This window comes from Myxocyprinus asiaticus, chromosome 5 (genome assembly GCF_019703515.2).
Source record: "Myxocyprinus asiaticus isolate MX2 ecotype Aquarium Trade chromosome 5, UBuf_Myxa_2, whole genome shotgun sequence".
Lineage (NCBI taxonomy): Eukaryota > Metazoa > Chordata > Actinopteri > Cypriniformes > Catostomidae > Myxocyprinus > Myxocyprinus asiaticus.
The window spans coordinates 55,429,588-55,501,676 of NC_059348.1; the positions used below are offsets into that span (position 1 = coordinate 55,429,588).

General features: G+C 39.8%; 4 protein-coding genes across 6 annotated transcripts; all 4 read right to left on the bottom strand.

The window, feature by feature from the left end:
• Positions 1 to 4,157: 4,157 nt before the first annotated feature.
• On the bottom strand, positions 4,158 to 27,655 carry LOC127441331 (nicastrin-like). 2 transcript variants are annotated; one of them, XM_051698626.1, is made up of 17 exons: positions 27,524 to 27,655; positions 25,131 to 25,232; positions 24,405 to 24,528; positions 24,214 to 24,332; positions 16,087 to 16,232; positions 15,750 to 15,900; positions 13,451 to 13,560; positions 13,066 to 13,218; positions 12,878 to 12,982; positions 12,616 to 12,693; positions 12,339 to 12,508; positions 9,938 to 10,040; positions 9,712 to 9,810; positions 9,536 to 9,638; positions 8,159 to 8,328; positions 5,254 to 5,463; positions 4,158 to 4,999 (listed from the first exon to the last, which is right to left on the bottom strand). In XM_051698626.1, exons 1-17 carry the CDS (start codon positions 27,591 to 27,593, stop codon positions 4,877 to 4,879), a joined length of 2,136 nt encoding a protein of 711 aa, XP_051554586.1. In that variant the 5' UTR covers positions 27,594 to 27,655; the 3' UTR covers positions 4,158 to 4,876. The 2 variants fall into 2 exon arrangements, with proteins under 2 accessions (XP_051554586.1, XP_051554585.1); XM_051698625.1 differs by having other exon boundaries at positions 13,451 to 13,563.
• A 2,612-nt stretch (positions 27,656 to 30,267) lies between these two features.
• LOC127441344 (GTPase IMAP family member 9-like) lies at positions 30,268 to 34,454 on the bottom strand. 2 transcript variants are annotated; one of them, XM_051698656.1, is made up of 2 exons: positions 34,359 to 34,454; positions 30,268 to 33,207 (listed from the first exon to the last, which is right to left on the bottom strand). In XM_051698656.1, exons 1-2 carry the CDS (start codon positions 34,369 to 34,371, stop codon positions 31,805 to 31,807), a joined length of 1,416 nt encoding a protein of 471 aa, XP_051554616.1. In that variant the 5' UTR covers positions 34,372 to 34,454; the 3' UTR covers positions 30,268 to 31,804. The 2 variants fall into 2 exon arrangements, with proteins under 2 accessions (XP_051554616.1, XP_051554615.1); XM_051698655.1 differs by having other exon boundaries at positions 30,268 to 33,210; positions 34,359 to 34,448.
• A 3,353-nt stretch (positions 34,455 to 37,807) lies between these two features.
• Positions 37,808 to 47,250, bottom strand: LOC127441341 (GTPase IMAP family member 9-like). Its single transcript, XM_051698651.1, has 2 exons — positions 47,148 to 47,250; positions 37,808 to 40,457 (listed from the first exon to the last, which is right to left on the bottom strand). Exons 1-2 carry the CDS (start codon positions 47,158 to 47,160, stop codon positions 39,007 to 39,009), a joined length of 1,464 nt encoding a protein of 487 aa, XP_051554611.1. The 5' UTR covers positions 47,161 to 47,250; the 3' UTR covers positions 37,808 to 39,006.
• A 305-nt stretch (positions 47,251 to 47,555) lies between these two features.
• LOC127441355 (purine nucleoside phosphorylase-like) lies at positions 47,556 to 60,623 on the bottom strand. The gene is made up of 6 exons (XM_051698680.1): positions 60,474 to 60,623; positions 52,406 to 52,575; positions 51,900 to 52,003; positions 49,026 to 49,201; positions 48,677 to 48,867; positions 47,556 to 48,597 (listed from the first exon to the last, which is right to left on the bottom strand). Exons 1-6 carry the CDS (start codon positions 60,494 to 60,496, stop codon positions 48,374 to 48,376), a joined length of 888 nt encoding a protein of 295 aa, XP_051554640.1. The 5' UTR covers positions 60,497 to 60,623; the 3' UTR covers positions 47,556 to 48,373.
• Between the last annotated feature and the right edge of the window lie 11,466 nt (positions 60,624 to 72,089).

Consider the following 72,089-nt stretch of genomic DNA (forward strand, 5'->3'; position numbering starts at 1 on the left):
CCGAGAGCGAACCACATTATAATGACCACGAGGAGGTACCCCATGTGACTCTACCCTCCCTAGCAACCAAGCCAATTTGGTTGCTTAGGAAACATGGCTGGAGTCACTCAGCATGCCCTGGGATTTGAACTAGCAAACTCCAGGGGTGGTAGCCAGCATCTTTTACCACTGAGCTACCCAGGCCCCCCCTAACTTTTTCTGTGTTAAAATACTCTCTTCTGTCTCAGCTTAATATGCAGAAACAACTGTGTGCAAGCCATTTTTAGGTACATTTTCTCATTGGCGCTATGAACATTTTAATGGCTCAGCCAGCATGATACAACAAAATGATAAATAGTCATTCTTGATGACCATTTCAAGTGGTCTAATAAATATTTCCCATAAATAATTTGATAACTTCCATTCATCTAACACTGTCAGTACTAGGATTTGGTTAGTCAGTGGATAGATGCATGGATTTGCAAATGTTTTAGCCAAAATGACTGATTGGTCTCATGGTAAAGTTGTTGTCTCATAGGTGGATGTATAACATGAGTGAGCTTTGATGTGTTTCTTCTGACACATACCGGATGAAAACTATTTCAAAAAGTGGTGGGGACATGGCCCACCCATCCCACTTATGAATGATGCCCACGGTTCCCTCAAAAAAAATATTGCATTTCCTGCAATTATTTTGGGTCCACTCGCAATACCTTTATTCATTCCTTATGTGATGCAGTGTGTAGCTTCACATTTCTTTTTCTTTTTTGTCATTAACAAGTATTGATTCCAAACTCACATTAACACAAACAACACATGGAAACATGGAATCAACCTTCATCAACATATGCCACCCACCCCCCACCCCCCACCCCCCGTCACCCAACATACATCCCAGTGGTCAGACACTAAACAACACAGACACACATATAAACAGACAGTTCAAAGAAAACACCCGATGACATGAAAAATCAGCCAACATCAAAGAAAAAGAAATCCACACATCAATTAATTGTATATATATAATCTAAACTGTCCCTCTCCACTGCTCCTCCCCGACAACCCTCCAGGAAGGCCAAATAAGTGCCTCACTTCCTGCCATAAGTATCCAAGCTGCCCAGCTGTCTATACGACATCTCCTCGAAAGCCGCCACTTTGCCCAACTCGGTGCACTAATCATGAAATGAGGGCGCACCAGCCGACTTCCATCCCCCAAGAATCACCCTCCTGCCAATCATCACACAGTTTTTCATGTGTTTGTCCCTTACATTAATACCTGCCCCATCACCCAAAACACAAAGCCTGGGGCAGAATAAAATCAGAGTGCCCAAGACCTCGCAGATATAACTCTGAACCCTTGACCAAAACTTTTGAATCTTAGTACAGAACCAAAAAATGTTGGCTATGTCACCATCCTTCAACTGGCATCGCCAGCAAGTAGGTGTGTCTTTAAGGCGAAGTCTATACAATCTAGAGGGAGTCCAATAAAAATGATGCAGAATTTTAAATTGAATGAGGTGCACCCTTGCATCCCTAGACATAGAATTCAAGTCTCTCTCCCATAACTTCTTAAGAGATGTTAAAAGCCCCCGTCCCCTAGACTCTGAATTAGCCAGGAAGAGCAGGGTAAAGCCTCGTGACCAGCTTCTCATTTCTTAAACAACCATATCTGAAGAAAGCCACTTGTTAGTGATGCTAATCGGAAAAAACGACTTCAATTTGCAAGGGAGCATGAAGATTGGACTGTGGAGCAATGGAAAAGGTCATGTAGTCTGATGAGTCCAGATGTACACTATTCCAAAGCGATCGGCGCATCAGGGTAAGAAGGGAAGCGCATGATGCACCCGTCATGCATAATGCCCACTGTACAAGCCTCTGGAGGCAGTGTTATGATCTGGGGTTGCTTCGATTGGTCAGGTCAAAGCTCAGCAACGTTATGCGCCAATAAAATGAAGTCAGCTGACTGCCTGAATGTACTGAATGACCAGGTTATCCCATCAATGGAGTTTTTCTTTCCTGACGACACAGGCATATTCCAGGAGGACAATACCAAGATTCGTCGTGCTCAAATTGTGCAAAGGTGTTTCAGGGAGCATGAGGAATCATTTTCACACATGAATTGGCCACCACACAGTCCTATCCCCATTGAAAGTCTTTGGGATGTGCTGGAGAAAACTTTACAGAGTGGTTCGACTCTCCCGCCATCAATACAAGATCTGCAACTCTGGACGAAAATAAATGTTGTGACGTTGTATGAGTTTGTTGAAACAATGACACGACGAATGCGCACCGTAATCAAAGCTATGCGACTTTTTTGTTTTGGCCGGGCAGTGTATTTCAAATCTTTCATTCATGTCAAAAATACTCTAAAAAGCTGTTTTTAAATCCGATATGTTGCACCACAACCACTTTCCTTGTGTAAATGATAACCTGTCCTGTCTAGCACGGTTTTCCAAGCTGCTGGATTGCATTAATTAAAGACTGAGTGTTAAGTAATTTCCTTCTGCTGAATTCTAATAAAACAGAAGTGCTAATCATTGCACCAAAGGCTTCAAGAATTCACATCCTGCTCTGATGCTGTCTGTTCATGAACCCTTCAGATTACCTGTGTTTATAGTGGTATCACTGTTTGTCATCAAGGTGGAAGTACAGCTTTTAATCACTTTAACCCTTCTACTGTCTTCGGTTTATTATTCGTCTTATTCTTCACTGTCTATTACTGTTTTTTTAAGAATAATTTGTTTATTGCTGTTGATTATCTTCCTGTTCGTTATCTTGCAGTCTGATGGAATTTGAATTACATTTTCATGTTTGCAAAACAAATGGTTACTCTGATTCTTCTCTTTGTAACACCATGGTCAAGTTTGACTGCAAACATAAAAAATGCTAAACTTTGACAAACTATAGTCTATGATGAGACATAATAACTTAATATCTAGAAGTTAACTTTGCTACAACACTGGTTACAATGACCATGCAGCTTGTGTGGATCGCTGCAGCCATCTACTGGTTATAACTGTCATTTCATGCAAATGTACCATTTCTTTTTTATTTCCAGCAGATGGCAGCTGGTGCACCAAATTCATGACACATTTTGATATTTCCTTATTTTTTCAGTTTAGTGTTTTTGATCAAGTGAACGTAATATAAAATGTGTTTATTTTATCATTAGTCATTTAGAGGTGGATGCCAGGTGTAATATACCATAAAATTCCAAAAGAAATTCATAATTTTAATGTTATTACTTTAGTGAAGTTAGTTTTATTACATTTTTATATAAAAAAAAAAAAAAAAAAAAATACATGTTTACTCTGTCCGGTCAAATTTGACCGGAATACTAAGAGTGTCGTCCTGTAACAAGACTGTAAAGGTTAAAGCTCTGAAATCAGTGGGCACTATATTATTTCCATATAGATGTTATGAGAAGAGTAATATGTTGAAAAATTGCTCCAATTCAAGCCAAAAAAAAAAAAAAAAAAAAAACGTTTGCTCTGTCCGGTCAAATTTGACCGGAATACTAAGAGTGTCGTCCTGTAACAAGACTGTAAAGGTTAATGCTCTGAAATCAGTGGGCACTATATTATTTCCACATAGATATTATAAGAAGAGTAATATGTTGAAAAATTGCTCCAATTCAAGCCGAGAAAAAAACAAAAAAAAAACAAGACAATGAATTCTTTATGAATGGGGGCAAGAAAATTTAGCCTACACTCAAATAATTATAATAATAATTTTAAGATTTACACATTTTAATTTCATAACAAAATTCCATAATATTGAATTGAGTAACCTTTAATAAAATAAAAAATTAATATTTTAATCTTTTATTTAATTTGGTTAAATATTACACAATTCAATGTGATGTGATTTTGTTATGAAATTAAAATGCCTGAATCTTAAAAATAGGCTAAAATATTTTGAGTGCATTATTTTTGAGACCAACAAGATTTTCTTTTGCATTGCAACATCATATACATGAATATTAAGCACATATCAACCCAATTTCATTATTCTAGTGAAAAAAATAAAATAAAAATATATATATATATATGCAAGTATACAGTACATCATGGCAGTGTTTGTTGTATTTTAATAATAATTAAAAAAAATCCCTTAATTGCGAGATTAATCTCCATGCTGTTTATCAGCGTCTTGCTGTAAACAAAAGAAATCAAAACTTTGGAAAAGATGTTTATTCAGTTCTCAAGTCATCAGTTTCTTCAAGAAAAATTATGACATCATTGATCAAACAGCTTTCATTCAACTCAAGTCAACAAGCAAACGCTGTATATCATTAATCATTTGGTTTTTTAAAACTCCGTGTCTCTTAACTGGGAACATTATGAGCGATTCGGAGCAGTCAGTCTGTGTTTGGAGTTTTATTGTGTAGTCGTGGTCGTAAACTAATTGACTCGTTCGTCGCTGCTCAGTTCCGACAGAACGGACAGTGTTACATTCCCAAACAAAAAAGATCAACAACAAAATCAGCTTTAAACTACACACTCGGAAAGCTATTGCACATACTCACTGCATACATACACAAACGTAAAACAGACACTCAACGTATGTCAACATTCAATCACTCATTATTATTAACCACATTCAGTTAGAATCAGCTTTTTAGTTTTGTGCCACACCCAAACACGTGATAGAAAAAAAAAATTGGAATTATTAAAATGATGAGAAAAACAAATATGAACAACTTTCCAGGAGACCAGACCAGTTCAGACCAGTCCAGCTAAAACCAATAAGAATCCTTACGTGATTTCAAGTTCTGTTTGATCTGTGAGGTTTGAATAAGTTAAGTTTATCTGTGCTTCAGATCTGTGAGTGTATTTGTTTTGATGGGTTTTAATGGATGCTTGCAGTCTCTGGACTCTTCAGTATCTGGTTCTCTTCAGTAGGTGGTCGTGGGCGTATCGCGGGCGGAGCTAAACAAAAGCTCCGCCTTTGAACTGATGAAGTACGTCACCAAGAGTGACAAGAGCAGCACAGCCACGCCCACCCCAAGTGTTAACATCTATTAGAGACGAAGAGACAAAAAAAAAATAATTGAATCATTTCAAAGGTTACGTTTTTATCATAACGTCCAGTTATTATCTTGGAAATAACACTTTACATTTTTACATTAAATTAGTCAACAGTCTAACTAAACGATGGGGCAAAACTTGTGTAGTTGTTATAAGTGTTAAAACTAAATGATCACACATCAGGATAAATGTGATAGATAGTTTTCAAGGAATATCAACTGGTGTCCTGTTGTTTCTGAATTACCTCGAGTTCTCGGCTGGCCACGAGAAAGATCCGCGCTCGGATGCTCTTCCAGCGAGACTCTGTCCATGTGGAATAATCTCTGGATCCGTATTCCAGCAGTTCAAATGCAGGCGAGATAGCTTTAGACAGACGTACAGATGCTCGCACACAGAACGGGTCTCCAGTGCTGTTCACAGAGACGGAGCCCGAAACCCAGAAGTATGCGAACAACTGAGAGAGAAAAAACAAATCCAACATTACAGCAGGGAATTGTAGGAAACACCGCCTCTGTTCCCTAGTGAACTGCAGCTACCTTCTAAGGCAACTGATATGGAACCTCACAAGTGACAAATATTGAGTGAAACGGTTCATTTTTAATTAGATCAAAATATTTACTTTCCACACTGAATAAAATATAGTTATCATCTGCGATATTTCCCTCACCTGGGTCCCAAATATTGTATGGAAATTTTCACAGAGCCTGTTGCAATGCATTATGGCATTGCCAAATCAACCATGGATGCATGCTGCCTTGGATTTTTTGCCCAAAATAAGGTGCATAATTTTGCTGCCTATAGTTTGGGACAGTCTTCATCAGACAGCCACAATGCTGTCTAGCTAGGTAGCTCACTAGAGTTTGGAAGAGAGCCACATGTCAAAGTATTAGCAATATAAATTTTTAAGATCTGGAGGCTGGAGCTTTAACTTGGGATGCTTAAATACTGGTATTGACCAATAGCAACATTTGTTTTTAAGCCATCGGTATCAGTCTGATTACCCCAGTTTAGAGCGCAACAGTCTGATTCCTAAAGTAAAAAAATACCATACATTTTCTCTATGGGGGAATTTACTTTTAAGCACAACGTATAAATGTTTAAAGACAGACCTAGAGCTCTGAGGTTGTTAATCGATGGTAGATGCTTCTGTTGAAGCCAACAGTCCATGTTATTTTTGATTTCATTGTTTTTTTTCTCCCCAATTTGGAATGCCCAATTCCCACTACTTAGTAGGTCCTCGTGGTGGCGCAGTTACTCACCTCAATCCGGGTGGTGGAGGACAAGTCTCAATTGCCTCCGCTTCTGAGACCGTCAATCCGTGCATCTTATCACGTGACTCGTTGTGCATGACACCGCGGAGACTCACAGCATGTGGAGACTCATGCTACTCTCCGTGATCCATGCACAACTCACCACACGCCCCACTGAGAGCAAGAACCACTAATCGCGACCACAAGGAGGTTACCCCATATGACTCTACCCTCCCTAGCAACCGGGCCAATTTGGTTGCTTAGGAGATCTGGCTGGAGTCCCTCAGCACACCCTGGATTCGAACTCGCGACTCCAGGTGTGATAGTCAGCGTCAATACTCGCTGAGCTATCCAGGCCCTTTGATTTTATTGTTTAATAGCAGAATTCCTGGTGAAGAATTACACTATCCATGATCCTGAAGAGAAAGATCCAACAATAAGAAAATCGCAACGAACAAAGTGCACCAAAAGAGCTCTGCAGCAATCAAGTCACTCTCCCTACACTCTCAAACTACTTATAAATCTGAATATTTTGCAATAAACTTAAAATATATTGTTTCTAACAACTTCAAATCAACAGCTTTGGATTTGTCCATCATTTTTAATTTTATTACATCATTCGCAATGCCCCATGGCTCTTTTGTTAAGACTTTTTATGAAATCCCTATGGAAATATTGAATGGTAAAAATACTTCCGGAAACAAGACTGCTGAAAAAGTGGACAAGCACTGTTGCACTCTATAAACAGATAATTTCATGGGTTATTTTTTTCCCATTCAAACGACTAGTTACAAAACTGTAACTGTAAAACTGTCTAAACTGTATTTGATATTTCCTATTTTAAATTATAATGTTCTGATGCCTGATTTCACTTGAAGCATGTCAATTCTGTGTTCTCTGCAAGGGCATAGCCAGGAAATTACTTTTGGGCGGGCCTAAAAAAAAAAAAAAAAAAAAATTGGTTGAGCCAAATTTTCGCCCACATTTTTTTTTTTACCAATTTTTTTTAACAACAGAAAGGCAGCGTATTCAAACAATTCTTTCACACTTTCAGCGTTGCGTTTAAAAAAAAAAATTTTATTTGGAATTTGGAATGCCCAATTCCCAATGCGCTCTAAGTCCTCGTGGTGGCGTAGTGACTCACCTCAATCCGGGTGGCGGAGGACGAATCTCAGTTGCCTCCACATCTGAGACCGTCAATCCGCGCATCTTATCACGTGGCTTGTTGAGCACGTTACCATGGAAACGTAGCACGTGTGGAGGCTTCACGCTATTCTCCGCGGCATCCACGCACAACTCACCACACGCCCCACTGAGAGCGAGAACCACATTATAGCGACCACGAGGAGGTTACCCCATATGACTCTACCCTCCCTAGCAACCAGGCCAATTTGGTTGCTTAGGAGACCTGACTGGAGTCACTCAGCACACCCTGGATTCGAACTCGTGACTCCAGGGGTGGTAGTCAGCGTCTGTTCTCGCTGAGCTACTCAGGCCCCCACAGTGATGCATTTTTTAAACTATTTTATAAATATCTATTTGAAGACAAAGAATAATCTCTAATATTATATAAAAATATATATAAAAGGTTTGAAGGTTACAGACAGAAAGAAAGAAATTAAACGAACACTTCTTTTACACAATATTTACTCAAAAGGTTTTTTTTATCCATTGATATGGCTGATGTTAGATTATGGATCTGACACAAGATGGCACTAACACTTCTGTTAATCTGTGAACAGGGCACAGATATTGGACAATGCTGATATACCGTACTCAAAATAACCAAACTGATCTATAATCAGTACTTTTTTTTTCTCTTGAAATGTTCTAGGGCACATGAATTTATCCTTCCATCAGAAACTGATGTTTCAAGTGTACAGATAAAGTTGTACTCACATCTTTGCTCTCAGTATTGATATCGCTGGGATTCTGGCACTGAGTCTCTGTGAGGTTGGTTACAGTTCCTGTCAGGTTAGCCAGAATATACTGCACGAACCGCGTCACGCTGTGGACTGGACCGTGGATCCGTGGGCCCAGACCGATGTAGAACTGAGGAGGACCAGCACCTGGAGACCACACGGGGCAGAGTCAGACATGTGTGGATGTTCTCAAAACTAGTAGACGTGAACAAAGGCTGTGATGTGCTATGTTTGTTTCTGAACAGCCTCGCTTAGATGTCAGGTCTTTGGAAACACGGCCCGGTTATGAAAGAGGCACCAGCAGTTTCCGTGGAACAGGGTGTAATCTCACTGTGACGAGGAGGAGGGCGGGGCCGTGACTACGCACGCACTGCCCCCAATCGGGCTAATCAGCCGAGGAGAGAGATAAATGCAGCGGGACGTGGCAGTTTGGGAGAGAGAGAGCCACATGCAGCTGCCATGTGTGCGTTTGTGTTCTGTGTATCTTTTTGTTTAAATAAAATATTATTTTGACTGTTAAGCCGGTTTCCGCCTCCTCCTTTCCCATCCTTAACCCTGTTACATTGGTGCCGAAGCCCGGGAAGAGGGAGGGATTTGCTGTCGTGGAGTCCTCGCCACTACCAGCCAACCCAGGAGCAGCCGTGGCCATCCGCCCAGGAACGGAGACATCACTGCCGGCCGCAGAGGATCTGAGGCACGCTGCCGTTTCCCCCCCATAGGAAAAAGAAATAGAGAAAAAAAAGAAAAGGGAGGGAGGAGTGTGACCGTCTGCCCGGGGCCGGAGGACCCACTACCGTCCACCAGGGGAGGAGTGAGCTGTTGTCCGCCAGAGGTTGGGGAGTGGCTGAGGGCCTGGCGACAATGTATCTGGGCGCCGGCGAACCAGGTATTTCCTCTCTCTCTCTCTCTCACTGTTTGATCTTTCCCTCCCTTCTCCTTCTCCTCCTCGTTTTTTTCCTCCCCTCATCCCCCTCCCCAGCCCTGGAGAGGCGGGGAAAAGCCTGCCGGCCTGCGGGGCCAAGAGTGCAGCCCACCCCCATGGAAAGGAGGGGGGATGTACGTCATGCCAGGGGTTCCCCGGCCTGAGGCAAAGGAGGGAGGAGTGTGACGAGGAGGAGGGCGGGGCCGGGCCGTGACAACGCACGCCCTGCCCCCAATTGGGCTAATCAGCCGAGGAGAGGGATAAATGTAGCAGGACGCGGCAGTTCAGGAGAGAGAGAGCCACATGCAGCTGGCATGTGTGCGTTTGTGTTTATGTTTTGTGTTTATGTTTTAATTTCTCGTTAAACATTATTTTGATGGTTCGCCCAGTTCCCGCCTCCTCCTTTCCCAATCTTAACCTTGTTACACTCACCTAACATGGCATTGTCTCCTTTTTTAGTCACTTCTGGAGGCAACAAAGATCTGAACCAACTGTTGTTCTTCTGAACGAGGAAACCATACAGCAACTGAGCGACCTGACAGAGAGAGACAGAGAGAGTGAGTCACATGTAATCATGTGAGACTTAAGTGTGTGGTCATGTGACTCACAATCTTAGGGTCAGCGGTGATGTTGTTGAGTGCGTTCTCCTCGCCTCCTGCCTGCCTGTAAAGTGATCGAGCGACTAGTGTGGCCACTTCAGCTAGAGACTGAGAAAGAGAATGAGAAAATGAGTAAAAAATATGATAGCAAATGAGAAAGCAGACATAATATTACCAAGTTAAAATGACTGTGGACTGTTTGTGAACGGAGTCCGGTTGCCGGGTGTTACGGTACCTTGGCAGTGTCGGACTCGTATACAAGCTGTTTGTCTGGACTCAGGTTTGGCGGGTACGTCACATTCAGGTTTGCTGCGGTGTCGTACAAACTCTCGTAGTATCTGTTTCAGGTACAGATGACAAACAACATGGAAAAATATCATCAGCCTTGGCCTCAGATGACACACCATCCATAGACCATCTAAAACACACTGCACACAGAAATGGCAAGATCCTCCTCAAAACAGCAAGCTGAAATCTGATTGGTTGGCTTTACCTAATATCCAAGAGTCAGTGTGCACAGGTTTACATCAGTCCACCAGGAAACAAACTCCTGTTTTTTTTTTCCACAGAATTATGAAGTATTTGAGTAATTATGTTAGCTTGACTAGGTCAACATACAGTAGTTATCCTACAGACATTGATTTGGGTTTTTCCAAAATCCCTAAACCAAGATCAAAATGATCAATTGCAACTCCACCTAGAGCTTTCAAGCCACATCCACCAAACTCGGCATAGACTAAAGGTAGACCGATATATCGGTTTTACCGATTAGTCGGTGCCGATAGTTGCTTTTTGGAACTATCGTTATCGGCAAAAATCTATGGCGATAGTTGCCGATAGTTTTCCGTAATTTCAAAATAAGAGTTGCCGGTGTGTTTCGGGCTTGTCTATACCTAAAAAGTCCCATGTTATGCACCAAATCTTCATTTTTTCTGGTTATTTTTGGGATGTTGGTTGAAAAATGAACTGCATCTGGGATTTCATTCATTTAGGACTCTTTGTCTGTGCCCGTCACAGTAAGGAAAGGATACGATTTTTTTTTACATTCTATAAATCAATTTTGAAAAATTATCGGCCAATTTATTGGTTATCAGCCTTTCCACCACCTTAGTTATCGGTATCGGCAAAATCCACTATCGGTCGACCTCTAGCACAGACATTCAGACTGTTGTGACTCGGGTTGCTATGGCTTTTCTAACGGATCGGAATTACGGTTTTCGCACAGCGAGCGATCAAAAATTGTAAAAGCCCATAGACTTACATTGACGGAATGTTCAAACAGGTCAATCAATCAATCAATCAGTCTAAATGTTGGGCCTGTAAAACCTTAAAACTTTTAAAATTATTTTGAATATTCAAACAAGACTTTGTCAAGCAAACATCAAAGTTTGTCTCTAAAAATTGTTTTTATCAATTTGTACTTTAATACAATACTTAATTTTATTTTGGGTAATTTGTATTTCACTTTAGTACCAAAGGCGAAAAGTGAATTGCAATAGTGAGTACTTTTACTAAAAAGTCATTTATTTACACCTTTACAAAAGTGCAAAGTACTTAGAGTATTTCACGTTTGTGGTGAAAGAGATGCTCACTTATCAAGTAAACTAAATATTCACAGGCACAAAATTACTTTATTACACTTTGCTCTCAGGGTTTATTGGATTTTAGATATACTTGCCCTTAAAAATGAAGAATTCTGAAAATGTAAAATTAGGGATGCACCGATTCCGAGACATGGATCGGTATCAGCTCCGATACTGGCATTATTTTTATTTTTATTTTATCCCCTTTTTCTCCCCAATTTGGAACGCCCAATTCCCACTACTTAGTAGGTCCTCGTGGTGGTGCGGTTACTCACCTCAATCCGGGTGGCGGAGGACAAGTCTCAGTTGCCTCCGCTTCTGAGACCGTCAATCCGTCTTATCACGTGACTCGTTGTGCATGACACCGCGGAGACTCACAGCATGTGGAGGCTCAAGCTGCTCTCCACGATCCACACACAACTTACCACACGCCCCATTGAGAGCGAGAACCAGGGGTGAGTTACCCCATGTGACTCTACCCTCCCTAGCAACCGGGCCAATTTGGTTGCTTAGGAGACCTGGCTTGAGTCACTCAGCACACCCTGGAATCAAACTCACGACTCCAGGTGTGGTAGTCAGCGTCAATACTCGCTGAGCTACCCAGACCCCCACGATACTGGCATGTTTAGACGGATTGGTATCGGTCTGACAAGCCCGATCCAAAACCGATACTGTGTATTAGTCGTGTTCGTTACATTATCCAGTATACTAGTTAACAATCAAGTTTTCCTTAATAAGCTATACTTTTATATTGAAATAATGTGAAGTTATAGGTTTGTGTTTCTTTACATATAAAAGAGTACATCACAAAGAGGTGTAGATATTCTAAACTGATTATGCAAAAAATACAACACTGGTATCAGATCGGGATTGGTATTAGCCGATACAGAGATTTCAGATATTGGAATCGGAAGATAAAAAGTGGTATCGGTGCATCCCTATTTCGAATTATGCCTCTTTGGATTACAGCAGTTATTAATCATGATCTGCCCAATCAGAATCAACTCCTTTGGAACATCAAGGAACCCAATCATTGATTAATTGTGATCAGACCTGTTGTTGAAGGCCGATTGGTGGTCTGCCAGCACAACACCAGGGATCTGTCTCGCCTTCAGGAAACGCTGGAAGGACGAGGGTGGTAACGGCTGACTGAAAGATGGTTCGGTCAATGTGAGGTTCAAACTAGCAGCCACAGAATTCATGTTGTTCACCAGAGCCAGGACCTGAGAGAGAGAGAGAGGGAGAGAGAGAGAGACAGACAAACAAAGAGTGTGGGTGAGATTATGGTCAAAAATTCAAATAAAACAAATGCTCTTTCTTCTTCACTCACTTCCTCTCCAGTGCTGTTGTTTCTGCGGGATACGGGGTCAGAGTGCAGCCACAGTTCACGCCCACTGTGCAGTCCAACCTACAAACAAACATGAAATAGCCCATAAATCCCTGTGAGTGTGAAGAATACATGCAACGCTGCTTATAATATGGCCAAAATCTTATAAGGCAGCATAATCATTATTATGTCTTAAAATGCAGTCTAGGTAGGCAGCTCACTAGGGTTTGGAACAGAGCTTGTGCGTGTGTGTTTGGTCACTCACCTGTCCAATTTCCAGCATGGAGTGTACATTATCCAAGTCGATAACAAACTCCTGTTTCTGCATATCGTAGACCATCTTTGAGCTGCCGATGTAATCGAACGCTTCCTGTGACAGAGACACATTCAGCGATCAGACACACACAAACGCACTGATGTGAGTTAATAATGATGCAGATGTGACTCACTGACCCCTTGAAAGAAGGTGAAGAAAATATTGCGAGGGGGCGGAGCTTCTTGAGTGACAGGATGAAGTGCTTGAACCGCAGCCAACAGAGTGACGATTCCAGACACGGTTCCCTCAGCCGCTGGAGCCTTCTCCCAGAAAAATGACCGGCCGTCAAGCTACGACAGATAAAGAGAGAATCAAACAACAAGTCAAGTCAAGACCCTAACAGGTTAAAGTTGACAAATTAAAACTGATATATTAAACTACTGTATGTAAAATATAATTATTTCTTTTGATTTTGGGGTGAAGTATGACCTGGACATTTCTTCATGAGATTCACTTTTGACTGACATGTAACTGGTGTTTAGATATGGACAGGTACATGGGTAACACGTGTCTTTTGCTCACCCTTGTTGCAGCGATGACAACGCTCTCTTTCGCCACGTGTCCCTTTGCGCTGTTGTTGAGGGGCCGTGTGGATGCCCAGACATTAAAATCATTCAAGGGGTCACACAGAACTTCTGGGAGGATGTACAGATGAAAAGTACATAGTAATTTAATGGACACTTCAAGTTTCTTAAAGAGACAGTTCACCCAAAAATGAAAATTCTCTCATCATTTACTCGCCCTCATGCCATCCCAGATGTGTGAATTTCTTTCATCTGCTGAACACAAATGAAGATTTTTAGAAGAATATTTCAGCTCTGTAGGTTCATACAATGCAAGTGAATGGTGACCAGAACTTTGAAGCTCCAAAAAACACATAAAGGCAGCATAAAAGTAATCTATATGACTCCGGTGGTTTAATCCATGTTTTCAGAAGCAATATGATAGGTGTGGGTGAGAAAGAAAGAAAATCTATATTTGTCATTTTTTACTATAAATCTCCACTTTCACATTCTTCTTGCATATTGCCACCTACTGGGCACAGAGGAGAATTTATAGCAAAAAAGGACTTAAATATTGATCTGTTTCTCACCCACACCTATCATATCACTTCTGAAGACATGGATTAAACCACTGGAGTCTTATGGATTACTTTTACGCTGTCTTTATATGCTTTTTGGAGTTTCAAAGCTCTAGTCACCATTCACTTGCATTGTGAGGACCTACAGAGCTGAAATATTCTTCTAAAATTTTCATTTGTGTTCTGCAGATGAAAGATCAGGGATGGCATAAAGAGTGAGTAAACGAGACTTCATTTTTAGGTGAACTATCCCTTTAAGGCTAATTTATACAATGGAAGAAGCTGGACTTTTTTCTCCTGAACTAACTAAGGCACCACAGGCGATCGTAGCCTGCATTTATTGTACGCGTAGCATCGCCAGAATTTTTTTGCTGCAGAAAATAAATAAATAGGGTTCAGAAGAGAACCGGTTTTTTTAGAAAAATACTGGAACTGTTTGACTCATGACGTTCTTGAACGTGCATTTTTCATCCACTGCGGACGTAACATCATACTAAAATTATTAAGCTGCAACGCTTCCCAGCTACAATAAAACCCCGAAATCATTACGGAATTAAAATCCTTCAGGGGGGCACCTGGGTAGCTCAGCGAGTACTGACGCTGACTACCACCCCTGGAGTCGTGAGTTTGAATCCAGGGCATGCTGAGTGACTCCAGCCAGGTCTCCTAAGCAACCAAATTGGCCCGGTTACTAGGGAGGGTAGAGTCACATGGGGTAACCTCCTCGTGGTCGCTATAATGTGGTTCGCTCTCGGTGGGGCGTGTGGTGAGTTGTGCGTGGATGCTGCGGAGAATAGCGTGAAGCCTCCACATGCGCTATTTCTCCGCGGTGACTCACTCAACAAGCCACGTGATAAGATGCGCGGATTGACGGTCTCAGACGCGGAGGCAACTGAGATTCGTCCTCTACCACCCGGATTGAGGCGAGTCACTACGCCACCACGAGGACTTAGAGCGCATTGGGAATTGGGCGTTCCAAATTGGGGAGAAAAGGGGAGGAAAAAAAATCCTTAAGGGGATTCAGAACCGGAATCGTTAAATGCCTTACGATTCCCATTGTTATAAATAAAAATGGACAAGTCCAAATCACCAGTCATAAACGCTCTTCGACTAGCCGAGTTCTCGTAAATCAACAGAACAAAAACGTCAGTGCATTTCATCATATTCTTTAAGTTGGCCTAAAAGTTACATATAAATAGTAAATATAAATTAGCCTTTGTGGTACACTTATAACAGAAAGTAATCCTAAAAACCTTAAGTAATGTGTTTTGCTCAATGGTGATTGTGCTTGCATGTAATCTAAGAGCAAACATGACGTTTAGAGCAGAGTTGTCAGTTACTTTAGTGGAGCACATAAATTAACTGAGTTTCAAATGTGTGTGCTTAACGACACACTCGTTAAGTTCTTGAGCAGGTATATGCTTGTTCTAATGTTTCAATTGGATAGTTATTTACTTTCAAAACCGCTCGTAAACGTCTAAGTTTAAACTCTTGTTTTAGCACCTCAGTTGATTGACAGGTCAGTAGACAGATAAGCGCTTACACTACGAGCCTAATGTGCTCACACGTGTTCCGACCACCTCTGAATGTGTCTGAAGTGGACAAATCTCAAAACATTTTGGACTCCTTTCACACCTGTCTTTTGGGTTGTCCTGTTTCAAACCAGGTGTAAACGAGGGCTTGGAGTTTTAAAGACCCCATTAAATGGCTCGAGGTGGTCTGATTTCGTTGTGCGTGTACCTGGGTTGATGCTGAATCTGTTCTGCAGGTCTGTGCGTCTCATACACGTCACTGTGTCGGTCACGCCGTGCATGTGAGAGAAGAGCTGCATCGCACACAGAGGGTACTCAGGAACGCTGCCGTTCACACGCTTGTTATGAAGCTCATAACACTAAAATCACACACACATACGCACACACCAACATAAATATGACAGTTCAAAGACAATTTACAGCCCCATAAAGTATTTGTTCACTTAAAAACTACTGATCTAGTACAATGACATTCAGACATTTTGAAGTGAGACTCTGTAATGTACGAAAAGACACGCACATATAAGGGACACAAACACACACACCTGGCGGATAACCTGAGTTTGATTCTCGTCGTTCAGAGCGAACACAGGGAAAGCAAAGTCTTCGTAGGACAGTCCGTTTCCGAGCGGGTTCCATACGGTGACGTTACAGTTGGCTAGTTCAGGGCCGTAACTTGCAGAATACACACCTGACAGATGAGAAAACCACACACACAATTAACAATTGTGCTAAAATACACTCTCATGTGTCTAATTCACTCTGAATAGCCCCAAAAAGATGCCCTAAAATAAAATTACTACACAAACCTCATATACAACTTTTAAAAGACTCCTTCAGTAAGTACATTCACAACACATTCAAACTCATCATTTATGACATTTCACTGATCACAATCGTTGTTATCACGTCTGCTCTTACAGGAGACATTCGCCCAGCAGCTGCTGTTAAACTTTAAATGAAGGAATCGCACAAACTCCTTTTGCAAACTGCTGTTTTTAATTTTCAAAGTGCAGCTGTTGTGACAGTGTGACAGATCTCTTGCTACTTTCTTTAAACGATCCACTGTAAGTCTTTATTTTCCATTTTTAAGAGTAACACCAATATTTGCTTTTCAGCACAACATAAATAATGGCACGCACGATCACTGCTGCATACGTTGTCTTTCTGCTCATGACCCAAGCGGAAGCCCAGATACCGTTCTTCCACCCACCCAATTGCACACTTCTTTGGGTTTGCCATGAATCCCGCCCGCCTCAACAATCTCAGGAAAGCCCTCAGGTGCTGCTGCCAATCATTACTGAAAATGATGATGTCATCCAGATAGGCAGCGGCATAAGCAGCGTGCGGCCTGAGGATTCTGTCCATGAGCCGCTGAAACATAGCCGGGACCCCGAACAAACCGAATGGAAGCATCACAAATTGGTGTAATCTGAACGGTGTGGAAAATGCCATCTTTTCAAGGGACATGGGAGTTAAGGGGATCTGCCAATATCCCTTCGTTAAATCCAGCGTAGAATAAAAGCAAGCCATGCATAACCGATCGAGCAGCTCATCAATCCGAGGCATCGGGTAAGCATCAAATTTAGACACCGCATTGACTTTTCTATAATCCACACAGAACCGGACCAAGCGTCACTCTTCGGAACCAGCCCCACCGGGCTGGCCCAGTCACTGTGGGATTCTTCTATTACCCCCATATCTAGCATGGCCTTTAATTCCTCCCAAACCACATCTTTTTGTGCTCAGGTATTCGGTAGGGATGACTACCACTGGGGTTGTTTCGATATGGTGCTCTATGAGATTCGTACGGCCAGGAAGAGGCAAGAACACGTCAGAGAATTCTCCTTGTAACCTTGCAATCTCCTTGACTTGTGACAGTGAGAGGTGGTCTCTGCAAGTGACCGGGGTGGCTCGATCGGTTACTTTTAAGGTCCGAGCTGCTCCCTCTCCGGAACCAGCATCGCCAAAGTCACTGGGACCACCTCTCTCCACGGTTTTAGGAGATTGAGGTGGTAAATCTGACGTGCTCCACTTCTATCCGTTTGTTTAACCTCATAATCAACTTCCCTAACTCGCCATGTGACCTCAAAGGGTCCTTGCCACTTGGCGAGTAATTTAGAGCTCGATGTGGGGAGCATTACAAGGACTTTATCTCCTGGTGTAAATTCCCAAAGCCAAGCACCCCTATTATACAGCCGACTTTGACGTTTTTTAGCCTGGAGCAAATTCTCCTGTGTTAATTGCCCCAGTGTGTGGAGTTTTGCTCTCAGGTCAAGAACGTATTGAATTTAGTTTCTACTGTTTGAAGGTCCCTCCTCCCAATTTTCCTGTAGGACATCAAGCACGCCACGCGGTTGACACCTATACAATAATTAAAATAGGGAGAACCCCGTGGAGGCTTGCGGGACCTCTCTTACTCCAAATAATAAGGGCTCGAGCCACTTTTCGAGAGCCTTCATGCACGAATTTACGAATCATATTCTTTAGGGTCAGATTAAATAGTTCAACCAAGCCGTCCGTTTGGCCGTGGTAAACACTGGTCTGAATCGATTTAATCCCAAATAATTCGTACATTTCGCGTAGTGTACGTGACAGAAACGTAGTGCCCTAGTTAGTGAGGATTTCTTTCGGGAATCCCCACTCATGAGATTATCCTGAGGAGTGCCTCCACAACACTTTGCGCTGAATTGTTGCACAGAGGCACTGCTTCAGGATATCGCATTGCCTAGTCCACCAGAGCCAACACAAAGCAATGTCTGCATGCCATCCGCTCTAATGGCCCGACGAGGTTCATGACAATTCTTTCGAAGGGGACCTCAATCAATGGAATGGGGCACAATGGCGCTTTCGGGGTGGCAGCCGGATTCACCAGCTGACATTAACGGCATGCCGCACACCATCTGAAAACATCCCCGCGAATGCCCGGCCAATAGAAATGGGCCATCAGATGGTTTAGTGTTTTTTCCTGCCCTAAGTGACTCGCCATCGGATTATGATGAGCCATCTGGAATAGCATTTCCTATGGCTCTTCAGTATTAACAATTGGGTTGTATCCTCCTTTGTCTGAGTGTCCTGTGTCACTTGATACAACCAATCCTTAATAACTGAAAAATACAGTTATGAGAGTGCAATGTCTGACTGGAGGCATTGACCAATCAATCAATTTCACTTGGTCTCAGTCGTGCCGAAAGGTCTCGTCTCGCATCTGTTCCAGAGGGAAATCCCCTGCAGGGAATCCTCTAAGGGCGGGGGAAGTCCGACCAATTCTCACCCAAAATTAGTGGATGGGAGAGGCGATTACTAACCGCAGACTTGAGACTATGCTTTTGTCCCCGAAATTGAATTATGACTGTCACTACAGGGCAATTTTGAATATCCCCATGCACACACCTTACCTTCACCCGCTGGCTTGTATCCAAAGCCTCGGATTGAACCAAGCTTTGGTGAATGGAGGTTTGGTTAGAACCTGAATCTACCAAGGCTTGGTATGTACCCTCCTTAATACTCACAGGTATCCAGCACACTCCTGCTTGATCGGGGACGGCATGTGGTGCATCAGGGATCCAAACCAATGTCTCCACCTCCATCACAGGGCACTGGTCCTGGAAGTGCCCAGGCTCCCCGCAGCTCCAGCAGACCGGCCCAGACTTCACACGCACACAGTGGCAGCGGATTCACCAGCCTGTGGGGGAGAGTGGGTGAAAGGTCCACGGGACCGAGGAACTGGTTTTAGGGTTATAATTCCCCATTTCCAGGGAATAGGAACAGGATGAGGGGAAGGAGAGGGGGAGGGAGGAGAGAGGGAGAGAGAGAAAGAGGGCTTCCCAACCCCCAAATATGCCGCAAAATGGTCCTCAGCCAGCTGGATTGCTTCCGTAAGTGATGCCGAGCGATGGCTCTGGATCCACTCCAACATCCCTTTCAGTAGCCTGCTGACGAACTGCTCCAGTACCACAAGATCGATAACAGCTCCGGCGTCGCGATCCTCTGACAGCAACTACCTTCGACAGGCATCACGGAGCTGTTGGGCAAAGGCAAACGGGCGACTGAATTCGCTGAATGGCAGCATCTGGAAGCGTTGCTGGTTTTGTTTTGGATTGCGGCCGACCCTCTGCAAGATGGGCCGCTTTAGGTCCATGTACTCCAGGATGTTTGCGACCAGAAGTTGTTGGGCTGCAAGCTGTGCTTCGCCGGACAGCAAGGGCAGCAGTTGGGCTGCCCATTGGATGGCCAGCCCCATGCTTCAGCTGCCTGCTCGAAGAGCTTTATGAAGGCTTCAGGTTCATCTTGCGGCCCCATTTTCAGAGGCATGATGTTGGGCGTGGCCATGGCTGTGGCCGATGTGCTACTGGAGTACTCCCTTGGGCCATCAGGCTCCATACTACCTGTCAGTCCTCTGCCTGGGCTTGGGGCAGGACCTGTAAATGCTGTTCCTTCTCCGCACGTAGGTCCAGGAGGGCTTAATGCTGCATCTGGTGGATGCTGGCAAGAGTCTTGATGACTTCAGCTAATGGCGAGGACTCCGTGACAGGTTTTCTTCTTCCTATATATATCTTATATAAACAAGACAGCTGTGTAAGATCTAATAGGACAAACCGGACCCCGTCTCGCCGCCACCGCAACATGTAATAGCTGTTTGTGAATGGATATGCAAATGAAAATAAAATAACATTTTAAATGTGTCTTTGCATTTATTTTGAATGCAATAAGTAACTTCAATCATTCAATCGAAACTGGCTGTTATTAAGTTTTAATAATGAATAACTCAAATATTATTATTTACTGGTAACACTTTACAATAAGTTTTCATTTGATAACATAAGTTAACAAAATTAGTTAACATTAACTAATAATGAACAATACTTATTAAGCATTTATTAATCTTAGTTAATGTTAATTACAACATATACTAATACATTTTTAAAATCAAAAGTTGTATCAGTTAACATAAGTTAATGCACTATGAACTAACAAAGAACAATTTTATTTACATTAACTAACATTAACAAAGACTAATAAATGCTGTAACAAATATATTCTTAATTGTTTATTCATGATAACTAATGCATTAACTAATGTTAACAAATGGAACCTTATTGTAAAGTGTTACCTATTTACTCTAACTGGACCAATAATATAAGCAGTAATGACACATACTGCATGTCTGATCATTCAATCGAAACTGGCTGTTATCGAAACTGGCTGTTATTAAAAATAATGATCTTATTTTTAGATCATGAAATTCTCCTGAATAGGCAGGAGAATTATATTGGCATTTGTGGACTTACATTAGAATGGTTTAGGTCCTATTTACTAGACCACTACCACTTTGTCTGAGTAAACGAAGAATTGTCAAATCAAACAAAAGTATGGAGTGCCACAGGGATCAGTTTTAGGGCCTCTGCTTTTCTCCTTATACATGCTTCCCCTGGGAGATATTATCAGAAATTGTGGTAAAAGTTTCCCCTGTTATGACGACGATACCCAACTTTACATTTCTTCGAAACCCGACGAAATTTCACAATTCTCCAAATTAGCAGAGTGTATCGAAGATTGGATGGCCAGAAATTTCCTTCTACTCAATTCTGACAAAACAGAGGTACTAATTACTAAGGTAAAAACTAAAAATAAGCAGCTAAAATATAATTTGACTCTCAATGGATGTACTGTTACATACAGTATCTCTCTTTATAATAGAGGTAGATAGATATATTGATTTTACAGATGAATCTGTGCCGATTATCGGCCAAAATCAATGTTGATGGTTTTTTCCCACTGTGGTGGAAAAAACCACTGTGGTCCCACTGTGGTTTCCCACTTGTGGTGGACTTCAGAAGAAAAGACAGAGAACACAGCCCCATCACCATCAATGGAGCACCAGTGGAGAGAGTCAGCAGCTTCAAGTTCCTGGGTGTCCACATCACTGAGGAACTCACATGGTCCATCCACAATGAAGTCATTGTGAAGAAGGCTCATCAGCGCCTCTTCTTCCTGAGACGACTGAGGAAGTTTGGAATGAACCGCCACATCCTCACACGCTTCTACACCTGCACCGTAAAGAGCATCCTGACTGGCTGCATCTCCGCCTGGCTCGGAGGATCATCAGAGACTCCAGCCACCCGAGCCATGGGCTGTTCTCACTGCTACCATCGGGCAGGCGGTATCGCAGCATCAGGACCCGCACCAGCCGACTCCATGACAGCTTCTTCCCCCAAGCAATCAGACTTCTGAACTCTTGATCTCCCACGATCAAATACATCAGCACTGCACTTTATTACTCTTACTCTTATATCTCACACCGGACCGTCATAAATTATATTATTATTATTATATTATGTTCTCTCTTAACAACTGACTATCAGCCGACAGCCTGAATGTCAATACAGTACAATACAACCTACTGTACATTCTATATATACTATATATACCTTTTTATATATTTTTATTTTTTATTTTTATTGAATAATGTGTATCTATATAGTGCGTATTGTATACTGTACAGTGTATGTTATTATTTATATACTGTTGAGTGTAATTATGTGTATAACAGATGTTTAAATTGTGTTGTGTTAATTTGATGTTATTGTATATTGGTATATGTCTCATCACTGTCACGACTGCTATGTTGATCGGAACTGCACCCAAGAATTTCACACACCATTGCACTTGTGTATATGGCTGTGTGACAATAAAGTGATTTGATTTGATTTGATTTGACTGGGGTTTTCTACAGTATAACAGCGGCCTCTAGAAGTGAAATAAAAACAATCACTGACACCCCATGGGGATTTGCTGCATCTAAATCTATTATCATTGACAATATTCATCCATATTTATATTCTGACTTCAATGCATATTTTGTTTTTATGATTAGATAATCAAGTGTTCTAAATTGAAGCGAAAACATTGACTATATTGAAACGTGCCCCATCAGCACATACACTGTGTCTCCAACTTCATATCTAGTAAATAATAATAAAACTTATTCCTCATTAAACCTCATCTAGTGAGATATTCTCAAGCCTGGTGCATTTTGGGCTTGTTTATATTTAAAAGTATTATGCAAAAAACCTTGGTCGTCGTCTTAGACAGACACGAAATCTGCAATGCCTTCGCTACTTACCTGTGCACATGAGCTTCCAAGAGCTTTACTTCACTTATAACCTAATGCTGCCTTGAATAAGAGGTTGATATTTAAGCAATTTAATGAGAAAAGACTCTGAACTGTGATGAAATGTACACCCCACCTCTACAGCAAAACAATCACATCTGGGCCAGGGCTCAACGCTAAGGATTTTTTGTACTGGCCCGGTTGGGCCAGTGCTTCAGATTTTTATTGGCCCCACCAAAATTTTCACTGGCCCCATCAGTGGAGGAGATTATGGTTTTCGGTCACCCGTTTAGTCATGCAACTTTTGGCCATGTGTAGTGTTTTCACACACAGCATCAAAGATTGAATCACTGAGTTAAAGATGTGATTACTGGCTGAATGTAATAAACATATGAATCCCTGAGAGAGGAGACTTGCTACTAAATTGGTTGTGACTGTGTAATATACAGTAGGTAGATATGCCTAATTATGAATTAAGAATGTGGATATAAACTTAAAATCAGACAACCCAAACAAGACCAACCCTGACTGATATACAAAGCACAAAAATACCTGTACGGTTCAGAAATGAGACACGTAACAGGTGTTTTATGAGGAAGAAATGAAGTAGACTGTTTCAAATATTCATCTTCAACCTGCAGCTGAACAGCTCTGATAATAATAGCCTAATAGCAGTTTTGCTTCTTTTCATATCAAACGCCATTATCATGTCGAATTAATTTTACGTTTACGTTTTGAAACATCACCTAATTAAATGTATACTTACATTTTGGATATTGAGCAGCTCGTGATTTCCAGACACGTGTATAATCAGGGTTTAACAAAGTTTATTATGTCTCATTCTACGCTTCATCTCTAAAGGCAAATTAATGAGAAAATGTGTTTGGTTTTTTTACAGTGGGATTAAAACTAGCGCTCTGACCCTTTACGAGAGCACATGCATGTGAAACAGTCCACGCTGCACGGAGAGAGATGATGATGAGACATATGCATGGAGAGACATGGATTTTCAGTCCTAAGGAAAGAAACTGTTGATTTCTTGTGTTCCAATGTGTGGATTACTACTTTTCACCAACATGTAAAAACAATGAACACGGAATGTGCGGGGACAGGCCTACTTTAAATGTTGCGCAAGACAAGCAAAAGTGTTTTTTTTCCTGCTATTTTTTTCACACTGGTAATAGCTGCTGCTAAGACACTTGGAAAAGAGCGAGGACAGTGCTAGGAGAGTGCGCTCGGTGTCTGCATGCTCTTATGCGTGCACGCAACTGTGCCTTGGTGCATCCAGTATATTATGCTCTCATGCATCTTTGCGAGCTAAATAGAATCACATTTACTCATCGGTTACAATACTTTGTTTGCTCAGTGTAATTTTTGTGCTCTCTCACTTGTTGTTTGCTTGCACTAATGTTATAAATGCAGCACTGGCCTGATCGGGCAAGTGACAGTTCTAGCAACTGGCCTGAATCTCTCTCACACTGGCCCCGGGCCATCGGGCAGTCCTTATTGTCGAGCCCTGTGGGCTACTGACTGTTAAAAACATCACACACACACACACCTGTGTTCTGGTTGGGGCAGGTGGTGTGGGGTGAGTATCCGTCAGCAGGGCCAGTGTTTGACACAATCACAGCGACTCCAGCGACCCTGGACGAGTTCTTCATCCTCAACATCACCGATCTACAGAAACACAACACACATCAGATGCACAGAAAGAGAGACAGACAGACTGAGAAACTGATGTTACACTACCTGTTGAAGAAGGCCGTCTCCATGACGACCATGTAAGGAGGATGTGGTCCAGTGCTGAGAATCCAGTCCAGGTCTGATTCTGTCTCCAACACATGGAGGACACCAGTGTCTCCTGATATAGATGCTGAGAGAGACAGAGAGAGGGACGATGAGTTATTTACAGATGTGTCAAGTATTTTAGTAACTGTACTGTACTAATTTTGATTTTGAATACATTTAACAGGCTATTATGACCTAAATCTTTCATTATCTTCAAATTATTTATTTTTGTCCATCTTACTGAGGAGCTACCATGGCATTAATTTTTAATGAGATTTATTTAAAACAGCCAATTAAATCATTTTCAGTGTAAAATGTAATTAATCACATCTACAGTCAGTGGTCATTTAAATATTATTAAATAAAATATTTTTTAGAATATATATTTTTTCATGTTTTGACATTGTGAATCTCTTTAATTTAATTCTTTTTTTAATGAATATTTTGATTACTTTTTTCCTTAATTACTGTCATTTTTATTTAATTTTTGTTTTAAATATTTTATTTATTTGTGGTTTTAAATTGAGTACTAAATTGAGAATTTGTACAAAGCACTCATCAAGCATACTTTTCTTTACGTATAATTTCTCTGTACATTTTACACCTCTGACTATATAGTCACACAGACAGTAATAAAGCTGTGAAGTGTATGATTATACAGAGCCATTTATCAGAATTGATACTCACACTGGCATCCGATCTGATGTGTGGCATTCAGCAGTCGAACACACGGTACCGTATCATTCAGTTCAACATAGATCTTCTGTTCCACTGAACTGCAGCTCACACCTACAACAACACAAAACACAATAATCACACAATATACACTAACATTTAAATCTCGGCTGGACTTAATCATTTTGACTTTCTGAAATATTCTGCAACTACTAACCTTCTCCAAGTAAACAAATCAAAGGTTAACACCTTTTAGAAGTACATTTTACTTAACCCTTGTGCGACCTTCGGGACATTTTTTTCTTTTTCATTTTTGTTTTTTCGATCATTTCAGCTGTGTTAATGGCAACGTCATAAATTTAGCCAAAGGTGTGTATTTTTGGAGGAATTTTGATATTTCAACCTCAGTTCCTATAATACATCTACAATACACTGTGTACACAAAATAGTTACACTCAGGACCTTCAGGACAAAAATGTCCCCATTGAAACCCATTAAAACTGCAATATTTGATCCCAGTGCCATTAAAGCATAAAATCATGAATTCTACGATATTATGCTTTCATTCCGGAGTCCTGGATTCAAAATTAAATGCTTAATATTTTCCACCAGATGGCGCCATTTTTCTCATGTTTAGCCTATGGAGCAAATACAAGCTTTTCCCCTATTTTCTGTTTGCTGTATTATAGAGCACTGCAGGCCAGTTGAATAAATGATGCAGATAAAATTGTGTGTGTGTGTTGGTATGGATGTCAGAGTGTGTTTTGTATGTGTGTATTGAGAAATTTGTGTGTGTGTGTGTGTGTGTGTGTAAAAAACAACAGTGGCATTATGTAAACAAACTGGCATTTAAAGGGTTAAAATCCTGAAAATTAATGAATAGTTGGTAGTTATGATCAGGACTGATGTTGGTTAAAAAATTAACTCATTGAAAGTGGAAAATAATATTAATATATAATATATTTATGGCAGTTTTTTTGGCATGGACATTTTTGTCCTCTAAGGACCTGAGTGTGATTTTGTTTTTCTTCTTTTTGTTTTTAATCTGACACTGCACAAAAAATAATAATGCATCAAAATCAATGTTGTTGTCAATCATTGACATATCCCAGACTGTGATAATCCCAAAACAAAACAAAAAAAATCCCCTTAGCATTTAGTAAATGGAAAATAATTAATTTGTGTTTTTGTTTTTTCATAAAAAACAACAGTGGCATTATGTAAACAAACTGGCATTTAAAGGGTTAAAATCCTGAAAATGAATGAATATTTGGTAGTTATAATCAGGACTGATGTTGGTTAAAAAAATGAGTCAGTGAAAGTGGAAAATAATATTCATATATAATATTATTATGGCAGTTTTTTGACGTGGACATTTTTGTTTTTATTTTGTTTTAAATTGACACACAAGTATTAAATTGAAAAATCTTTTTACATTTACTCAGACAGCTTTATTACTGTCTGTATGACTATATAGTCAGAGGAGTAAAATGTACAGAGAAATTATACGTGAATAAAAGTATGCTTGATAAATTCGCAATTTAAAGCCATAAATAATTCAAATAAAAATGACAAGAATTAAGAAAAATATATATATAATTAATTAATAAAATAATACAATTAAAAATATTAATATATATATATATATATATATATATATATATATATATATATATATATATATATTATAATTAGTTAAATAACGTGTCAAAAATACTTAGCTTTAGAAATACATCAAATGGCAGTGGAAATGTTTTCATTAAAATGACTTTAATGGACAAAAAAAGAAAAGAGTCGATTTTACCACATTCATTTTCTCAAAGCATCTCATGTTTCCAAACAGCCAATAGGAGTTTTGCTTCTTATATGATACAGCCTGGCTTTTTTTTTTTAAAGTAGCATTTTATGGGGCATTTAATATTGAAAAATGGGTTAAATCATATTTATTTACATGCACTTTTTATAAAAAATTAAAATAAAAAAAGTACTGTGGTGATACCATGGTACAGTGATGTATAAGATCGTAATACTACGGTACTTTGATAAATACCATGGTGCTGGATGATTACCACATTCATGTACTACAGTATTTACACGGTACTCAAATACCGAATATCAGTGAACACCCGATACTAATATACTAATATCCCAAAAATAAGTTCTTTGTTAGAGCACTATAGGGTCTTAAAATCAGATTTACTCGCTCTGTCCCTGAATCTACAGAGGATTAATATGATATCTAGATAACATACATTCAATTACTGTTCTTGGTGTAAAATAAATGTAAACATATAACAAATGTAAATAGAAATATTTTTGTCTCAGGCCAGAACGAGTGAATAATATTCATCAACTCGTGACCACAAAGACACATTTAAACATAAAACAATCACATTTATACTCACATGTGTAAAATAAAGCGCTGATAATGAGATTAACGCAGTTTATTGATTTTAAATCTCCCATCTTCCTCATTTAAAGATCTTCAGAATGAAACTGCAGCAGCGCGTGTTTACTTCCGGATCCGCTTTTCCTTTTTCGGCATTCTGCCACAGCGCCACACTGGCGCCTACACTTTGTGTGCTCCATCTAACTGCGATCATTCTAATTCGTACATTCTTAACTCTTGTGCGTCAATTTAAACAAGTTACTCAGAGGTTCTTAGAGGACAAAAATGTCCGCGTCAAAAAACTGCCACTTTTTTCCACTTTCCATTTTCCACTTTCAATGAGTTAATTTTTTTTTAACTAACAACAGTCCTGATCATAACTACCAAATATTCATTCATTTTCAGGATTTTAACCCTTTAAAAGCCAGTTTGTTTACATAATGCCACTGTTGTTTTTTATGAAAAACAAAACAAAACAAAACAAATAAAACACTAAAAATGAATTATTTTCTTTATACTAAATGCTAAGGGGATTATTATTATTATTATTATTTTTATTATTATTTTTTCTTTAATTTTATTTTTTTATCACAGTCTGGGATATGTCAGTGATTAGCAACAACATTGATTTTGATGCATTATTATTTTTTGTGCAGTGTCAGATTAAAAAAAAATAAACACACTCAGGACTTTAGAGGACAGAAATCTCCACATCAAAAAACTGCCATAAAAATATTATATAGTAATATTATTTTCCACTTTCACTGACATATATTTTTTAACCAACATCAGTCCTGATCATAACTACCAAATATTCATTCATTTTCATGATTTATTCATCAGGACCATTTAAATGCCAGTTTGTTTACATAATGCCACTGTTGTTTTTTCACACACACACACACACACACACACACACACACACATACAAAACACACTGTGACATCAATACCAACACACACACACACACACACACACACACACACACACACACATACAAAACACACTCTGACATCCATACCAACACACACACACAATTTTATCTGCATCATTTATTCAGTTGGCCTGCAGTGCTCTGTAATACAGCAAACAGAAAATAGGGGAAAAGCATGTATTTGCTCCATAGGTTAAACATGAGAAAAATGGCGCCATCTGGTGGAAAATATTAAACATTTAATTTTGAAGCCAGGGCTCTGGAATGAAAGCATAATATCATAGAATTCATGATTTTATGCTTTAATGGCACTGGGATCAAATATTGCAGTTTTAATGGGTTTCAATGGGGACATTTTTGTCCTGAAGGTCCAGAGTGTGACTATTTTGTGTACACTGTGTATTATAGATGTATTATAGGAACTGAGGCTGAAATATCAAAATTCCCCTTGAAATTGACACCTTATTTTTTTTTTCTCCCCAATTTGGAATGTCCAATTCTCAATGCGCTCTAAGTCCTCGTGGTGGCGTAGTGACTCGTCTCAATCCGGGTGGCGGAGGATGAATCTCAGTTGCCTCCACGTCTGAGACTGTCAGTCCGTGCATCTTATCACGTGGCCTGTTGAGTGCGTTACCGCGGAGACCTAGCACATGTGGAGGCTTCACTCTATTCTCCGCGGCATCCACGCACAACTCACGTGTCCCACCGAAAGCGAGAACCACATTATAGCGACCACGAGGAGGTTACCCCATGTGACTCTACCCTCCATAGCAACCGGGCCAATTTTGGTTGCTTAGGAGACCTGACTGGAGTCACTCAGGAAAATAAACACCTTTGGCAAAATTTATACCGTTGGCATTAATGATTGAAAAAACAAAAATGAAAAAGACAAAAATGTCCCGAAGGTCGCACAAGGGTTAAGCTTATACTGGTCATTCCTAGAAAACAGAAAGACTGATATATAATTTAAAACATCTAACTAGCTAAAAGTGTGTTACTAGCTTGTGTTTTAGTGAGCAAACTAACTCGCTAATAGTAGCCCCGTAAATGACGAAATCACTTTAAATAGCTTTCACTGGTGATGACTAAGGGTGTTTATCAAGGCAGCTTTGTGCCCTTGAAGAACCCATTTACTAGACTATTAGTGAAGGGTACATTCATACAGTATTTCCATGCTCCCTTTAGATTGCCCACATCAAGAGATCTGCCCTTCGAAGGGAGTAGGGCATAGGGATGATCACTTTCAATTGGAATTCGCCCAGAATTACATCGAGATTAGCAATCACTCTTGTACTAACTCAGGTCAGTTAACAAGCAAACATTATCAATCAAATCTGTGCCGAGGAAATGGACAATGAACAATTATAATTAATAGGAAAGCATATTTTGGTATATGGTAATCTCTCTCTTCAGACAAGGATTTATCAGGAAATTTACTGGGGCTCGTCTCCTAGTAAAAGGGGTGTGGTGACCAGTGGCGTAGCCAAGGGCGGGCCGGGGTGGGTGTTGGCTAACCCAGAATATTTGAGATCATTCTTTGACTTCAAATATATATTTATAAAATAGTTTAAAAAATGCATAAATTAGACAAGCTTTTCATATAGTCTGTCAGTATTTTATTTGGGATTAAACAAACAATTAATGGTGCGTTCAAGCAGGGGCAGAGCTAGGGGGTGGCCAGGGATGGCCGTGGCCTCCATGGACTGGACCGAAGCCTGGCCACCCCACTCGCATTTGCAGTTTTGGTCATTTTTTGTCATGGGCACAACTGAGTTTTTTGAGGTGGAACTGTCTCTGTACTTGTGCGCACACCAAGATCACCGCAACTCTCCGTCCCGGGTGCCACTGTATCCACTCCCCTCTGTTTTTCTATCCACGCGCCTCCGCTTTCCATGCGCACCCCACCCCCCACATCCGCCCGACGATACGAAAATGCTGCCTGAGAACTTCTGTGCCACCACAGACTGATCGCTAGCCCCTGTCCGGCCACTTCTGTGAAAAACTGTTGGCTCCGCCCCTGCTTTCAAGTCCTCCTGGGAAGATCGTACATACGATGTCATGTGCGTTCAAGTGATTTTAGTCGGAAAGAATGGACCCGTTTGGCAATTTCAAATGTATTTCTCTCTTTTTCTCACACTGGCAAAGCTGAGAAGCATTTTCAGCACCGATGCAACAAAATGAAGTGACAGCCACACATTAAGTGTGTAATTAATACTTTATTTAACTAGTTTTTCATTCTCCTGCGGCTATATATAATGATGGGACATCAGTTTTATTGTACAAGCCTGTCGATATGATATGTGTTCTTTTAATTAGGATGAGTAGACAACAGAGAATACATTTAGCTAAATTAACAAATACATTGGATTGCTTCTGGATTAAACATGTAGCAGTGCAATGACAATTTTTTTTATATGTAGTGTATATAGTAGTACATTAGTTTATAGTAGTACTGTATATATATATATATATTCATATTTTATCAAAGCATTTTCTTGTGAAATAAATCTTGTTATATCTTGATTCAGGAGAATTCATAATTGAAATATTTAGCTGCTGAATTTTGATTGTTGGTGATAATTTATTTGATTTGATTTGTCATCTGATAGATAATGGACTCTATGCATGGAACATAACCTATGTATTTCCGGTCAAATCTCAGGGGGCTGACAAACTTCCGGTAACCGTATCGTACTTTTACAGCACTCATTAATCCAGGTTCATGTTAATTTCAACATACTAATAGATTTTAAAAATCAAAAGTTGTATACAGTATGTTAACACTATGAAATAACGTGAACTAACAATGAACAATTATATTTTTATGAACTAATATTAACAAAGATGAATAAATACTGTAAAAATATATTGTTAATTGTTTGATCATGATACCCAATTCATTAATGCACGTTAACGAATGGAGCCTTATTGTAAAGTTTTACCACACAATTTAATCTACATTTATTGTGTCAAATTACTGCGTCATTGTTTATTTTTGCAAATAAAATAAAAAAGTATTATAAGTATTCGTCCATCATCAGTGTTCTCTTCAGTTCAGCAGATCCCTGCACACACACGACAAATCTCTCAGAAACTTGTGAAAAGTAATTTCCCCCCCGAGTCGTCTCGTCAGCATTAATCAGTGTAGAAAGAAAACGTTTCTGGCACTGCGCTGGAAGTATGCCCCCTGAGGCAAAACGCGGAAGTGACCGTGCATAGATTCAATTTCAGGATATGTTAGCGTTTTAGCTAACGTACATGCATGCCAAATTTCAACTTTCTATTGATCAATCATTTGCAGAATTATTCTTTTTAGTTGTAGCACCCCCTAATTTAGCATGTGTGACTTCAATCAAAAATGGATTATTGAATTGTGCAGCGGGTCATTGCCAACTTAATAGATGCTGTTTTCACAGCGAGTCCAACGGCAGTCCAACTGAGAGTTCCTAATCCCCCCTCTGCAGCTCCCCAGCCCAGCAAGCTGGCTAAATACTGAACTGACAGTCCAGCTTCCACTACTGGAGCAGCAGGGAACAGAAACGCCAAGAGTGCGGGCGCAAATCCGGCTCCAAGCCCCAGCAAAAACATGGTAAGCATAGTGATCATTTTGGGGTTGAAAAATGTGTCATTCTTCTCCCTCTCTTCACTCTCTCTCCTCTGCACTTCTTCTTGTATCCATATATTCAGGTCCGACTTTTCTTTTGTTTCTCTTTCCATTCTCTCTCTCTCCTCTTCTATCGCTTTTTCTTCAAGCCTTCGAAGGATCACCAGCTCCCACTCCAGAGCTGCTCTGAACCGCGTCAGTCTTGCTTGAATTGGTCTCACATGCTGTTCTTCCTTTTTTATGTCCATCTTTATCTGATCAATCCTGTCTTGCACACGCTTCCTTTTTATTTCTGTTTCTTTCCTCTCTTCTTTCATAGCTGCAGTAAACATACCCCAACGAGCATCAGCCAATTTCTGTACCTCAGCTTTCATTTTGTTAATTTTTTCAGTCATGGCAGCTTCTCTTTTCTCCTCTATTATCCTCTGGGCTTCCAGCACAACTTGTGAAATCTGACTGGTGAAGTGTTGGTTCTCATTCTGCACCAGCAACTCATCCACCTTCTCCAGGAGTCGAGTGACCTGACCTCGGTTTGAAAGGTCTGTGTTGTTAAAGGCCACAAAACGCCTCCCAAATCTTTCCACGAGTTCTTGGATCTTTCTGTTTTGTCTTGATAGGAAGTCCTCAATGGAGGTCGCTCCAAGTTTATCAGCATGTGAGAATATAATGATGGTGTGACGGGTGATGTCCTCGGTAAACATCTCCAGAATCAAGTCCACCGTGCGTTGCTGCTCCTCCGTGTAGCGTTCAATTGGTATAACCAGCAGAAACGCATGAGGGCCAGGTGAACACAAAGTCAGACAATGTACTAGTTCCTGCTGTACATCCTCCAGTGTTAGATCTGTGTCAAACAGGCCGGGAGTGTCTACAAGTGCAAGGTTTCGTCTTCCCAGTGTTCCACATTCTCGCTTGCACTCTTTTGTCACTGAACTCATGCTCAATTGAGCATCAAAACGTTGCCCATCTCCCAAGATGGTGTTTCCTGTAGCACTTTTCCCTGCACCTGTTTTGCCCAGCAGAACCAGTCTCAGGTCATTTGGTGCGGGGTTTGCTGTCGATTGTTTACCACCAAATGATCCTTGAGTTGGTCTTATACTTAGATTTGGCTCACTGAAGTTGCTGTTAGAACGCTGTCTTTGGCAAATTTGAACATTGTGAGGTCCTGCTGAAAAAGCATGAAGCAAATGAGAAAATGAACAATTACAATGATAATCATTTATTCAAATTTTGGATTACAATTTTGTAGGTTCCTATTACTAAGTGCTCAAAAGTAAGGCACTACACTTCAGATTGCTTCAGAGAGACTGTGCATGCACTGTATTGGGATGCATTCTAACATGATCTTTAATAACATTCATAACCAAGCATTTCACAGGGTTCGCCGAACACTTGTGAGTGAGAAAATAAGAAACAGAGACCAGTGGAAATATAAGCAGAACTTCTCTAATGTTTATTAGATTCAGTACATGTTGTAAACTCAGACTGGAACATTAAGCACACACAAATACACTGTGCAGCCACTTAGCGTTACAACAATAAACTTAGTAAAAATGAAGTCTTTTACACTATTTTCGCCATGTTCAGACATGTTTTGTATTCATTGTACTACAGACTGCAGGTTAAAGTTATTCTGCATAATTGGTGGCTGTTCAAAGTTGTACTGTGACTATACTGTATGGTTTGGACTTATAGATTATTGACTGGCACAAGCTGGTTAAGATGGTTATTATTGCATGTAGACCAGCATGAAAATGTCTAAAATATACTGCCAGTAAGATGCTGTTAAATTAGTCAGTCAAGCTGCTCACCAACTGAACCAGATTTTCTGGTCAAGGCAGTTTTTCTCTCTCTCTCTATTGAACACTGCAGCGTCGTTTGATACACCCTTTGAGCAATGGTAGACTGTGTAACCTGTGTGTTTTTGTTTAAATGCTAATTCAGAAATTATTTGGAATATGTTGGGTGGAAAAAATGGTGGTCTCAATTGCAAACATGTTTCATTTTTAAAGCTGAAATACTCAAAATGTCTCTGTTTTCCAGAAATATAGGCTATTCAATTTATTTTCTGTTCATGTAGACCTACAAAATAAACACACATACCTAGGTAGCAATACATTCAGATAACAATAAATAAAGTATTATAAACCAATATCTGAAGCTGTTGTAAAACGACCAATAGGCTACACTTTAACTTCGGTCCTGAATTCCTAATAAATAAAAGTGTGTAAGCTGCGTCCATTCATTAAATGAAATAAGTCCAGTTTAATCTGTCAATTAAAATGCTCTACATCAGAATGAAAACTTATATCATACCTCTTTTGGACATGTTTAGTAGTTTGTGTGGATTCTCTGGTCCATATGAAAGAGTGTACAGTTTGCTGTGTGTTTTTGGTTTGTGAGGGGCAGGACTTTGAAAAAGCGAAAGTCTTTTATGATTAGGAAGTAATCCTGGAAATCTATTTTATGCATCAAACTGAAAGTGTTTATTATTACATATCAATTTGGCTATAGCATATATTAAATAATGTTCATTCTAGAGAAATCATTGATATAAATTTGTCTAGATTTTTCTACACAACATAGTTTTCCGTCAGACGATCAAAAAACACATACCTACATTTCTACATTTGTCAGATGCTTTTATCCTGAGCAACTTACAGTGCATTACGTGTGTACATTTGATCCTTTTTTGTGTTCCCTGAGAATTGAACAATGTTTAAATTAGTAGGAGAGAACAGGAATAATTCTAATGCTTTTATGTTTTTCTGCTCATTTATTCAGAAAATATTTAGCCTAAAACGCCTAAATATTTCACATGTCAGCTGTTATTACCTGTGTATATTACATTTAAACTCAAGTGATTTCAACACAATTAAACTAAAACATGACTTTACATTCATTCACTCATAGGCCGTATAACAATGCAACATTAGTATGCAATAAATATTACAGTAAATGAAAAAGCTTTATAATGTGAATTTATATACTTTCTGTCTACATGCTAATGTAACTCACTATAAAACAAATCAAATTAAAAATCCTCAGATTATGGAGGATGGGCTTTAATATAGTGACATCAGACAATATCTAAACAAGTTTATATAGAAATAATCTAAATTGAATAAAATAGAATTTATTTTCTAAGTGTAATTAAGATGATTTCACATTTGTAGATCTATTTGTGATCATCTATACAATGTCAGGCTGCTAATGAATGAAATGAGGACCATCCAAAGACAGTTTATGAAAGACAGCATCTGTTCCCTTCCCTGCTGTTTGCTCATCCTCACCTGTTTGACTGACTGACTGCTGCTGACTACTGGCCAACACCTGAAACTATAAAAAGTTTGTATGTCCATCTGGATAAATAAAAATGTATTAACCCTTGTGCATCAATTTAAAAAAGTTACTCAGAGGTCCTTAGAGGACAAAAATGTCCACGTCAAAGAACTGACATAATAATATTATATATTAATATTATTTTCCACTGTCAATGAGTTAATTTTTTTAACCAACATCAGTCCTGATCATAACTAACAAATATTCATTCATTTTCAGGATTTTAACCCTTTAAATGCCAGTTTGTTTATATAATGCCACTGTTGTTTTTTACACACACACACAAATTTCTCAATACACACATGTAAAACACACTCTGACATCCATACCAACACACACACACAATTTTATCTGCATCATTTATTCAGTTGGCCTGCAGTGCTCTATAATACAGCAAACAGAAAATAGGGGAAAAGCATGTATTTGCTCCATAGGCTAAACATGAGAAAAATGGCGCCATCTGGTGGAAAATATTAAACATTTAATTTTGAAGCCAGGGCTCTGGAATGAAAGCATAATATCATAGAATTCATGATTTTATGCTTTAATGGCACTGGGATCAAATATTGCCGTTTTAATGGGTTTCAATGGGGACATTTTTGTCCTGCAGGTCCTGAGTGTAACTATTTTGTGTACACAGTGTATTATAGATGTATTATAGGAACTGAGGTTGAAATATCAAAATTCCCCCCAAAATACACACCTAATTTTTTTTCTCCCCAATTTTGAATGCCCAATTCCCAATGCGCTCTAAGTCCTCGTGGTGGCGTAGTGACTCGTCTCAATCCGGGTGGCGGAGGATGAATCTCAGTTGCCTCCACGTCTGAGACCGTCAGTCCGTGCATCTTATCACGTGGCCTGTTGAGTGCGTTACCGCGGAGACCTAGCACATGTGGAGGCTTCACGCTATTCTCCGCGGCATCCACGCACAACTCACCACGCGCCCCACCCGAAAGCGAGAACCACATTATAGCGACCACGAGGAGGTTACCCCATGTGACTCTACCCTCCATAGCAACCGGGCCAATTTTGGTTGCTTAGGAGACCTGATTGGAGTCACTCAGAAAAATACACACCTTTGGCAAAATTTATACCGTTGGCATTAATGATTGAAAAAACAAAAATGAAAAAGACAAAAATGTCCCGAAGGTCGCACAAGGGTTAAGCTGGTACTGGTCATTTCTAGAAAACAGAAAGACTGATATATAATTTAAAACACCTAACTAGCTAAAAGTGTGTTACTAGCTTGTGTTTTAGTGAGCAAACTAACTCGCTAATAGTAGCCCCGTAAATGACGAAATCACTTTAAATAGCTTGCACTGGTGATGACTAAGGGTGTTTATCAAGGCAGCTTTGTGCCCTTGAAGAACCCATTTACTAGACTATTAGTGAAGGGTACATTCATACAGTATTTTCATGCTCCCTTTAGATTGCCCACATCAAGAGATCTGCCCTTCGAAGGGAGTAGGGCATAAGAATGGTCACTTTCAAGTGGAATTCGCCCAGAATTACATCGAGATTAGCAATCACTCTTGTACTAACTCAGGTCAGTTAACAAGCAAACATTATCAATCAAATCTGTGCCGAGGAAATGGACAATGAACAATTATAATTAATAGGAAAGCATATTTTGGTATATGGTAATCTCTGTCGTCAGACAAGGATTTATCAGGAAATTTACTGGGGCTCGTCTCCTAGTAAAAGGGGTATGGTGACCAGTGGCGTAGCCAAGGGCGGGCCGGGGTGGGTGTTGGCCCACCCAGAATATTTGAGATTATTCTTTGACTTCAAATATATATTTATAAAATAGTTTAAAAAATGCATAAATTAGACAAGCTTTTCATATAGTCTGTCAGTATTTTATTTGGGATTAAACAAACAATTAATGGTGCGTTCAAGCAGGGGCAGAGCTAGGGGGTGGCCAGGGATGGCCGTGGCCTCCATGGACTGGACCGAAGCCTGGCCACCCCACTCGCATTTGCAGTTTTGGTCATTTTTTGTCATGGGCACAACTGAGTTTTTTAGAGGTGGAACCGTCTCTGTACTTGAGCGCACACCAAGATCACCGCAACTCTCCGTCCCGGGTGCCACTGTATCCACTCCCCTCTGTTTTTCTATCCACGCGCCTCCGCTTTCCATGCGCACCCCACCCCCCACATCCGCCCGACGATACGAAAATGCTGTCTGAGAACTTCTGTGCCACCACAGACTGATCGCTAGCCCCTGTCCGGCCACTTCTGTGAAAAACTGTTGGCTCCGCCCCTGCGTTCAAGTCCTCCTGGGAAGATCGTACATATGATGTCATGTGCGTTCAAGTGATTTTAGTCGGAAAGAATGGACCCGTTTGGCAATTTCAAATGTATTTCTCTCTTTTTCTCAAACTGGCAAAGCTGAGAAGCATTTTCAGCACCGATGCAACAAAATGAAGTGACAGCCACACATTAAGTGTGTAATTAATACTTTATTTAACTAGTTTTTCATTCTCCTGCGGCTATATATAATGATGGGACATCAGTTTTATTGTACAAGCCTGTCGATATGATATGTGTTCTTTTAATTAGGATGAGTAGACAACAGAGAATACATTTAGCTAAATTAACAAATACATTGGATTGCTTCTGGATTAAACATGTAGCAGTGCAATGACAATTTTTTTTATATGTAGTGTATATAGTAGTACATTAGTTTATAGTAGTACTGTATATATATATATTCATATTTTATCAAAGCATTTTCTTGTGAAATAAATCTTGTTATATCTTGATTCAGGAGAATTCAAAATTGAAATATTTAGCTGCTGAATTTTGATTGTTGGTGGTAATTTATTTGATTTGATTTGTCATCTGATAGATAATGGACTCTATGCATGGAACATAACCTATGTATTTCCGGTCAAATCTCAGGGGGCTAACAAACTTCCGGTAACCGTATCGTACTTTTACAGCACTCATTAATCCAGGTTCATGTTAATTTCAACATACTAATAGATTTTAAAAATCAAAAGTTGTATACAGTATGTTAACACTATGAAATAACGTGAACTAACAATGAACAATTATATTTTTATTAACTAATATTGACAAAGATGAATAAATACTGTAAAAATATATTGTTAATTGTTTGATCATGATACCCAATTCATTAATGCACGTTAACGAATGGAGCCTTATTGTAAAGTTTTACCACACAATTTCATCTACATTTATTGTGTCAAATTACTGCGTCATTGTTAACGGTCCTTTTTTTTGCAAATAAAATAAAAAAGGAGAATAAAATAGTATAAGTATTCGTCCATCATCAGTGTTCTCTTCAGTTCAGCAGATCCCTGCACACACACGACAAATCTCTCAGAAACTTGTGAAAAGTAATTTCCCCCCGAGTCGTCTCGTCAGCATTAATCAGTGTAGAAAGAAAACGTTTCTGGCACTGCGCTGGAAGTATGCCCCCTGAGGCAAAACGCGGAAGTGACCGTGCATAGATTCAATTTCAGGACATGTTAGCGTTTTAGCTAACGTACATGCATGCCAAATTTCAACTTTCTATTGATCAATCATTTGCAGAATTATGCTTTTTAGTTGTAGCACCCCCTAATTTAGCATGTGTGACTTCAATCAAAAATGGATTATTGAATTGTGCAGCGGGTCATTGCCAACTTAATAGATGCTGTTTTCACAGCGAGTCCAACGGCAGTCCAACTGAGAGTTCCTAATCCCCCCTCTGCAGCTCCCCAGCCCAGCAAGCTGGCTAAATACTGAACTGACAGTCCAGCTTCCACTACTGGAGCAGCAGGGAACAGAAACGCCAAGAGTGCGGGCGCAAATCCGGCTCCAAGCCCCAGCAAAAACATGGTAAGCATAGCGATCATTTTGGGGTTGAAAAATGTGTCATTCTTCTCCCTCTCTTCACTCTCTCTCCTCTGCACTTCTTCTTGTATCCATATATTCAGGTCCGACTTTTCTTTTGTTTCTCTTTCCATTCTCTCTCTCTCCTCTTCTATCGCTTTTTCTTCAAGCCTTCGAAGGATCACCAGCTCCCACTCCAGAGCTGCTCTGAACCGCGTCAGTCTTGCTTGAATTGGTCTCACATGCTGTTCTTCCTTTTTTATGTCCATCTTTATCTGATCAATCCTGTCTTGCACACGCTTCCTTTTTATTTCTGTTTCTTTCCTCTCTTCTTTCATAGCTGCAGTAAACATACCCCAACGAGCATCAGCCAATTTCTGTACCTCAGCTTTCATTTTGTTAATTTTTTCAGTCATGGCAGCTTCTCTTTTCTCCTCTATTATCCTCTGGGCTTCCAGCACAACTTGTGAAATCTGACTGGTGAAGTGTTGGTTCTCATTCTGCACCAGCAACTCATCCACCTTCTCCAGGAGTCGAGTGACCTGACCTCGGTTTGAAGCGTCTGTGTTGTTAAAGGCCACAAAACGCCTCCCAAATCTTTCCACGAGTTCTTGGATCTTTCTGTTTTGTCTTGATAGGAAGTCCTCAATGGAGGTCGCTCCAAGTTTATCAGCATGTGAGAATATAATGATGGTGTGACGGGTGATGTCCTCGGTAAACATCTTCAGAATCAAGTCCACCGTGCGTTGCTGCTCCTCCGTGTAGCGTTCAATTGGTATAACCAGCAGAAACGCATGAGGGCCAGGTGAACACAAAGTCAGACAATGTACTAGTTCCTGCTGTACATCCTCCAGTGTTAGATCTGTGTCAAACAGGCCGGGAGTGTCTACAAGTGCAAGGTTTCGTCTTCCCAGTGTTCCACATTCTCGCTTGCACACTTTTGTCACTGAACTCATGCTCAATTGAGCATCAAAACGTTGCCCATCTCCCAAGATGGTGTTTCCTGTAGCACTTTTCCCTGCACCTGTTTTGCCCAGCAGAACCAGTCTCAGGTCATTTGGTGTGGGGTTTGCTGTCGATTGTTTACCACCAAATGATCCTTGTGTACTCATTCCAGGAGGGTAAGTTTGAGAAGCTGAACAAATGGTTTGAGTTGGACTCTGATTTTGCCCTTTAGTGTTTTGGTACCTCTGTCTTTGGCGACTCTGAACATCGTGGCGTCTGTCTGTTCCTGTGAAAAAAGTAATTGTCAGTTCAAAATAAGTATCATGCAAATTGCCCCCCAATAAAAAAAAAAGATTCCAATAATTCATATATAATACTGAATATGTTTACAATCTTATAATGAACATAAATAACAAATATATTTTTGTAAGCATGTAATTATGGCTCTGTTTGCGCTATCCCCCAGCAAAAAAAGTCTTATTTCATTCCACTAGACAGCAACACATTCTAGGAAAAATAATTTTTCGTCTATCACCTTCTATCACAATATACAGATCTGTAATATAGGTGGCGTTCTAACTCAGCTGAACACTCACATCACAGACATTCAGGTAATTTTGGATCGCATGCATGTTTCCCAAAGTTTCATCATATATCTCGGCTTCTGAATGGACTAGAAGCTCAATGTAGGGGTTGTTGTAAAGCTGAGATGATATATAGCATTTCATAATCAATAGTTGATAACATAATTTGCCAATGATTTATCATTCTTTTTCTGCTGAACTGCAATTTCTGAAATATAACACTGGGTTATTTTACCAAGCAAGCTCACAGATAAGTAAAGAATGGCTAATTTTAGAGAAGACAACCTACGGTAAGAGCAGATATGGAGTTTTGGCAACTTGGGGCTTACAGAAGCAGTGATTGGAGCAGACATGAGATAAATGTCTTTGTTGTCAGAGATCATATTTCACTTTGTGATTCTTTTGATAATCATTTGAACTGTGGTATTAGGGTGACAAAATAAACTATACAGTCAGATTCAGAAGAATGAGAATTTTCATTTGATATATGACTTGTCTATTTATGTACTATGTGAAAAACTTTTTTCATTCGCATATTTCTACAGTACATTGTCACCTCTAGGTGGCACTCACTTGCAACAAACTTTTTAAGGCTTTATTTAGCTATTTTATGTAGCATAAATGCAAAAGTATTCTATGAAAAGTTACGTTGCTAAGCTTTCAAATGATACCAATATGAGTGACTTATATATCCGGGGACTTTTACAAATTAAGTGTAAACTTACTGTATGTGATTTGCCCCGCCCACGGGCTCGCCAGTAGGTCCATAGAGTTCAAGAGCTTAAGGACTACAATTACCATGAGCATGTAAGCTATATGCTATATGAAATGGATGACTGTTGTAGTCCATATTTAGTGACATGCATTTTTAAAAGACACAACGGCTTCAAATTCCACAATTGAGGTATGACTGTGTGTCATTTGTGTTCTAGAACAAAACGTGAAAATGTCTTCTAGTAATTCTCACAAAATAATGTTATTTTATTGTCATTTGAATAACACTATTCTAAAAACCCATAGGAAATTCCTGAGGAAACCAATGGCAAATTAGCCTTCCAGGTTTGTCAACAAACTGATGTCACTGCTGAACAGCCCTATATTGTTTTTAACATTTACAATTATTTTAAGTCTCTAAAATATTAAGACAGGAGAGAGTTAATACTTTCTCGCACACTGTAGCTTGCAAAATAAAATTCATTATATTTATTTAAAATGTAACATATGGTGTAACAGCGATATATATATATATATATATATATATATATATATATATATATATATATATATATATATATACAGTACAGTACAGTGCATTAATAAAGTATTCATTATATATATATATATATATATATATATATATATATATATATATATATACAGTACAGTGCATTAATAAAGTATTCATTATATATATATATATATATATATATATATATATATATATACAGTACAGTGCATTAATAAAGTATTCATTATATATATATATATATATATATATATATATATATATATATATTCACACCCCATCATTTTTTTCACATTTTGTAATGTTGCAGCCTTATGTTAAAATGCTTTAAATTATTATTTTTCCACATCAATCTACACTCCATACCCCATAATGACAAAGCAAAAACCTGATTTTTGATAACTTTGCAAATTATTAATTAAAAAGAAAAAACTGAAATATCACATTGACATAAGTATTCACACGCTTTGCTATGACACTTGAAATTTAGCTCAGGTGCATCCCATTTCTCTGGATCATCTTTGAGATGTTTCTACACTTTGACTGGAGTCCACCTGTGGAAAATTCAATCGATTGGACATGATTTGGAAAGGCACACACCTGTCTATATAAGGTCTCACAGCTGAAAATGCATATCAGAGCAAAAACCAAGCCATGAGATCAAAGGAACTGCCTGCAGAGCTCAGAGACAGGATTGTGTTGAGGCACAGATCTGGGGAAGGCTACAAAAACATTTCGGCTGCATTGAAGGTTCCCAAGAGCACAGTGGCCTCCATAATTCTTAAATGGAAGAAGTTTGAAACAACCAGGACTCTTCCTAGAGCTGTCTGCCTGGCCAAACTGAGCACTTGGGGGAGAAGGGCCTTGGCAAGAGAGGTGACCAAGAACACGATGGTCACTTTGGTTGAGCTCCAGAGATCATGTGTGGAGATGTGAGAAACTTGCAGAAGGACGACCATCACTGCAACACTCCACCGATCTGGGCTTTGACTCTCAGACTATGAGAAACAAGATTCTCTGGTCTGATGAAACGAAGATTGAACTGTTTGGTCTCAATTCCAAATGTCATGTCTGGAGGAAACCAGGCACCGCTCATCACCTGCGCAATACCATCCCAACAGTGAAGCATGGTGGTGGTAGCATCATGCTGTGTGGGTGTTTTTCAGTGGCAGAGACTGGGGGACTGGTCAGGGTTGAAGGAAAGCTGAACGCAGCAAAATACAGAGATATCCTTAACGAACACCTGGTCTAGAGCACCAAGGACCTCAGACTGGGCCAAAGGTTCACCTTTCAACAGGACAATGACCCTAAGTACACAGTCAAGACAATGCAAGTGTGGCTTAGGGACAACTCTGAATGTCCTTGAGTGTCCCATCCAGAGCCGGACTTGAACCCAATCGAACATCTCTGGAGAGACCAGAAAATGGCTGTCCATTGACGGTCCCCATCAAACCTGACAGAGCTTGAGAGGATCCCCAAATCCAGGTGTGCAAAGCTTGTCATACCCAAAAAGACTTGAGGCTGTAATCGCTGCCAAAGGTGCTTCAACTAACGCCGGGTTCACACTTCCTCCATGAGCGAGGAATGAGCACCGCGTTTTCGTTTCGTCGCCCATATTATCGGATGACACCGTTTACACTGCAAGCGTGAGCGGATAGTTTCGGCGTTGAGCCTATTTTTGCCACGCATCTCACGCTGAGCTCAGCAGCTCTGGGTGCAGTACAACACTAAAATAATCAGGATATTATTGAAAAGACACAAAAGCAAATCAAAAGTATTCAAACCAAACATATAGTACACTACAATTTATATGTCTGCATGCATGTAAACTCAATAAAATAACTTAATAAAGGAAATAATTAATAAACGCAGCCAATGTGAATGTCCAACGCGACCGCCCTGCTCACGCGCTGCTTACGGAGGATGTGTGAACCCAGCGTAAGTACTGAGTTAAGGGTCTGAATACTTATGTCAATGTGATATTTAATTTTTATTATATATATACATTTGCAAAGTTATCAAAAATCTGGTTTTTGCCTTGTCATTATGGGGTATGGAGTGTAGACTGATGTGGAAAAATAATTATTTAAAACATTTTAGCATAAGGCTATAACATAACATACTTTATGAATGCACTGTGTGTGTGTGTATATATATATATATATATATATATATATATATATATATATATATATATATATACACACACACCTGAAAAAGTGTGGCTGAGAATATAAACATGATTATTTAATTTTTTTTGCGAGATTCACCGGTGTGTTCTGCTTTCTATACATTTGACCGTGTTCTAAGCAACTGTCTGCAACCACTGAGGTGACTGAGTCACGTTTATTTGTTTGCTAAATATTTAAAACGATTTTATCATAAAAACAAATGGGTTCAAAGTGTGTTCTTACACCCTAAGAACTGAATTTGTCTAATAACACTGTGTAAAATGTATGTAGCTATATGAAAATGGGTCAAGTCTGTCCCAAATTCATGCTTTTATAACTCATGAACCCTCACTTACGTCTATGCCGGAGACCTCCAAATGGGGTGGACACTGGACTCGGAGGAGGACCGCAAGGGTGTAGGGTGCCATTTAAAATAGGGCTCTAGATAGAAGGTACATGCCCTGCTGGAAAATCCAGCTTAAGCTGATAGCTGTGTTTTGGAACATGGTAGCTGGTGCAAGCTGGTCCTTAGCTGGTCCAAGTTGGTCATGTGTTGGTCCAAGCTGGTCCTTACCTGGTCGACCAGCTACCATCTTCCAAAAACTAGCTTGACCACCTTGAGCTGGTATGACAAGCTGGTAGCTGGTCTAAGCTGGTCTCCCAGCTTGGACAAACTAAGGACCAGCTTGGAGGGGGGGGGGGGGGGTATCACGGCCCCTAACCACATCCTCCACAGTTTTAGCAATAAATGCGTTGAGTTAATATGCGTTATTAATAACAATTGTATATCCTTTCTTATATGCTAAAATGAGAACATTCCTGACTCATTTATACGTTAAAAATATATTTATTTAAATTTTTTTGATAATTTGTCTTCTTTATCTTATTTATGTATACATTTTGGATGGTTTATACATATTTGTTTTTCTTTTTTTATCATTTTTATTTATTTTATTTGTTTATTTTTTTCCCTTCAACTGTACTTGTCATTAGGATTGTATTCATACACTGTTTGATCTTATTGAACATTTATATAGAAACTCCACAGTTATACCACCATTTGTGGACTTTTCAGACGGTCCCTAACCACACCCTCTACAGTATTAGCAAGTTTTAGCACAATGTGTGGACTTTTCAGACGATCCCTTACCACACCCTCTACAGTATTAGCGGGTTTTAGCACAATGTGTGGAGTTTTCAGACGGTCCCTTACCGCACCCTCCACAGTATTAGCACATTTTTACATAATGTGTGGACATTCCAGACGGTCCCTTACCGCACCCTCCACAGTATTAGCACGTTTTTACATAATGTGTGGACATTCCAGACGGTCCCTTACCGCACCCTCCACAGCATTAGCCTATTTTAACACAATGTGTGGACATTTCAGACGGTCCCTTACCGTTGGCGATCTTTAAATACGGGACGGGTGGCAACCCTAAGCTGGATTTTCCATTAGTGTGGACGTCTTTGACCACTGTGCCGCTTTAGACATTTTCAGACCCCATGTCAAATTAAAGAACTTCAAATATATTTATGAAAATGCAAAAATAAATAAATAATAAAAAATAGCCAAAGAACGTTCTGTATAAGTTCTTATTAGACTGTCACACAAACACCTCCTTGCAATATTATGGGAATGTTAAAGTTTATGGTTATAAAATAAAACCTATAAAAAGAACGGAATTGGGATTCGTTTGGAATCGTTAGGGTACGTTTACACGACAACGATGTACTAAAAATGGAAAGTTTTTCCTTTGCGTTTTTGAAAAGTTTCGAGTACAGACGACAACGTTCACATCCGTGAAAACGACTAAACACGCTGTATTATGCATGCCAGGCCAGTAGTAGGCGATGTCACTCTGTAAAGAAACAGTACGCGCCTGCGCACATAAGCATTCTTCCACAGAGCGGTGAATATAAACAATGAAGATGTCGATCGCTGGTCGTAGTAGTGATGCAGTAAATCTACACTTTGCTGGAGAAGCGTCAATAAACTCAAAATCTTGATCAGCACAAACACAGTCCTGTAGTCCGCCATTGTATTTTTGAATGTCTCGCGCGCATGCCTATAGCCTGAACACGTAATACGCGTGCGTATGACGTCATCGTTTTCACACGTTTTTGTATGATTACGTGGAGACGATAGCGCAGTCACACTAAAAAAATTATAATATGTTTTTTGTGACTTAGAGGAAGAATCCATAAAACACTTATTCTTTGAATGTGTGTTTACCCAACTTTTTTGGATTGATATTGAATATTTAATACTTAAACACACAAAATTAAAGATTCGACTAACTGGTAAAGATATATTTTTATTATTAAATATACACAAACAAAAATGGGCAAACAATAAACCTAACATCATACCATTTAAAACTGAACTGATGCATTATATTGAGACTCTAAAAGATATAAGAAATAAAAAGGCAAAACGAATGTATAGAATACTTGAAACCTTTTCTCTTGTTAATTCATTTTAAGTTATCCCCTGGTTTTATTTGGTTAATTATTATTATTTGTTATTGTTTATTCTTTCTTTATAATTTTACTTTTTGTTGCTACTATAATTGTATCAGAGTTCATTGTGATCATTGTATGTATATTTTGTTGTAAGTGTTCTTGTTCTGTAATAAAAAAAAAAAATAAAATAAAAAAAAATAACAAACAATTATAATAATTTTAAAGATGGACGATTATTTAATTGTTTCTTACCCCACAGTTTAACAGACTTATATTGATGGTACAAATTACCGCTTAAATAAAGTTCTTTGTCGAGACTTTTTTCAAACAACAAACTGTATTTAAATGAACATGCAAGATGCTTCTTATAAATTCGGTCTTAAATTATAGGCCTACATGAAATAGCCCAAATAAAAGAACAATTTGAGTGTAATATATAGAAAAATAATCAAACTGCTCATTTAAAAAAATAAAAAAAATCTTATAACAGTAAATGATCCTCAGTTTACCCTCGTTCGACATGTTTTCCAGCTCAGTTTCTCAGTCCGATATGAAGCAACAGTTCTTGTGTGTTAGTTTTGGGTTGAGTCTGAGGGGCTGGACTTTCAAAGAAACGAAAGTCCTTTTCTTATATAACTCTGGAAAGCTATCAATTGTGTGCGTCAAATAAAGAGTTTTTTCCATGTGATTACATATGTTTTTCATTATATAGTTCCACTACTCTGACCCCAGCCTAGCTGGGATATGTGAAAAAGAAGAATTTCACTGTATATGTGCAAATGTATAATGTGTGATAAATAAAGAAAATTAAATTAAATTAAATTAAATTACTTATGCCATCAAGTGGACAACAAATCATTAAAAACACAAAAATGCCTATAAAATATTGAATAATGAAAGAGACTGTCAAACCAGAATAACTGTTGGAGTAACTTTTTTTAAATTTATTATGGCATTTAAGCAGAATGTCATGAAAACAACTATGTACCACAGAGCTTAAAGTGCAATTACAAAATAAAATGCATTTTTCAGAGGAAAGCGTTGTATTAGAAGTGCTTTAGTCTAATGCAACACAGTCAGTAAAAGTGAAAGTAAAACAGTAATTCAGATGTCCCTCTCCAAACAACTAATAAAACAAACACACCACCACTATTTTAAAAAAACGTACGTTTTAAACTGTTTTACATACATAGGCAACATAAATATATTATTGTTTAAGCCCAGAATTGTTAAATAGTACAACATAAATTCAGTAACACAGTTCTGCAGTTTAAATATTGTATTTGGTTATATAAATAGTGTTCTTAATAGTTGTTAATATTTTCTTAAGTACAGTCGTGAATTTTGTCTTATTGTTAAAAAAATATTAAGCAAACTATTTATTTACTTCTTGAGGGGGGAAAAACAACAACCTCCCAATTCCATTTATTACTTCTGATTTATACAGTATAATATATGCCACATCTTTAACTTATTTTTTTAAATACACATTTGGAAAATAAATACATACTAAAAATTACGATATTACCTTCATTTCCATATCAATGAAAAAAGTAGCACTTCTCCATTTACCTCAGTGTTGTGTAAGACCATAAAACACTTTCTCTCTGAAATGTAAACATTAAAAAGCAAAAGGCTGCACAGTAAAGAGTCGAGGATTAACATTCATGACACTAAAGGCCTCTAACTGGCATGTGTGTTGGTGATGTTTGAGGTTGTTGACGGGGTGCGTTCACTAACAGGCTTTGCCATCATTCTGGTGGTCAATGCGATGGACCATTTCGGACACCAGTTTCTCCAGCTGTTTGGCTCTCAGTTCACCTGTCTGCAGAACCTCCTCATGATTGGCTTTCTTCTCGCTGTCATAATCCATCACCGCCTGATTGGTGATCAGAGACAGAGCGAGGACCTTCATTCCACAATGACGGGCCACAATCACCTCATGAGCGGTGCTCATACCTGACGAAACACAACATCATAATTCTTGAGTATCCACTGTTGGACTCGTGAAGTCAATCATTCTTTTCTTATGACTCACCCACGGCGTCAGCCCCGAGGAAGCGGAGCATCTTGCACTCAGCGATGGTTTCGAAGGACGGCCCCCCAATCACAATGTACACACCCTCATGCATGTACACAGAGTAACCCAGTTCTTCTGCGACCTCATGCGCGAGCTGCTGCAGTCCACGGTCATACGCGTCCGACATACATGGGAACCGCACGCCAAATCTGTGCTCAAGACAGGGTGAGAATAGTAAATGAACATGGAATTACCATCTGTTCTAAAAGTGTTTTTTTGTACAAGATTTTGAGTTAGAATTTATCAGTAGTTAATAATCAATTAATATTGATCAGTAGTAAGCGCATTAGCACCCACACACTCTCACCTGTCGTCATTTGGCCCCACTAATGGGTTGTTCCCAGCAAAACCTGGAATGTTGATATGATCCTTTATAACCATGATGTCACCCACTTTATAGTCCTGGTTCAGTCCGCCCGCAGCATTCGTCAGGATCAAGGTCTCCACACCCAATAGTTTAAACACTCTGATGGGCAAGGTGGTCTATACATACAAAAAAAAACAAATCACACATTGCTGCATATAAGTTAATGGCATATCACTTTGGTCAGTTCTTAATTAGTTTATTCTTTAGAAATAATAAAAAAAGGCTAATAATTAATATGGTGGGGTTAGAGAAATAAGAAATGAGACTTGTTATACAGTATGAGATAATAATATTATTTTGCCTACAGTGCATCCGGAAAGTATTCACAGCGCTTCACTTTTTCCACATTTTGTTATGTTACAGCCTTATTCCAAAATGGATTAAATTCATTATTTTCCTCAAAATTCTACAAACAATACCCCATAATGACAACGTGAAAGAAGTTTGTTTGAAATCTTAGCAAATTTATTAAAAATAAAAAATGAAAAAAAATCTCAAGTATTCACAGCCTTTGCTCAATACTTTGTTGAAGCACCTTTGGCACCAATTACAGCCTCAAGTCTTTTTGAGTATGATGCTACAAGCTTGGCACACCTATTTTTGGGCAGTTTCTCCCATTCTTCTTTGCAGGACCTCTCAAGCTCCATCAGGTTGGATGGGAAGCGTCGGTGCACAGCCATTTTCAGATCTCTCCAGAGATGTTCAATCGGGTTCAAGTCTGGGCTCTGGCTGGGCCACTCAAGGACATTCACGGAGTTGTCTCGGAGCCACTCCTTTGTTGGCGGTGTGCTTAGGGTCGTTGCCCTGTTGGAAGATGAACTGTCACCCCAGTCTGAGGTCCAGAGCGCTCTGGAGCAGGTTTTCATCAAGGATGTCTCTGTACATTGCTGCATTCATCTTTCCCTCAATCCTGACTAGTCTCCCAGTTCCTGCTGCTGAAAAACATCCCCACAGCATGATGCTGCCACCACCATGCTTCACTGTAGGGATGGTATTGGCCAGGTGATGAGCGGTGCCTGGTTTCCTCCAGACATGACGCTTGCCATTCAGGCCAAAGAGTTCAATCTTTGTTTCTCATGCTCATGCCTTCAGGTGCCTTTTGGCAAACTCCAGGCAGGCTGTCATGTGCCTTTTACTGAGGAGTGGCTTCTGTCTGGCCACTCTACCATACAGGCCTGATTGGTGGAGTGCTGCAGAGATGGTTGTTCTTCTGGAAGGTTCTCCTCTCTCCACAGAGAAACCTTTATTATAATAATTTTTATTTATCACACATTATACATTTGCACATACACAGTGAAATTCTTTTTTTTCCCCCACATATGCACATGTCAGAGTGCAGGGTCAGCCATGTTACGGCACCCCTGGAGCAGATAGGGTCAAGGGTCTTGCTTAAGGGCCCAACAGTGACATCTTGGCAGTGCTGGGGCTTGAACCCCCAACCTTCTGATCAGTAACCCAGAGCCTTAACCACTGAGCCACCACTGCCCCTTATCCCCCCCCCCCCCAAGTTTGGCCAGGCGGCCAGCTCTAGGAAGAGTCCTGGTGGTTCCAAACTTCTTCCATTTACGGATGATGGAGGCCACTGTGCTCATTGGGACCTTCAATGCAGCAGAAATTTTTCTGTACCCTTCCATAGATCTGTGCCTCGATACAATCCTGTCTCAGAGGTCTACAGACAATTCCTTGGACTTCATGGCTTGGTTTCTGCTCTGACATGCACTGTTAACTGTGGGACCTTATATAGACAGGTGTGTGCCTTTCCAAATCATGTCCAATCAACTGAATTTACCACAGGTGGACTCCAATCAAGTTGTAGAAACATCTCAAGGATGATCAGTGGAAACAGGATGCACCTGAGCTCAATTTTGAGTGTCATGGCAAAGGCTGTGAATACTTACGTACATGTGATTTTTTTCATTTTTTATTTTTAATAAATTTGCAAAGATTTCAAACAAACTTCTTTCATGTTGTCATTATGGGGTATTGTTTGTAGAATTTTGAGGAAAATAATGAATTTAATCCATTTTGGAATAAGGCTGTAACATAACAAAATGTGGAAAATGTGAAGCGCTGTGAATACTTTCCGGATGCACTGTATATCACCAGACTGACTTTCTTGCATTTTCATAATACCAACATTTTGAACATTATCCTTGCTATATTTCCCTATCAACTTTCAAACCAAACATACGCCCTTGGAAAAACAACCAATGAATCAAGGGACAGGTGGAAATGAGCAGAGGCAAAATTTCACAGACAGTTCATCGAGGGCCAGGAGATGAATAACACCTTATAGGGTTGATCTTTCTTTGCATTTTGTTTTCTGCATGGTCCTAAGAAATTTTAATGCTACAAAATGCATTTTTTAATCGTTTATAAGTTATCCTTAAAAATCAATCAGCCTGTGGAGAAAAAAAATGGGGTTTTTACTTCTGGAACCAGACTGTTGTTATCTTGAAGTGGACAATTGCACATACAGTAGGAGACACAGAGTAAAGTGTGTTAATACTCTTAAGTGTTATTGCTGGAGGTAATAAAAAAAGCACAGCTGAATGTTCACTGACATGATTCATAAATCGGAAGATGATCGGTCAAGAACGCATTTTTGAAGCGTGTTTAAACACATTGGTCATGTTTATCTGCAGCTCTGAAGCTGAAAGAAGACACTTTAAATAGTCCACCGAATGCCATACCGTACTGTAGCATTTGTCGTAGTACTCCTTTGAGGTTTTTTCTTTTTATATAATGCAAAAATTAAAAGTTAAAGTTCACCTGAAGTGTTAGCAATGTTACTCTTAAGTGTGTTAAAATAACCTTTTGAACGGGGTACCCTTCATAGAGGTGAAACCGTCCCTTCATGCAAACACATGCTTTCCCTTTAAGAGTGCCAAACACCAACTTTCCAGCATGACCGTGCACTGCAGAACACACAAGTGTTAGAACATATACAGTACATTGACACAGAAACACAAAGCAAGACATCACAGAAACACAGAAATGATTCTTGAAGACATATATAGTGATAGATGGATAACTGAATCATTTTTAATGGATAATGAAAATTGATCATTATAATAGGAATTTAGTAAATATTGTGTAGAAGTGTTCATTTAATGTTTTGATGCTTATTTTCTAACCTTAATTATACATGTAATTTGATGACTGTCATTGAAATCCGCACATTGTTTAAGCACTAGTTATGACTTTATTTGCATGGGCCGACCAATCAGAGTGAAGCAGGTCAGCTAGTTCAACAGTCGTCTGAATATAACAATAAATTCTGTATGCACCAATATAAGTGAGCTATTGTCTGAACTCACCAGTGCTTTGAGGGAAGTTGGGTATATCTTCGTAGTTGATAACCAGCTGATCTTTCAGCATATCCGCCAGTCCACCGAGACCTGAACCACACACGATACCCACCAGAGGGCGCACTGGAACCCGAGCTAACAGCCAATCAGCTGTGGCCCTGCACTCCTCATAACTGCACCTGAGAGAGACAGAGATGTGTGTAGTGAAATACATGGAAAATAGACTTTACATATTTGATAGAAGAAGTGGGGAACAAATGGTGAATGTTGAAATTACAGTTATGTTTTGGTGATATGGTTTGCCATTACACACTAACAAAAAGTAGGTACCATCGTATTACCATGTCTTTTTGGACATTTACCATAGTAGGAACCTAGTATGCTTTGAAGTACCTTGGAGTAATATGTAAATATCATGGTATGTGAATATGGTAATCAGTCAGTACCATAGTGCAGCATTCATACTTTTTTTTCCTCAAGGGCCATCTCTAGAGTTCAACCAAACAAAAACAGTGGCTTTTATGCTCATAACCTTCCCGTGTAATTTCAAGAAGCCACAACATTCTTATCTTCACCCTCATGTTATTATACACACACAATCACAGTGGCTCCAACTCGCAAAACACAAGTTACAGGTGCAGCCTGAGTATTAAACTTTCTAGCATTGATCCATCTATTAATGTTTGTTTTGGGCAATGAAACCCCAAAATACTTTTTTTGAGTGATTGCACATCACTAAAAAACAATTATAGCATTCATTATGTTTAATACTAGGTGGAAAGTGGTTCATTTTTCATGTCATTCGTTTTTTTGAGCCTACCTAGTTCTACGGGTTTTAAAAACAAAATTTGAAGCAACGTCACAAAATGTGAGGTTTATGTGTAAAGTCTGAGATGTGATTGGTTTGAGTACGCATCTAACTCTGTAGATTCTGAGAGTTTCTCCACTTTATTCGTGAGAAGGAACACTACCGTCCAATCACCACACACTGCCTCATGCATGAACTCACATTGCAGCGGAGAGTTCAAAATCCCACACGGACGTGACAGCAAGTTCAACAGCACTCGTAGAACAGAAATGAGAATGTCGAAATTACTCGTCAAAATGGACCAAACTCAATAACCGGACCGGAGAGAGCGCATTTGTTGGCAGGAGATCTGCTACTCGCGCTCCAAACATTTGTTTAGAGACGTACATATTCCATCGTGTCTTAATTCACTTGAGTACAAGTAGAAGTACTGAGAAATAGTATGACTCAAGTAAGAGTAAAGAAAAACTACTTCAAGTAATTACGTTAGTATATACGTTTCCATTTTTATAACACAAAGACATTTTTGTTTTTGAAAGAAATTGATGCTCCCTTTCGCCAAGGATGCATTAAATTGATCAAAAATACTAGCAAAATCTTTAATTGGAAATTATTATTATGGTTTGAAACTTTTTCAATGGAATTTTTATTTCATTTGTCTTTACGCGTGATGGCAAAAATATACTCTTATCACTAAAAATTACTCTAAATATCACATATTCCTTGCAAAAGCATTCTAAAGTACTAATTTGGTACTCAAGAAAATGTTATTATTATTAGAATGTGACAAGGAGGAGGGCGTGGCCGGGCCGTAATGATGGACGCCCGGCGCTGAATCAGCCCAATCAGCCGGAAGCTGCCTGAGGACCAGTCGACAGCATGTTCAGGGACCGGAGAGCCAGTTTGTTTTCTCTCTCTTTCTCCTCTCTCCCTTTGTCTCTCCAGCTCGCTCTTTCCCTCCTCTCATCCTACTCAGATTCCCAGGAGGCGGGGAAGACCGGCCGGCGGAAGGACGGCTGAAAGGGCAACACCTCCCCTCCAGGAAGGGAGTGGAGGAGTAAGTCATGCCGGAGGTTTCCCCGACCTGAATTGGGCATTGGGGGTATGTGACGAGGAGGAGGGCATGGCCGGGCTGTAACGATGGACGGCCAGCACTAAATCAGCCCAATCAGCCTGGAGAGGGATAAAGAGGAGCCGGGGATGCCAGACGCACACGACCGTGCTGTCTGTTTTACGTTATGTTTAAGTTCCTTTGTGTCATTAAAAGTTTACATTGACTGCTCAGCCGGTTCCCGCCTCCTCTTTTCCCATCCTTGAACCACATTACATAGAACGATTGAAAATGGTTGCACTACCATGCGGAAATCACAATACAGTGTTTTTTTTTTCCCCATTTGCTGAGGTATTGAATTCTTGCAAGTTGCTTTACACTTGCCAGTCGAATTTTGGTTTTAAAAAGAGGCAAAAAGAAACACATTTCTTCTGAAATTCTAGTTTCTCCAAAAGTGTATTGTTTTAGAGAGATGAAGGCTATTCCATCCATGCATTACTGTTTTGAAAAAAGAAGTACAGTGAATGGCCCTTCACATAGAAGGTCATGTGAACATTCACCGTTAACACATTCATGCCTTTGGAATAGGTGGCACTAATCGACACGCAATTTTACAAGAGTCTAGCAAGCAAGCGAGTTCTCTTGTGAGCTGAAAAAAAGATGATGGATTTCCTTTCAAGATGATGAGTTTATCGTTATTTTGGAGAAGAAAAAGGTGTCGATACTGGGTCCACCCCATTCTCGAGAAAAGAGAGGAACACGGGGAATTCCACAGACTGTATCATGATTGTTTTCATCAATACTTCAGAATGACTTTGCTTCAGCTGGGTGGCACCCTTGTTGATCCATTCTTGAATGAACTATCGCAAAACCATCGACCCTGAACAGCATTTGGCCGTGCGTTAACAGTAACTTTGTTTACATCTTTGTACAAGTTGCTCATAGAAGATCAGACAATGATACCAACTTTGTCAGAGCAGAGAGGGAGCTCAGAGAAGCACTCACTGCAATGAATCAGAATAAGATACAAAGTGCCTTGCTTCAGGAAGGAGTTAAATGGAGCTTCAATCCCCCTGCAGGCTCAAATTTTGGTGGAGTGTGTTAATGCATCATCAAGATTGTAAAGAGAATTCTGAGTTCAGGTTTACATCAACAAACTTTGGATGATGAAGGACTTCATACAGTGTTGTGTGAAGTTGAGGCCATCTTAACTGATAGTCCATTAACCAAACTGTCTGAAGATCCCAATGATCTAGAAACACTCACTCCAAATCACCTTCTCCAAATGAAAGGTAAACCAATTCTACCACCTGCATTATTTGACACAACTGATCTGTACAGTAAAAGAAGATGGGAACAAGTCCAGTATTTATCCATCTTGTTCTGGAAAAGATGGGTACGTGAGTACTTACCTTTGCTACAGGAGTGACAGAAATAACTAAAGAAAGAGGAAGCTTCATTCCTGATGATATTGTCACCATTGTGGATTCTACAGCCCCACTTGGTTCCTGGTTGCGTGGACGAGTTCTGGAAACTTTTTCTGACAAGGATGGACTTGTTCGTTCTGTGTGGGTTCAAACTATAATGAGCATACTTGAGATACCTGTGAAAAAGCTTTGCCTTCAACAGGAAAACATGGAATAATAAAAGGTCTGGTGGTAAAGACCATTTCTCAACAGTGGTCATGCGCTATTAACCAGTGACCCTAATGCCGAGTTTACACTACACGATTTTAGGCCCGATTTTCACTCGCCGACAGTTTTGTGGAGATCGCCGACAAAAGCCCGAAATCATAGGCAAATCAGAGCTCGCTCCCGTTAGCGACGAACGCAATGTATGAATTATCAAAAATGCGACCTGAGAGAATCGCCAATGCATCCCCGATGTCAGCGAGATATCTAGCATGTTAAATATCTGGACCTGTCTGCGATTCCAAATCACGCAATGTGAAATGTGTTTTGACTGAATACTACTGTAGCATTGACCTACAGCCAATGAGAGAGCAAGAAACGGGGCACGGGAAGTTTCAGTGGGAGTAGTCCTGAAGTACCTGCCACAGAACATCAACTAGCATGGCTGCGGTATCAAGAAAGTCTCATTGGACCGAAGAAATGGAGGAAAAATTAGTGGAACATTGGCAGGAGCACCAGTGCCTATTTGATGTTTCCTCTGAAATGTACCACAACCAGGTGGAGAAAGAGAAGAGTTGAAGAGAAATTGCCAATTCTCTTGGACAGTCAGGTAAGCAAATAGGTAGATTTTTCAGTAGGAGGTACTTTTTCATATTGTAACCAATAAAATATATGATGCCTTTAGGCGATTAAAAACATACACATCATATTCTGAAATGCATAACATATGATCATGTATTTGTTTTCGTATCTCGTATCATTTCTCGCGTGTACTCTGTTGTGAAACGTAATTTGGAGTCCAGGCAGAGTCGTCGGGGATTCGTCAATAGTGAAATGTTCTATAATGTGTTCACCCCTGTCGCCGATTCCTCATGTAATTTGAAAACCCTACGACTTCCATGACAAGACAGACAATTGTGTAATATGAACGGTACCACAATCCAACGTCTTTGAAAGTGTGTAGGAGGCATAAGAGGATTAATTAATAGAAGAGGATTGACTTTATTGCTCCTTTGTAATTATTTAAGTTAACTGTAATGTCTACCTGCCATTCACAATTAGGGGATTCAATGTAGGAGCCATTTAGTTATTTGAATGCATTTGCACTTTTTTCTTTTTTTTCTCTCGTAATTTCATTATTGCATGCTGGGTGGCATTTGAGGGCATTGCAGACGCTATTTAGATGAGCACAGGGGACGAGGAATTGAGGTGTTGTTGGCGTGGGAAGAACAGCAATTTTTGACAGTGTTAAACATAAAAGTATGTCTATCGTGTACTATGGAAAGGAAACGTGTCTCGAAATATAACATTGGATTATATTAACCCCAACCCTAACCCAACCTTTCTACAAGGCCCGGCTCCAGTTTGTGATTGGATGGGCCCTGCTCATAATTGTGTGGACCAGCGCCCACCCCCCAGCCCCCCTTGGCCCACCATGAAAAAAGCCTACTCTTAAAAAAAACACACCAGGAACTAATTTAGGTTAAACATCACAGGATTTTTGTGATTAGTTGTCATTTGGTGTGGGTCTGGCTCATAATTGGGTGGGCCAGGGCCCCCTAGGCCCACCATAAAAAAAGGCCAACTCTTAAAAAAAAACACATCAGAAGCTAATTTAGGTTAAACATCACAGGATTTTTGTGATTGGTTGTCATTTGGTGTGGGCTCGGCTCATAATTGGGTGGCCAGGCCCCCCTAGGCCCACCATAAAAAAAGGCCAACTCTTAAAAAAACACATCAGGAACTAATTTAGGTTAAACAGCACAGGATTTTTGTGATTGGTTGTCATTTGGTGTGGGCTCGGCTCATAACTGGGTGGGCCAGGCCCCCCTAGGCCCACCATAAAAAGGCCAATTCTTAAAAAAACACATCAGAAACTAATTTAGGTTAAACATCGCAGGATTTTTGTGATTGGTTGTTATTTGGTGTGGGTCCGGCTCATAATTGGGTGGGCCAGGCCCCCCTAGGCCCACCATAAAAAAAGGCCAACTCTTAAAAAAACACATCAGGAACTAATTTAGGTTAAACATCACAGGATTTTTGTGATCGGTTGTCATTTGGTGTGGGCTCGGCTCATAATTGGGTGGGCCAGGCCCCCCTAGGCCCACCATAAAAAAGGCCAATTCTTAAAAAACACATCAGAAACTAATTTAGGTTAAACATCACAGGATTTTTGTGATTAGTTGTCATTTGGTGTGGGTCTGGCTCATAATTGGGTGGGCCAGGCCCCCCTAGGCCCACCATAAAAAAGGCCAATTCTTAAAAAACACATCAGAAACTAATTTAGGTTAAACATCACAGGATTTTTGTGATTAGTTGTCATTTGGTGTGGGTCTGGCTCATAATTGGGTGGGCCAGGCCCCCCTAGGCCCACCATAAAAAAAGGCCAACTCTTAAAAAAACACATCAGAAGCTAATTTAGGTTAAACATCACAGGATTTTTGTGATTGGTTGTCATTTGGTGTGGGTCCGGCTCATAATTGGGTGGGCCAGGCCCCCCTAGGCCCACCATAAAAAAGGCCAATTCTTAAAAAAACACATCAGAAGCTAATTTAGGTTAAACATCACAGGATTTTTGTGATTGGTTGTCATTTGGTGTGGGTCCGGCTCATAATTGGGTGGGCCAGGCCCCCCTAGGCCCACCATAAAAAAAGGCCAACTCTTAAAAAAACACATCAGGAACTAATTTAGGTTAAACATCACAGGATTTTTGTGATTGGTTGTCATTTGGTGTGGGTCCGGCTCATAATTGGGTGGGCCAGGCCCCCCTAGGCCCACCATAAAAAAGGCCAATTCTTAAAAAAACACATCAGAAGCTAATTTAGGTTAAACATCACAGGATTTTTGTGATTGGTTGTCATTTGGTGTGGGTCCGGCTCATAATTGGGTGGGCCAGGCCCCCCTAGGCCCACCATAAAAAAAGGCCAACTCTTAAAAAAACACATCAGGAACTAATTTAGGTTAAACATCACAGGATTTTTGTGATTGGTTGTCATTTGGTGTGGGTCCGGCTCATAATTGGGTGGGCCAGGCCCCCCTAGGCCCACCATAAAAAAGGCCAATTCTTAAAAAAACACATCAGGAACTAATTTAGGTTAAACATTGCAGGATTTTTGTGATTGGTTGTCATTTGGTGTGGGTCCGGCTCATAATTGGGTGGGCCAGGCCCCCCTAGGCCCACCATAAAAAAAGGCCAATTCTTAAAAAAACACATCAGAAACTAATTTAGGTTAAACATCACAGAATTTCTGTGATTGGTTGTCATTTGGGCCAGGCGCACCCAATTATGGGTGGACCTGATTTTTGTGATTGGTTGTCAGGCTTGTAATTGGGTGGGCCTGAAGCCAGGGCAGAGTTTTAGTCTGTTTAGATACCTTGTAAATAGTTTTTTGAAGTTCAAGTTGATGGAGGAAAATGCATTAAAGAACGAGGAAGTGTATTGGTATGCACAGTTTATTGTAGCCAAATTGTGTTTTTCATGTAACGTGTTGAATCGCAGCATCACAACAAAGAAAGGATGCTCAGGGAAAATCAAGGTAACTGAAGTGGGCCCAATATCACTCAATCCAGCCCTGTGTAGGAGTGCCTGTCTATGCTGTTCCTGTGAATGTTTTTTAATAATATGGTAAATGGTCTTGTTCAGTGCTCTTTTAACCTTAGTGGTTCCAAAGTGCTTTACACTGCGGCACATTCACCCATTCCCATACCCACACACACACACACACAATGAAGGCGGAGCTGCCATGCAAGGCAATAGCCTGCCATTGGGAGCAACTTGGGGTTCAGTGTCTTGCCCAAGGACACTTCGGCATGTGGAGTCATGTGGGCCAGGAATCGAACTGCTAGCCCTGCGATTAGAGGCCAACACGCCACTAATACCACCTACCACCTGAGCCACAGCCGCCCCTTATATACCATATAATAATCAGAATCAGAATGAGCTTTATTGCCAAGTATGCTTACACACACAAGGAATTTGTCATGGTGACAGAATCTATCTATCTATCTATCTATCTATCTATCTATCTATCTATCTATCATCCATCCATCCTTCCATCATCATGTCATAAAGTGTCGTGATGCGTGATAACATCCACGCAGACCCCACATGACGTCACACACCTGGGTTTCCCCACGTCCACGTGCATCTCGGCACATGCATCTTATTAACTTAGTTTTAGCCTATTAATTAACCATATTTCATTCATTTTTTTATTCAAGAATTTTAATCATGTATGTTATTCTCTCTCTTGTATGCAGTTGTTGTACTGAATGTCATTTATGAAGTGTGCGTGTCAAACCAGCTCGACAGGTTTCGTTTTTTTTTCTTCCTTGTTAAACTCACATAAAAAAAACTGTGCCAAATAGATGATATGACTTTAGGATGTGTGATGAGATTAAATTAAATCGTAAGTCTGCATATGCATATTATTTTATGAGGTGAGCTGAAGAACTTGTGCCGTTTCAAATAGGAAACTAACGCTGTCTCAGCATCTTTACATTTATCATGTAAATTAAAACGCAATAGAAATATAACTTCACGACATACAAAAGCAACTTAAATACGCTTTAAATGTCTGAACTTACCCTGTAGTGGACTCAGTAAGCATCGCGACGAGATTCTATATTCGATGAAATGTTGAAAATAAAACAAATGTTTAATCGCACACAATTTGCTTCTCCAGTAAATGCTCTGTTACGTGCCTTTTGTGTCCCAAATTCTTTTCAGTGCCTGTATTTACGTGAGAATGACGTAATGATGATACGCGTTTCCTGCTCTATTATTCATGAAGCTCGCGCACTCATTGGCTCCGCGCGCGGATGCTGGTGTGATGACGCAGTTTCTGTATTACGTCATTCAAGAAGCGACATCAACGCGCGGAATCTATTCAAAAGTTCAAAACCTTTGATCCTTTTTCCTTTGATGATTGATTTATTTTTGAATATGTTTTAATACCCTGACTCTTTTCATTTATTTATTTTTCTCTTTTTGCCTGCTTTCTTTTCGTTATGTTTTAGTGAAGCTGATATTTGCTCTGTTTATAAGATGTTCATTATATAATAATAATAATAATGATAATAACACATCCTCAATAGAACACAGATTTCTATACCTGCTTGTATAAGCTTTTGAAGTCTCTCTTAAGATTATTCATAATTGCTATCCAGTAACAATAGCAAACTAGCAATGTTTAATGACAGTATTTCACCCAACTGTTCCTTTTGTCATCACTTTAAAGAAACAGTTGAACACCTGTTTTGGAATTGTGTTTACTGTGTTTACTGCTTTGGATTGACAAATTCTGTAAAATGGAATATATCCCCAAACTTCTGTATTAGCCTGTTTTTATTTATTTATTGAATTAATTAATTATTATTATTATTATTTCTTTTTTTTTTTTTTTTTTTTTTTTGGTGAATCTTTGAAATTAAACCCTTTTCATATTTATTTTAAAATTAATTTATTATTATTTGTTGCAAAATATTACATTAATAAATGTAATTTTTGATAGAAAATGCCTGCTTTATTTTATTTATTTATTTATTTATTTATTTGGGGTAACTCTCCTGGAATATTTTGTTTATTACTATTTGTAAATTTTATGTTTTGTATTGCAAAAAAAAAAAAAAAAAAAAAAAAAAAACTGCATGCGAGTTGGATGAGCACTTAACCAGTCACTTAAAAAATAATAATAATTCTTGTTGCACTTTAATCTGTCTTGGAAACTACTATTCTGATGCTAGTGAAACTTTGTAATGCAGCACTTTTCATACCACTGTCTTCTTAACATGATTCGCTTATGATGTATTCCTCTTTCATAAATCGATTTGGATAAAAGTGTCTGCCAAATGAATAAATGCAAATGTAAATGTTGTATATTTGCATCTAATGAAATAGGAATTAATGTAAAGTAAGTAGAACTGTTAACATTTGCAATGTGCAAACATGGAGCAGACTGCAAGATAAAGGAAATCTGCAGAGGGGTAAAAAATGTAGACGTGGACCCCATTAAAGAGGTGGGCATGAACCTCCTCAAAGAGGTGGAAGAGGTGGGCATCAGAGGGATGGAGGCAGAAGGCATTGTTCTGTCATTTTGAATGAGATCCGAGCCATCATCGCTGACCACAGTAACAGAGGCCTTACAATGACAGAGGCTGCCGGATTACTGTAATGTATTGTGCATTTGAGATTATTTCCATTTATTGTCAATTTAAATGTTTTACAGTATTTTGTTTTATAAAGCAACCAAAGTATTGCTGTGAAAATATGTAAATTACCTATATATATATATATATATATATATATATATATATATATATATATATATATATATATATATATTTTTTATTTTTTTTTACAGGAATTTCTTTTGATATTTTCTTTGATCGTATATTTTATGTACTTGTTGGCTAAATATGTTTGATTTTTTTTTTTTTTTCTTTGTTGATTTAGTTAATTTGGTTAGGTAATATAAGTGCCATATACGCTATATATGTCCATTGTGATGACTGTATATTACAATGGAGTAATTATTTTACTCAGCACCAAGGGTGATTTGTAACATTGTTTTCTATTGAATTAAATGATTGTTAAAAGCACCCAACTGAAAGAAGATCATACTGTTGTGTGTTTTGAAACAGTGATTATGTGGAAAGAAAACATGTATAACCATAATGAAAGCATGAGAGCAGGTTTTGAAAGAATGACTTGCTGTGTTACAAGTGTGATCAGTTTGGAGTTTTGTACTACGAGTTTTGAAAATTTACCACTTAATTGTGAAAATAGAAACAAAGCAATAATAATAAAAAATAAAATAAAAAAAAAAACTGAAGGAAAAATCAATGAGGGTATGCAGAAATCTACTGTCAAGGTCACACTGACTATTCTTATTCCTCTCACGGACTCTTGTGTGCTGGTGTTCACAGGATGTTCTGTTCCAACATTTCACAAAACCACTGAAATCTACACATGATGAGGAAGTTTGAGCAAAGCACCTATTTCAGAACAAAAACCCCCTAATGAAGAAAAACGCTGAATGAGACAATCAAAGAAACTTCCTGAAACCCTTCAAATAAATCAATAGTTCATGTGCATCACTGGAAATACCTCTTGCAAATGACAGACCAGCCATATGATGCTGAAGTTTATAAAAATGTTTACTAATGTTATTGCATATTGATAAATTAACTATTATGAGCAAAGTTAGTGCAGGCATATCTGTGCCCTCTTTCATGATTTCTTGAGTTCATGAGTTAAAATGTCATTTTTACCTGCAAATAAGAAATTAAATCCAAATTGGATGCATTGGAAATTTTTGTTTCCTTGTTCATGCGTCCTATAAATCTGGAATCAACCTTCACAATTAATTATTTGCAGAATAGGATAGAAAAACATATGACTTGAATATAGTACGTTTATATAGTATATATAGCACAAAGTTGTAATATGTTAATTGCACAGAATATTAATTTCATTTCTTACGGAAAGATTTAATAACAATCTAAAGAACAAAGATGTGGTGATTGAAAAGAGGAGAGAAAGAGAGACACAGATGGCATTTTATAAAAGCATGTGATTTGTTGCTCAGAGGTGCACAGAGATTCAGCTCAGTTCCAGTTTAGTGAACTTATCATCAGTTCAGCTGATATTTGTTTAATTGCAGATGGAAATCAACATGTGGCTGAGACCTGATCAGATGTGCATGTAACATTCAATAATAATTCATAAAGACTGCCCTGCCCTGGCAGGCACACAGCCCATTCATGACCTGGTAAGATGCTGAATTTCACATACATTCATTTACACCAAGGGCGTAAATATTATTTGCATGGGATCTAACAAAGCTCCTAGTAAAATTCCATGCAGCTAACATTTACGAGTTTAGAATTTAGCTGGACTAATGAGATGAGAGTTTGTGGAGTGATGCTCTAACTCCTGAACAGGTGCAACACACACACATGTTACTGTCCTCCTAATCGTTTATTTTAATAAGCTAATATTGACTGAGTACACGGTTGTAACAGGTAAATATAAACTTAACCAAAAAGACAAAAACACTCAGCTGTCCATAACTCTCTCTGTCGCACTGCCGTCTCTGGTCGCCCTTATCCCTCTCGGGCTTAATCAGCCTAATTAGGGGCCCTCCCTGCACATTCCTCCCTCGTTCTCTCAGGCCGGGGAGCCTCCGGCATGATGTACACCCCCCTCCCCGGAACTGGGAGGGTACAAGGGGAGGGAAACAACAACAACAACAACAACAAGAACAACAAACACGGTGGTACATACACACCGTAACGGTGATGATACCAACTTAAAATATAATAACAATAATTTAAAAAGAGGGGGACAGGCCAACGCAGAGCGGCAGCGGGAGAGAGAGAAAAAATAATAATTATTTACTCGCCGGTTCTCCGATACGCCATAGCCTGGTCCTCGGCCACTCCTCCACCCTCTGGTGGACGACAGCCGCGCCTCCCTGGGCGGATCGGAGGCAGTCCTCCGGCCCCTGGCGGACGGAATGCCCCGCCGAGTTTTCGGTGGATGGAAGAGGTCTCCCCCGCCCCTGGCAGCAGTCCTTCTGCTCCAGGCGGTCAGCCAGGAGCCCCTCCCCGCTCGCAGTCAGTGGTCAGACCCTGCCACGTTTCAGCGGCTGGTAGGGGTCTCCTCCGCCCCTGGAAGCGGCCCTGACCACTCCAGGTGGTCGACCAGGAGCCCCTCCTCCCCTCACGGTCGGCGGCCGTTCCTCCGCTCTCAGGTGGCCGGGCTCCCCCGTCCCCCCGGCGGATGGCCATGGCTGCTCCGTTGGGGTGGATGGTAGTGGCGAGGACTCTACTACGGTGCATCCCTCCTCCTTCCCGGATTTCGGCACCAGTGTAACAAGTAAATGGAACGGAGGAGGCAAGAACTGGCATAACAATATAAATAATAGTTTAATAATAAACTTAACCAAACACACACATGCACGCACGCACGCACACACACACACACACACACACACACACACACACACACACTTGTCGGACAGCTGTCCGTAACTCTCTCTCTGTCGCACTGCTGTCTCCGTGCAGCCTTATCCCTCTCGGGCATCATCAGCCAACCCTCCGCCCTGCCACAATGGTATTAATTAATGCAAAAACAGAAATGAGAAATAAGGTGCTTGTGAAAGTTGTAAAAGTATTGCCTAAATGTGTAGAGTTTTAATAAACAAATCAAATTGATGAGATATCATTACACTCAAAACACATGTAAGCCTATTTTAAAGGTGCAATATGTAACAATTTTCATGTAATATTCGCCTTTTTTTTTTTTTTTTTTTTGCCAATGTGTGAATGGCTTGTAACGCAACTTAAAAAATGAGCCCTTCCCAGACTTCCTAGGTTGCCTATTAAAGCCTGTAGACTGATTTTCATGTGAAGGGAGCGGGTCGGTTTTGCCAGGAAACTACAAAGGATGTGATGTTTATGCGCACTCCCGAGAGACTTACACTAGGTAACGTTATCTTAGAGATGGAATCCAGCAAACATCCAGCTCCCAGCACAACACCGACTCCTACACAAACTCAGAGTAAACCAAAAAAAAACATTTATCTAGTGAATCCCATCTGGTTAAGCGGGAACGTGATCGTGGTCGAGCGAAGTGTAGAGTGAACATCGGCAGGACATTTGATTCCTGGAGGGACCTTCGTTTGGTTTTGGGGATCAAAACCGACCCTGAATTGGCGTTCTTCTTATTGGACAGGTAAATTTACATAACTGCAAAGCATGTGAAATATAGTGCCATGAGGATTGATCTGTGTCATTTTAGCTAACTTGATCTTGCCTGCTAACACTGACGATTTACAAGCTACCTTGCTTCGTAACTTTCAAATAATTTCAACGATCTTCTCTTTATACTAAAAGTCAGGTATACAGGATACATTTAAGCAAATACGCTGGTTTCTTGATCATAGTACATATGGCATACAAAACATACAATAGTGCAACATAACAGTGCAACATTAAACTGTCTGGTGTAGTTGGGTAGTATGTAGCTGTATGTGTGTATCAGTATGTTATGTTAGCTGATAAGTAGTTTCAGTTTAGTCTCAAAGTTTGTAGTAAAACAATCATAACTGTAATTTTAATTATGTTACCTCATCTGTCAGCATGATGCTGGTGAATCACGTTCAGTCTCTTTGTACGTTACGTCATTGTTTTGGTCGATGCTCGCGTCCCTATGGAGTGTGTGCACGCGCACGAGCAACAGGCTGCAGTTCACTTAACGGCCACAGGTGTCACTAATAACAAGTGTTTCTGAATCTTATGTACTGCACCTTTAAAGATTTAAATTCATGAAAAATTTCCATCAAGTTGAATTGAGTACTATTTAACAAAATTACATTAATAAAATTGCCAACGTTTTTTTTATTTTATTTAATTTAGTTAAAGATTACTCAATTTAGCTTGATGGAAATTTTTCATGAATTTGAAATGCGTAAATCTTGTAAATAATAATAATAATTATTATTATTATTATGCAAAGCCACATTTTATCAGTATGTGTGTTCCCTGCGAAACGAGCCATGATCTCGCCAGTATTAGTGTTATGCTATAACAGATGATATTCAAAAAAGAAAGATATATAGACAGACAGACAGACAGACAGATAGATAGATAGATAGATAGATAGATAGATAGATAGATAGAAAAAAATTGAAAGTGAGACTACGAGTTCAGAATACTAATGAGCTGCTTTTGTGTCACGTCCGACTGTACAAACACACACAAACACTCACACTCACACACAAAGATATTTTTGTCCCTTTGGTTAGTGCATCAAACAATGCATTTCTTTGTACCCAAGAGACAAATTGAGAGAGAGACAGATACAGAGAAAGACAGACAAGAACTTTGGAAGCGATGATGATGTGATAAGGTGGCACCAGAGAGGTTGGCATGTACAACTGTAACACCACACAAGAATAAAACACCTGTTTTAGCAAAAGCAGACAGACGACACGTTTAACAGGAGGTGAGAGCAGAACTCAGGGCAGCAGGGGATCCTCAAATTACATAACTGTAATTAATGTGATTATATAAGTGTCCTGTTGAATAGGTGGATAGAGAGACCCCTATATACCCACATGATGCCCACATTAACATACTAAGAGTCTGTTTGTTTTTGTGTATACTGTATATGCATGTACTGTATTTTCATATATGTTCCTTCCTGTAGCTCAATTGGAAATGCCTTTCACAAGATTGTGTGTTTGATTCCCAAGGAAATCCCATAATAATAAAATATAACTTAAATGCACTAAGTCACCAAATGCATATACTGAGTATAAAAGCATGCGTGCACCAAATCCAATCTATGGAGCCTTTTAGAGGACATGGAGGGAATTTTCTTTTGAAATAGTTTTGCATTCCCTCGCAATAAAATAACCGTGGTTTCACTATAGTAATCTTGCAGTAACTTTTTTTTTGTTTTTTAGTTTTTTGGCAGAATCTTGGTTTGGATACCATTAATCATGTGTAACAAGGAAGGACACCGGGAACTGGATTCTTCAAACACAGGTAGGGAACTTTTAATTGATCACTTCTCTGGTTTACAGCTTCACAATAACACATCAGCTTCACACTAACTCATCAGCTTTACACTAACACATCAGTTTCACACTAACACATCAGTTTCACACTAACACAACAGCTTCACAGTAAGGCTCTCGACCCAGTTTCTCTCTCTCTCTCGATCTGGCGCTGTCATGGTCCTTTTATGCCGCTCTCTCCAATCTCACTACAATTAGAGACAGGTGTTAGTCATAATTTGGCTCAGGTGTATGCACCCTTACCGCTCTCTCTCTCTGCTGACAGACGCTCGACCACGCCCCCACTGCCACACCATGGTGCCCTTTCAAGTCGATCACTTCGATGCTGCGTCAGTTGCTGACATTGTGGGGAGCTCCTCTCAGGAGTGACATCATCTGAGGCCCTGTACAGTAACGCCAATTTATTGGCAGATGGTGCTTGGTGTCCCAACCCCAATGGCCGAGTCACCACTAGCATATAAGCAGGAGCGCACCACCATCTTGTCAGAATTTTCTTCTTCATGGTCACAATAACATCTCTCATGCTCTGGATGCCCAATGATGAATGTCGCTTCATCATTGAAACTGCACACAGATAATTTCTACCTCTCTGCCTGTGCTCCAATGAAGAGCGTATCCTTTTAACACTTCTGGGTTTGCAAATTAAAGCTGTGCATTGTGTTGTATTGTGTTTCTTTCAGTGAACTGAAATGTAAAAAGCCATTTATATGAGTCTTTATAAGAGTCTTTATAAAGATGACATTTGCAAATGTTTCTACAAGCACATGAAAAGACAAGCGATATATGCATGTATTTGATGGGCATGAGTGCCATTTTGGGCAAGCAGTGCTTGTTGAGACTGACTGCATTCTCTGTGAAGCCGCTCCCCTTTCCTGACCACATGAGGGAGGCGTATGAAGTTGGTATATACAGCGAGGAGAGTTTGAAGATGATTTGTCGCCGGCTCAGGACTTGCGTCTCTCCTCCATCAAAGCGATTTCGCCTGCCCATTATGGCCATGATGATCTGCTCACTGGCATGCATGATATGATATGCGTTTGGCAGAGATTATTAAGAGGGGGATGCTATATTGCTGATGTTATCCCTGCCAGGCACACAGTGCTCGTTTGTGTTCATTGCAAGCGCATGACACTCAAAGCACTTAGCTCTCGGCTTGCTTCTGGTGAAGCTGACGCCAGTCTCCTCTCCTCCCTATATCTACCAAGGATGGGATACAGAACACAAAGAATTGGAGGATGATTCATTGCCAGCTTGAGATTGCATCTCTCCAGCGGTCTTGCCTCTTCAGAAATGTGCCCGTGGCAATTTGCAGCTTGTTCCAGCAAACTGCTATCATTAATGTTGGCAGAAGTGATCATGTCAGCGATATCTTGTTGCTGGGCTTCATTAGTGAGATGCTCTGGGTCAATGCAGTGACCGTGTATTGAACTACCTCAATGATTTGTTGCTTTTAGCACAATGCGGGAAAAAGTGTGCAAGCACAGGGATCTGCTGCTTACACATCTGGAGCATTTGGGCCTCAAAATTCTCAGAAAAAAAGTGTGTTGTTGATCATGTCGCCATGTATGACTGACGATCGCTCTTATCTATGATCTATACTTCGGGATGGTATTGCGCTCTGCTGAGGGACCAGACGCTCCATTGTCATGACGGACATGTCCAACGCAGGCCGGGATAGACAACACTGCAGTTGTGGTCCCGAAGACCACGCATTGTCGGTTTTGGTACTTCATGACAGGCTTCACTGGGCTTGGACGCCCTAGCTCACAAATGGCTGGCTAGACACAAATATGCGTTCTCTCCCGTCCACTTGCTACACCGAGTGTTGTGCAAGATTAATGATTAAGATAAGTAAATTAAAATGAAAATGATAGATTCGGGAAGACAGGGAAACCATGTTGCTGATTGCGGTGGAGTGGCCCAATGGCTTTTGTTTCCCGGAGCTGGTAGAGCTGTTGGATGCTTTCCCATGGGAAATTCCTTTGTGAAGAAATCTGCTCTCGCAAGTGAGGCATGATCTAGCATTCCCTGCCGGAGTTGTGAAGACTTCATTTCTGACCCCTAAGTGGGGCTCGTATGACACAGTCGGGTTCGACACCATATTATAGGCCAGAGCCACCTCAAAGATGCCTTGAAATGGTGTACTTAGGTTGACTGATGCTGCAAAGAGCGAGATGGCTCAGACCTTCTCATTCCGCTACTGTCCTAGTCAGGCACTTTGCGCTTGTGTTGTATGCGCTTACAGACCACCTGTTTGAGCAACTTGAGGCAGCAAGCTTGCGCGCACTCTCTTTGAAGAACACGTTGTTACTTGCATTGGCTTAAGTGAAGCCTGACAGGGATCTTTAGGCCTTTTCAGTCCATGATTCATGTCTGGAACTTGGGCCTTGCTTGTCGAAGGCTGTGCTTAAGCCTGTGCATGGTTATGTGTGTTTTACCACTCCCTTTGGGGCTCAGACGGTAACCTTGAATGCTCTTCTCCTACTCCCTTTGAGTCTGACGAGGCAAAGAAATTGCATATGCTCTGCCCCTGACAGGCTCTTAAGGTTTGGCCATCTCCAAGCAAAATCTTCGCATTGGGTTGTTGACACCACTGCATTTATGTTCTGATTTCTTTCCCTCTTAAGTTGACATTAACACCTAAAAAATTTTTTTTTTTTTTTTACAGTCACTGACACTTTTATCCACTTGGTTAAAGGGATAGTTCACCCAAAAATGAGGTGAAAAATTTTTAGAAGATTTTTAGAGCTCTGTAGGTCCATACAATGCAAGTGAATGGATTACTTTTACTGTATGCTGCCTTTTTGTGCTTTTTGGAGCTTCAAAGTTCTGGTCAGTCTTTTTTTAAGTTATTTTTATTTTTTTTACCATAAATTTCCACTTTAACTTTTACATTCTTCTTATTCAGTTTTATGGCAATTCGCATTCTTTGTGCATATCGCCACCTACTGGTCGGGGCTGGTCAAAGGTGGAGAATTATAGCAAAAAAGGACTTAAATATTGATCTGTTTCTCACCCACACCTATCATATCACTGGTGGAAATGATGCCTCAATTGTGGGACCGCTGACATTTTTGATAGAACTAATTTTCACACAACAAATATTGAAATGGTTTCTGTTTATTTCACTCTTTGTTTGATCATAGTTTTACACATGTTATAATTAGTATTTTTATAATGTATTTTCATAGTTTAATACTGAAAGTCTGGATCTGAAAGCTAAAAAAGTCAAATCTAGACATAGTACCAAAAGTAACTGATGAAGGCCTGGTGAAAAGTTTCCAAGTCAGTTTTAATGAGACCTTCATATAACAAAAAGAAAAATGTTGAAATCTTTTTGTTTTAATAAAAATCAACCCCTGAGACACGCAAGTGCCAAACACGGAAGAAACGCCCATTTATTGTTGTAACCTTTTTCTGAATTAATCCGTTTTATTCAAGGAAAACACATTTTTTAAAATGGATAGTTTGCCCAAAATTCAGAATCTGTTTACTCACCCTCGTGTAGTTCTAAACCCTATGACTTTCTTTTGTCTGTGGAACATAAAAAGAAATGTTTCGCAGAATGTTCACGCTGCTCTTTTCCACACAACAAAATCAGATTGGGGCTGTCAAGCTTTAAAAAGCACAAAAGGCACCATAAAAGTATCTTTAGAGTAGTCCATACAACTCATGCGCTATATTCCACATCTTCTGAAATTCAACACCACTTTAAGTATTTATTTAAAGTCACAACTGTTGTGTTCACTAATGAAGTGTAGTAGTTATGGGTGAATATCTTGAATGAACTCTCTTGTGTTTGTTCCTTTCTTTCAGGTGGAGGTTGGATGGATTCAGATCAGGCTGATTTTGAGTTGTTGGTGATGATGAGCTCTACAGTGGAGCCCGACAAGATACCGTGGGGTTACGAGTTCCGGCCCATCGTATATCTCTTTTCAACGGGCAAATACATGGCAGAACTCGCGTACTTCGACAAAGTAGTGAAAACCAAGACCCCGCCCCTATTCAAGCAGGCCCCGCCCACCGGTCCTAAGGGTAACCATGGAGCCGTGGGTGGAATGGACCCAGAGAAGATGCAACTGGAGCAAAACTATAGAGAGGGAGCAAATGAGAGAGACAGCGGGCCCGCTAGTGTGCGAATTAGTAATGTGTGAAAGAAAATGCCGTCTCTTTGAAGTCAGAATCACTTGATATGCTGATAATCTACTTGTCCCATGTCTGTCAAACATGTTGAGTAATCCAAACATCATCTGCAGTCTGAAACTGAACTTTTGGTCGGATTTTAGGGGTGAATGCACAGAGCTATAGGATGCTCCCTTGCTCCCTATTTAGTGAATGACTAAACCACCAGTGTGCTGTCTGTCTGCACTGGTCTCAGAACAGTTTGAGTCATCCAAACTCTGTATACAGCCTCTGAAAGCATCACTTTCCAGCTTTGGATGGGTCCATTGATTCTCAATGTGAAAATGCATAGTTAATATAGGATATTTTAAGGAAAATGAGCCTATAGTCCACATCAGTGGTCATTGTGTTCAACAGCGTGCTGTTTTGCGATATATCAATAAAATGTTTAAAATGGCATATCGGATGAATCCAGAGACTCCACTCTTTTGAC

Excerpts from the sequence above, each read along its gene's own strand:
- LOC127441331 (XM_051698625.1), bottom strand. The coding sequence starts at position 27,593 with ATGAGGAAGATGGGAGATTTAAAATCAATAAACTGCGTTAATCTCATT. Across the intron at positions 10,041-12,338 it reads CAATCGGCCTTCAACAACAG|ATACTACGAGAGTTTGTACG; the intron begins GTCTGATCACAA and ends TACCTGAAACAG. Across the intron at positions 8,329-9,535 it reads AGGAGACAATGCCATGTTAG|GTGCTGGTCCTCCTCAGTTC; the intron begins GTGAGTGTAACA and ends TGTGGTCTCCAG.
- LOC127441355 (XM_051698680.1), bottom strand. The coding sequence starts at position 60,496 with ATGCTTACTGAGTCCACTACAGG. Across the intron at positions 49,202-51,899 it reads AAGGGTACCCCGTTCAAAAG|ACCACCTTGCCCATCAGAGT; the intron begins GTTATTTTAACA and ends TTGTATGTATAG. Across the intron at positions 48,868-49,025 it reads GTGGGGCCAAATGACGACAG|ATTTGGCGTGCGGTTCCCAT; the intron begins GTGAGAGTGTGT and ends TCTTGAGCACAG.